The sequence below is a fragment of the Amblyraja radiata genome, chromosome 3 (assembly GCF_010909765.2).
Source record: "Amblyraja radiata isolate CabotCenter1 chromosome 3, sAmbRad1.1.pri, whole genome shotgun sequence".
Lineage (NCBI taxonomy): Eukaryota > Metazoa > Chordata > Chondrichthyes > Rajiformes > Rajidae > Amblyraja > Amblyraja radiata.
In genome coordinates this window covers 45,991,094-46,063,182 of record NC_045958.1, presented here as the reverse complement: position 1 = coordinate 46,063,182, position 72,089 = coordinate 45,991,094, and the positions used below count along the sequence as shown (strand labels likewise).

The following is a 72,089-nucleotide window of genomic DNA, read 5'->3' as shown; positions in this document are numbered from 1 at the left end:
ACAGTTACCTTATAATCCCCACAAAGTCTAACACTACCATCAGGTTTAAGTACAACTACAATGGGTGTTGCCCATTCACTACTTTCTACCTTACTGATAATGTTCTCAGCTTCAAGTCTTTTCAGTTCATTCTCAACCTTGTCCTTAAGTGCATATGGCACAGCCCGGGGATTGCAATGCACTGGTGTCGTATCCTGCTTCATGCGTACTTTCGCTTTGTACGCCTTGATAGGCTCTCCCTGGTCGCTGAACACCTTCGGATGTTGCTCGATTACATCCTCTGGACACCAACTTCTTCGCAAACGAGGAATATCTCGTTCCAGTTGAGCTTCAAGATTTGCAACCAATTCTTACCTAGCGAAGCATACTTATCTCCCTTTACAACTACGAGAGGCAACTCCGCCTGTTGCTCCTTATACCTAACTGGTATCTGTACGCATCCTAACACTGGAATCTTCTCTCCAGAGTAACCACGTAGCTCGATTTGTTTCGATTCCAAAGGAATTTGACTCAACTTCTCCCAATGCACAGATTCTGGAATCACACTCACAGATGCTCCTGTGTCGACTTCATGCGAACATGAGCTCCATTCAACTGGGCTTGCACGGATACACTCTTTGTCTTCCGGTTCACTAGCTCATTGCTGCAGATGGTGTATATGTCGAGAGGCTCTTCCTCTGCCTGCAGCTGATCCACAGAACGCAGCGACTGAAGATGCTTACTTGTTGTTGAACCTTTGCTCTGCTTAGCCTTGCGACAAGCCTTCGCTAGATGTCCCGTCTTGTGACACGAGTAACACTCCGCCTTGAAGAACGGACAAGACTGTGCTAGATGTGAACTGAAACAGCGATAGCATGACTTTGCAGTAGTCTTGCTACCCTTCCATGGATAATGATTCTCTGACGTCTTTGTCAACTTATGTGTCTGGTTTGCTGGACTGCAGCTTGTTCAACTCTTCCGCTGGTTGTCTAGAAGTTGTCCTGACTCCTCTAGAACCTCTCTCTGCCGTATCCATTGACAAAGTAGTTTTACAAGCTGTTTAAAATGTCAGGTCATACACCGTCATCAGCTTACTTCAGATCCGCTCACTTCTCAGTCCACACACGAAACGGTCTCTTAACGCCCGATCTTGGAAATTTCCAAAATTACAATGAATTGATAACCTCTTGAATGCCACAATAAAATGACTAATGGAATCTGGAATTTGGCATCTCATTCCAAATCGATAGCTTTCAGCTATTTCTAAGGTCTTAGGGTCATAATGTTCTGTTAACTTCTTAAGAATATCCTTCAACAGCATGTCCTTTGGTTTGGCTGGAGCTAACAACATTTTTTACCATATCATAAATATCGGGACCCATTTCAGTGAGGAAAATTACTCTTTTCCTAGCTTGAGTTGCTTCATTAAAACGTCTTGATTCCTCATCAGAAGCTTCTACTTCAGTAATGTTATTCACAGCAAAGAACATCCCTAAACGTTCGATTTACACATTGAACGTTTCCCGGCTTTGCTGGAACTCACCCGATATACCCGCTGGGCATCGCCATTTTGGATCTCTAACAGTCTCACAGAATTCAAACTTTTTGACCGGATTTTCAGCTTTCTGTGACCCTGAAAGTTATACAACCTTCTCCGTGCCTCTGTAGAATTCCTTATCTACACGAACAATTAAAGCTGGGGAATCCGCGAACCCATCCTCGTCACCATTTTGTGATATCTTATGCTCAGACACAGAATACGAGTTGACTCACTGGTGACCAGAAATCGACTGCACAGTGTACTGTGGTTTATTCAATCATTTACAATCCTCCGACCAAAGGTGGCGCTATTACAGTGGACACGAGAATACTTGCCTCTAATCCAAGAATGACAACGATGGTCAAGGGTTAGAAGAAATTTTATTCCAGGTGATATCGTTTTGGTGGTTGATTCAACTGCACCGCAAGGTTCTTAGTTGATGAGAAGAATACTGGAGATCATGCCGGACGTTAAAGGTTTGGTGCGTACAGTACGACTTCAGACTAAGAACAACATCTTGGTAAAACCGATTACCAAGGTTATCTGCTCTTCAAAGCCGAAGAACAAGATAGAAGAATCGCCGAAGAAGTCTGAATGCTAACATATAGTGCAGATTTATTTTGTTTTTGATATAGGTTATGCTTATAGCTCCTATTAATATCTATTGGTAATTGCTTCGTTATATACGTACAACAATTTGGGGCCGGTGTGTAGGAGCCATTTATGCTTAAGTTTGTTACTGCTAGTATTTCTGTACCTTTTTCCCAAGCTTATGGGCGAGATTATATACGTAGAAGGGGGTGTCTACATTTTAGGAGGCTAGCGCAGACTCAGGGATTGGGATTTTAGTTCAGCCTCGAGGGATGGTGAGAAAACAGTTTTTACCATGAGACGCCACACTCTTACAAGAAGACACTCACACGATTATATACAACACGGATGGAACAGCTAGTAAGAACGGAAAGTTATGAATTATGTCTTTGTTTTGTATTACTTCAATAAAAGACCAATTTTACTTCAGAGTCACGTGAGTGACTACGTGAAGAACCCCGCTAGGACGCATGCTTGTCATATCGCTACACGCATTGCAACGAGTCACAGCAGGGGGAACGACGTTCCCCTTAGCGGAAAAATTTAAAAGCCGGGAACAGCAGGTAAGAAGACTCTGCGTCTTTCCACTTACCTTACAGGTGGAGGCATGGACAGATCCACGAGGAACAAGAAGGCTGCGAAAAAGCTGGCGGGGGAGAACCGCGGAGTTGCGGGCAGCCAGCAGCAGCCAACGGCACACCAATCTCCCGTAATGGGAACAGCTGTGCCCGACTTCGCTCCCGCACCGGCCAAATCAACACCACGGCCGGGCGGCAAAGCGAAGCAAAAAACAGACAGAGTCGTTGACTCCGATGAGTCCGACTTTGAACAGCCGCGAGCGACCAGTGCCCGTGAGCATTGGGGCCGGTTGGAGCGGCTTCAGGAGCAGCCGCGAGCGGCCAGTGCCCGTGAGCATTGGAGCCGGTTGGAGCGGCTGGGGGAACAGGAGCAGTCGCGAGCAGCCAGTGCCCGAGAGCATTGGAGCCGGTTGGAGCGGGTGGAGGAACAGGAGCAGCCGCGAGTGGCCTGTGCCCGAGAGCATAAGAGCCAGTTGGAGCTGGCTGTTGGAGGAAATACTCCAAAGTGGCAGGCTCCGGGAGAGGGAGCCTAGTCACAGTGGGCAGTTAGTAAGTCCTACAGCAGTACCTCTTGTGGGGCTGCACAGTGTTTCTCCCTCATCAGAGGGGAGTACGGGGGGTCAATTCTGGGCTGACCCTGAAGAGGGGTGTGCAGAACATACCCCTAGTGTGCATGGGGTGCAAGAAAACCTATTGGATATGGTGTCCCAGTTTATTCAACCCGACCAAACTGGCCAAAATCTGGACCCCAAAATAGCTGCAAGTATTGACTACATGTCATTCAACCAGCTACAAGGACAGGCGTTATTGGACACCACAGCAAGACACTTACCACCAGGGAACTGCAAATCACTAAATGTTCCCAGTGTCAACCAGTGTATTTGGAAACATGTCGGGGCATCAATCAGAGCCAGGGACTTGAAAATACAAAAAGTTCTGAAAGTCCTAACAGCGGGAATTACGGCTTTCGCCCGCACATTGAACGAACAAGACATGACACAAGATCACCAAGATGCACTGGCTTTATTTTGCAACTCCCAATATGAGTTAAATGGTATTAGAAAGAGTGCTATCCAACCGGCTTTAGACCTCAAATTTGCAGGCCTCTGCAAACCTGGAACCTCCAAACCACCAATACTACTATTTGGAGGGGACTTATCCAAACAGGTAAAAGAACTTGACGAAGAGGCTAAAACCCTGGGGCTCATTAAAGCAGCGACCAAAAACTACTTCGGCCAGAAACAGCACCCCTACGCACCCACCAGTCGGCCAAGACAAACTGGTGAAAGCTCAAAGGCCAGGAACACTCAACATCGGTCTTTTTTAGGCCATGGCCCAGACCGGCCTTCCTGGAAAATGCGCAAACCCTCAACACCAACCCAACTACAGACCCAGACACCGGCGCCTCAACGTCCACGGAGGATGCCGAAAAAGTAACAAACCTACCACTGGTAACCATGGAGGTAGGTGGGTCTGGTTCCTTACGAATTGAAGGGAGCATGGAGGTTGGTGGGAGGTTACACTTCTATCTGGATGCATGGAATAAGTTAACTACCGACACTTATATTTTAAGCAGTATCCAGGGTTATACCATAGAATTCATACAAAAACATTACCCTCCAGTTCAGCATGTACCGAACCGAATGTTCGTGCTTACAGGCAAAGAAAAATCAAAAGCACATGCTGAACTACAGCGGCTTTATCAAAAAAGGAGTAATTGAGAAAACCCAACACGAATCACAGGAATTCGTGTCCAACATCTTTATCCAAAACAAGAAAGATGGTGGTTGCCGCATCATCGTACAATATATACATTTCAAGATGGAAACCTTTGTTACTGCTAAGTAATTGATTTCCAAAGGTTACTACATGGCAAGCATCGATTTAAAAGATGCTTACTATACAGTACCCATAAGAGGTGACCACAGATGTTATTTAAAATTCAACTGGATGGGTCAACTATGGCAGTACAGGGCACTACCTAATGATCTAACATCAGCCCCCAGGCTGTTCACTAAAATTTTGAAACCAGCCCTAGCGTTTCTGCGGAAACAAAAACACATGGCAATGGCATATCTAGATGACATACTTATTGTGGGCAAAACTTTGGAATTGGCTAAACAAGCGGTAACAGCCACAAAACAATTATTTGAAAAACTGGGGTTTATCATCCATCCAGTTAAATCTAAATTAACGCCTTCAACCACAATGGATTATCTGGGGTTCGCCATTAACTCAGTTCACATGTCAGTGACTTTGCCGAAAGAAAAGGTTACAGCCTTAATAGAGGCTTGCAGCAAAATCATTGACATCACTAAACCATCCATCAGACTGGTAGCAAGAATAATTGGCAAAATAGTGGCTGCGTTTCCAGCCACACAATTCGGACCTTTACATTATCGAAATTTACAGAGGGCGAAAATAAGAGCACTCAAAATTAATGGTGGTCATTTTGACAGACCAATGAAGCTACCAACAGAAGCCATAATGGAACTAAAATGGTGGGAAGATAACATTAGGCATTGTTCCAATCCAATCATTATCAGCAACCCGTCTATGCTACTACAAACTGATGCCAGTGCACTTGGTTGGGGTGCTACCAATTCCATCTCCAGCTGTGGAGGGAGATGAAATGCACAGGAGGCATCATTATTACAAACACTGGGCATAAACTACCTGGAGATGTTAAGTGCATTCCATGGCCTTAAGTCATATTGTTCTGGGTTATATCACCAGCATGTTAGACTACAAATTGACAACACCACCATGGTAGCATATATCAACCATATGGGTGGAAACAAATCGACATCATGTGACAATCTGGCCAACACAATTTGGCAATGGTGTATCCAGAAAGATATTTGGATATCAGCTACCTACTTACCAGGTAAACTAAATTTAGTGGCAGACACCAGGTCACGCAAATTCAATGAAAACACTGAATGGATGTTGGATAAAAATGTATTTGATGAAATTACAGCACGGTATGGAACACCAGATATCGATCTATTCGCATCCAGGCTCAATCACCAGTTATTGAATTATGTTTCATGGGAACCAGACCCTGGGGCAGTGGCAACAGATGCATTTTCGCTGCATTGGGGGAAATTGTTTATTTATGCATTCCCTCCTTTCTGCCTCATCGGTCGGGTATTAAGGAAAATACAGCAAGACACTGCATCTGGTATTTTGATAGTACCCGATTGGCCTACTCAAACATGGTTCCCGGTGATACTCGACATGGTATTAGAACCATGCATCACCATCCATCATAGACCTAATTTACTGGTTCATCCCGTAACAAGGGAAAGTCACCCATGTCATAATTATACAAACCTATTCATTTGTAGAGTTTGAAAGCACCTCTACTACACCTGGGACTGACGGACCGAACAGTGGATATTATTTCAGCGGCCCACAGACAGTCCACCAAAAAACAGTACTTGGTGTACATCAAGAAATGGGAAAAGTACTGTCACGACAATAACATCATCCTCAGATCTATGAACATCCCGTCTGTTCTGGAATTCCTGGCAAGCCTCCATTACGATAAGGGGCTCAGTTATAGTGCCATCAACTGCGCCAGAAGTGCTCTGTCAACATACCTGTGGCAAGGAACAGAGCGGCATTCTGTTGGGACACACCCCCTGGTAACCAAACTCATGAGGGGCATTTTTAATGTTAATCCTCCAAGAACCAGGTGCTTCCAAATATGGGATGTGAGCATTGTACTGACCATGTTAAGAAACTGGTCTCCACCTGCAGCTCTGTCCCTACAGAAACTGACTATGAAAACAGTCATGCTGATGGCCTTGGTCACGGCACAAAGGGTCCAGTCGCTACAGAAACTAAGGCTGGACAACATGACTATTTCATCTGGAAATTTAACTTTTCACATCAAGGAATTAGTCAAACAGAACAGACAGGGGTCAGCAGGCCTAAAAATAGAATTCAGGGCCTACCCGACAGATGATCGTCTCTGTATTGTAACACACTTACTATTATATATGGAGTATACTAAGATCATCAGAGGCAAAGAAATGACACTTTTAATCAGCTACAAACAGCCACACAAAAAAGTGACAGTCCAGACCATCTCGAGATAGCTAAAACAGGTCCTAATAAAGGCTGGAGTAGACACTAACATTTTTAAATCTCACTCCACCATGGCTGCAGCTACATCGGCAGCTATGAAGTTGGATGTTCCTATGGACCAAATCCTCAAGACAGCAGGATGGTTAACGGAGAAAACTTTCCAACGATTTTATAACAAACCAGTAATTGAACCTGGAACATTTGCAGAAACAATTTTAAGTTCTGTAATATGATTTTACCTCATAAATAGGGGCTATAATTTGGTGTTAATAAATTTATCATTGTTTTTCAATATCGTATTGATGTCTAATGATGTTAACACTATTCTCCCCATAATCAAGGCAGATGTGATGCATGGACTCGTTTCCACGGCATGAAATCACAGAGCTTTAAAATCTTCACGTAGTCACTCACGTGACTCCGAAGTAAAATAGTAAGATTAAACGAGAACTTACCAGTTTGAAGTTTGATCGTTATTTTATGAGGAGTAACGTTGAGGGAATACGTGCCCTCCGCTCCCACCCTTGATCATATACTCAACTGGTATCTCTTCTCTAATCTTACTATGTTTAGTCATTACAGTTATCTGTGATTTCACACCGCTGCTTTGAAGAATGACACGCATGCGTCCTAGCGGGGTTTTTCACGTATTCCCTCAACGTTACTTCTCATAAAATAACGATCAAACTTCAAACTGGTAAGTTCTCGTTTAATCTTACTATTAATCTAGAAACAATGACTGAAAAATTCATTTCTGCTATTGGTGAGTGCGGTGAGTGCGTAAACTATATCTTCACCGCATCCCCGAGTAGTAACAGTAATTAAAAGTTGGACATTGAAAAGTTTAGAAATTGGCGTTAAGTGAGAGGGAGGGATGTGGGTGGAATGGGACAGGATGGTGGGGAAAGAAGGGGAAAAAGGGCAAATGAGGGATTTTGGGATTGCAGGTGAGTGTACAAAGGAGGGGGAAGGAGTGGGATGACTGGGAAGGGGTGGGGGTGGGAAGATGCGACTGGTGGTGGGATCACATTTAAGGTGGCAGAAATGTTGGAGAGCAATGTGCTGGATGTGGAGACTGGTGGGGTGAAAGGTGAGGATCAGGGAAACTCTATCCTTGTTCCGCCTATGGGGACTGAAAGCAGAACCGCAGATCACAGGAGACATAGGTGAGAGCTCCATCCACAACTGCAGAAGTTAAAGTACATTTATCAAATTTTTTTTTTATATATGTATTTTATATCAATGAACGGCAACAAAATATCATTCATGTACCATCATGTTATCAAGCTTCTGAGTAACTGTTTGTTAAATTGCTATGTTTGGAACTATTGCTGACTGAGTTAATGCCAATAACCAAGAGATCAAAGCTCTGGCTTTTCATTGTTGGATTCATATGCAGTAGGATTCTTATGCCTGGTGGGGATAGAGTGGCGACTCACTCATTGCAATTGGCAGTTCTTTTGGTAGGAAGTTATGAGTCAGGCTGATGACTTAGCCACATGAAGAGGGACAGCTTGGCAAACATGCTAATGGATTATCCATACAAAGAGGGCTGCTTGATAAAACACTATCCAGAACATAATCTGTTGGACTAAAACCAGAGGAAGAAATGGGACATCTTCTGTTCAGGGGGCATTGGAGGAAAATAAGAAATAAGATGAAAATGTAACTGAGCCACTGAAAAACTGGTTAGGCTAAACGGGTCTCAAAACCACACTCAGCACATTCAGACAGCTGAAACTATTAAACCTTTAAAATGCTTATAATAGAGGTAACAGGAACAGAAATTCAACCGAGAGCCCAATTCGTGGCTGCACTAAGTGATCTGATTTCAATTCCTGAGCAGTAGTTGGCTTAAGCAGCAGCAATTTCCTAATGTTAGCAGACATTAATGGTAAATATGGCTGGAATCTGATCTGACTCTCTTGAGCCCAGACGAATGCAGAATACAAAGTCAGAGGACAGTTAATGAGTCAACACGTACACCATGTTCCTAACACTGTACAGTTGTAGACACTGAGTCAAAGAAAACATCATAACTATCTTTTAATGTTTTCATATTTCATCCTAACATTGAATAAATGAAATATTTGTTGTTTATTGATGTCCTCATTCAATATCATAACTTCCAGTGATATAATATATGACTATTCATGTTTATAACAAAATCTGTGCTTGTTTGTTTTATATAATAGCTACAGGCTTAAAACAGGATCACAGGAGCTGCAGCGGAGTGAAATTATGGCAATCTTGAAAAAGATAAAATCACACAAACTTTGATTTTAGATCTGGAGCAAAATTGGTATCAATTGTGTAAAGGTGATGGTATCCACAATTATAACAAAATATACATTTTAAACGTTCTTCCTCCTTTGATGTTTCTTTAATATACTTTCTACATTTATAACATTCTAGGCTTTGACAGTTGAGGAATTGATTTGCTAATCTAACCTTTCTTGTCTCTTTTCAGACCAGCTGGAATGTCATTCCTGAGAATGTCAATAAGGTGGGGAGGCACAAGGAAGATTAATAATCGGTGGTGGTGACAGGCCTGAAAGGGAATCAGTTTATAAAAGCAATATGTGTTAAGGTAAAGGCCTAGCACATGCTACCACATGCTAGCTTCAAGTATGAGTGGGTCGGAATGTACAATGCAGGTTTATGATCCAGCCCACCTGCCCGATTGTGAGTCTGACACGTATGGCACTCATTTCTATTTAATTATGGGTTCCTTTGTTGGGTTTTTATTTTGCAGACAGCCGTTCATAAATCTAAATATTAGAAGGTTTATGCTTATCAACACCAAATAAATTAAAGCTCCTACCACAGAATATTATAATATTAGGTTGTTTTCAAAGATACAGAATTAAATGCTGGCACTCCAGAATTCACCTTTCCCTTGAAACTAATTTTAAATTTAGTGTCTCTTGTTTAAATACTTATGGCCTTTGCCTAATTACATTTAAACACATTAACACCATTCTATTGTCTAGTGTCTATAAAATATGTTTTATTAAAAATTGTGCATGGATAGTAGTGTTTGTTAACTTCAAGTGCTTGATGCATTCTGTCAAAGGATTAAACTTTCACAGAGAAAAAAAAGCTTTCGAATTTGACATATCTAATTGAATTTGATTATGAATGAATAATTCAAGTTGCCATAAAAAATAAGGCTGAAGAATTTGATCCTTTTCAGAAAAATCTAATAGTGATTAAATGGAAGAAATATGATTGGAACTGTGTAAATAGATTTGTGTAGGTTTGGCATAGATCATGAAAACATTTCTGAATTAATGCCATCCAGTGAATTTTAACTGTTACCACACCTAAGGAAGTCAACACCCTAACTCAACAAATTGTGGCATTATAAATCAGATTATAAAACCATGTCCAATTTGTCATAATATCTGTTGTCAATAAAATGGAGCATATTTAATTTCAAAATCCAATATTAAAATGTAAACACATAAATATGTTGTAGCTCATGGAAACAAATCATAGAGCGTACAGCAGGGGTTTATGGAATTTGTTTCCCAGTTACAATCATATAATCAACTAATTTATAGAGATTTAGAAATTCCACTGAGTGAATAAAACACAAAAGTGCTGGAGTAACTCAATGGGTCAGGCAGCATCAGTGAAGGGAATGGATAAGCAACGTTTGGGGTTGGAACCCTTTTTAGACTATGAAGAAGGGTCCTGACCCGATTGTTGACTATCCATACCCTCCAAAAATGCTGCATGATCCACTGAGTTTCTCCAGCACTTTGTGTTCTGCTCAAGTTTCCAGCATCTAATTTCTTAGTTTGCAAAGAGGGTGTGACCTAAAATTAACTTGTTTTCTCACGTTTCTAATTTTGACAAAGGGTCTGCAACCTGAAATGTTAACTCTGGCCTTCTCCTTCCACTGATATGCCTGACCCGCTGAGTGCTTCCAGCATTTTGTCAGTTTATTTTAGATTTCCAGCATCTGTAATTCCCTTGATTTTCAGCATTGCGTAGAATTTCTCAACAAAAAGGTGGCACAGCGGTAGAATTGCTGCCTTGCAGCGCCGGAGACACGGGCTCGATCCTGACTATGGGTGCTGTCTGTAAGGTGTTTGTATGTTATCTCCGTGACCTGCGTGGGTTTTTTCTGAGATATTTGGTTTCCTTCCACACTCCAAAGACATACAGGTATGTAGGTTAATTGGCTTGGTGTAAAGTATAAATTGTCCCCAGTAGGGTAGTGTTAATGTGCGGGGATCGCTGGTCGGTGCGGACTCGGTGGGCTGAAGGGCCTGTTTCAGTGCTGTATCTCTAAACTAAACTAAACTTTCTCTGCTGAAGGAGACAGAGTAGGATCTTTGGCAGACTTTCAATGCATTGATGAGCCACATTGATTTGTTGAGCATTTGGTCACAATGGAACTGGCACAACAGCAACTTTGCTACTGTGAATACCTTCCAGTGAAAGAAAATAACATAACTATTTCCTTTCATTAGGATTCAGATGCCCATTGATGGTTTTACAATCGTATGTTAAGTGAATGTTTTAATATACTCAGAACTAAAGGGACGATATAGGTCTTCTAGAGCTGGAGCCCGCAGTTGGAAATACTTCCAACATAACAGTTGCCAGCTTTCGTTACTAACTTCCCTCTGGGACAGTTTAGGATGAAGCCTTTTCTGGTACTTTACTTGGGAAGATTAATTGGGAAAGGATGAGCAGGAGCAGGCAGTGGTGGGAACTTGTTCATTGCTTCCAGCTAATAAGGGAACTGCTGATGTACACACCATAATATAAATGCCCACATATGGTGTCTGCGTTCAGCAGAAAGGTTACAGTTTGGAGCACTTCAAGGCTTCACTACTTCAGAGTCAAGGGCCCATGGATGTTTGTGTCAATTCACCTACTATTATTTAAAAAAATACAATAAGTGCTGGAGTAACTCAATGGGTCTGGTTGCATCTTTGGAGACCATGGATATGTGGTTTTTCGCATCGGAACCCTTCTTCAGATTTATTCGTGTAAACCAGCATCCGTACTTCCTTGTATCGCCTTCTATTATTGTCTGATTACTTTGCACTCTGACTATAGACTACGATTTGAAAAACACACAAGGGAAAATTGGAGACTATTGATTTTTGGTTCCTTAATTTAAGGCGAACCTCCCTGTATTTAAAAAAAATCTTTTAATGTTCAGTATAAAGCAAATATATTATACAGCTCAGGTGGCTTTGCTTCTTAACTGTCCTATAAAATATGAATGGCACAGTTTTGTCCAATAAACAATTTAGTCATTCTCGAGAGTCACAGAAATAGTCTGCTATAAAAAATATTTTTTTTGCTGATCTCTAACAATTGATGAAGAAATCCAAGTTGATCGAACTGTATAACCTTATTTAATCAATTCCACAGCTGCTTTCATTAATTTAATTTCAGAAGCCCAACTGAATTAGAGGCATAGGCCATGAATTATAACTAATCCAGAACAAGTGCAATAAACCTGGGCTCTCATGTGCACTTGTGGGAGAGTGGGCCTCCCTCCAGAATCAGTGGACCTGCATGGATCAGGTGGTTCCTCTTGCTTATGTGGGTATCACAATAACACCTAGTTTGATCCACTCAATAATATAGAACCCACACATAGATGGAGTTTGTGCACAGTATTTAGCTTCAGACTTCCATTTTACAATCAAACAAAAGGTGATTAGCTCCTTTACTGGAGGTTTACAGCTGTCAAAAGGATTAAACTTGTCTCCTGCCAATTCTGCGGTGGCAAGCACTTCCTTTGGAGTTTATGATGGTAAATGGATGGTATAATCTAGTTTGACCTTGCTAGCCAGCTGGCACGGTGTGCCAGAACTTGGAGGAGTTGAGAGGGGTTGGAGACAAGGGTGACTAAATATTTGAATTATTCTTTCATTCTTAAAAGGAGCAATCTAATCTGGCATGAATTATAACAAAAACTAGATTTTGTGAACCAAACCTTACATTCGACCCGAAACACCACCTATTCCTTTTCTCCAGAGATGCTGTCTGACCCGCTGAGTTACTCCAGCTATCTTCGATTTAAACCTGCATCTGTAGTTCATTCCTACACATTCCAACAGATATTTTATACATTCTAGAATTCTGGAATACACTTCGGGAATTTCAAAGGCAACTGTAATTAGCATTACATGTCTCATCTCTTTAACCTTCAATTCTCTAGATACAAAGACACTCCTCCAGCTACTTTTGCAGGTGTTAGTCAAAATATCATTTATTACATTTGATGGTTGACTATTCAATGGATTTACGATTTCTTGATTGTTTTCATGCTCCAATCACATTGCCTCCCATTTAAGTGCCCTGCATAATGTTTGGGACAAAGACACATCATTTATTTATATAAAACTGTGAGAGACAGCAGCCAAACCTTAGGCTTACCAAAATCAACTGTTTGGAACATCATTAAGAAGAAAGAGAGCACTGGTGAGCTTACTAATCGAAAAGGGATGGCAAGCCAAGGAAGACCTCCACAGCTGATGACAGAAGAATTCTCTCTATAATGAAGAGAAATCCCCAAACACCTGTCCGACAGATCAGAAACACTCTTCACTCTGTCCACAGAAGACTTCATGAACAGAAATACAGAGGCTACACTGCAAGATACAAACCACTGGTTAGCCGCAAAAATAGGATGGCCTGGTTACAGTTTGACAAGCAGTACTTAAAAAAGCAACCACAGTTCTGGAAAAAAGGTCTTGTGAACAGATGAGATGAAGATTATCAAAAGCATACCACCTCATCTGTGAAACACGGTGGTGGGGGTGTTATGGCCTGGCCATGTATGGCTGCCAAAGGTACTGGCTCCCTTATCTTCATTAATGATACAACTGCTGATGGTAGTAGCATAATGAATCCTGAAGTGTATAGACACATCCTATCTGCTCAAGTTCAAACAAATGCCTCAAAACTCATTGGCCGGCGGATCATTCTACAGCAAGACAATGATTCCAAACATACTGCTAAAGCAAGGATTTTTCAAAGCTAAAAAATGGTCTTTTCATGAGTGGCCAAGTCAATCACCTGATCTGAACCCAATTGAGCATGCCTTTTATATGCGGACGAGAAAACTGAAGGGGACGCCCCCAAAACAAGCATAAGCTAAAGATGGCTGCAATACAAGCCTGGCAGAGCATCACCAGAGGAGACACTCAGCAACATGTGATGTCCATGAATCGCAGACTTCAAGCAGTCATTGCATGCAAAGGATATGCAACAAAATACTAAACATGACTACTTTAATTTACATGACATTGCTGTGTCTCAAACACTGTGCCCCGAAATGGGGGGATTATGTATAAACACTACTGTGATTTTTACATGGTGAAACCAAAATGTATAACAATGGCCTTTATTAAAATCTGACAATGTGCACTTTAACCACATGTGATTTTTTCTATTACAAATCTCAAATTGTGGAGTACAGAGGCAAATAAATAAATGATGGGTCTTTGTTCCAGACATTATGGAGGGCACTGTAGCTATCATGCCTTTCAGAAGGATAGACTAAATCCTTTTCTTCGTCTTTTGTATTCAAAGAAAAACAAGTTTGCTTCTTATCTCATCATTTCACGGTGTTTTTAGCCCTAGTATTATTCCTTGGCAACAGATGACAAGTAGGAAGGGCAACATTGAAGTGAATAATGGAAGTGAAAAATAGACAGGTAGTTTATGATAATTTATGGGCCGCAGCAGCCGGCAAAACCATCCCACCTCAGAATTAAAGGATGTTTCTTTTCGAAGGAGATGAGGATGAATTTATTTAGTCAGGATGGTGAATCTGTGGAATTCTTTGCCACTAAAGGCTGTGGAGGCCAAGTCAATGGATATTTTTAAAGCAGAGATAGATAGATTCTTGATTAGTACGGGTGTCATAGAAACATAGAAACATAGAAACATAGAAATTAGGTGCAGGAGTAGGCCATTCGGCCCTTCGAGCCTGCACCGCCATTCAATATGATCATGGCTGATCATCCAACTCAGTATCCCGTACCTGCCTTCTCTCCATACCCTCTGATCCCCTTAGCCACAAGGGCCACATCTAACTCCCTCTTAAATATAGCCAATGAACTGGCCTCGACTACCCTCTGTGGCAGGAAGTTCCAGAGATTCACCACTCTCTGTGTGAAAAAAGTTCTTCTCATCTCGGTTTTAAAGGATTTCCCCCTTATCCTTAAGCTGTGACCCCTTGTCCTGGACTTCCCCAACATCGGGAGCAATCTTCCTGCATCTAGCCTGTCCAACCCCTTAAGAATTTTGTAAGTTTCTATAAGATCCCCTCTCAATCTCCTAAATTCTAGAGAGTATAAACCAAGTCTATCCAGTCTTTCTTCATCAGGAGTTATGGGGAGAAGGCAGAAGAATGGGGTTAGGAGGTAGAGATAGATCAGCCATGATTGAATGGCAGAGCAGACGATGGGCCGAATGGTCTAATTCTGCTCCTATCACTTATGACCTTTTGATGGTCTTGATCATATATGTACAAAGTGCAAAGTCAGGAGTTTATAGCCTGGGATGGACTTGTAAATGGTGTAACACTTTAAAATCACTATAGAATTCTACTGATTCTTCATAAAACAAAGTGCCTCTATATACTGTAAGGAAGATGCCTTTTTGATCCATTGGTGACCCGGACTTGTTCCATTTTGCCCCTTCCTCTCGGTTCTATCTCTCGTGTCTGAACATCACCACTGTCACATCATGTGGTTGATTCATTATGCTTCCTGAGCACTGAAATGATTTAACTGGAGAGCTTTGACTGCTTAAATTTTTGCTAATTTTAAGCTGAACTTTAACAATTAGCTTAAATACCAGTTATGTATTTGCCAACAGTAAACAGGAGTACGTGCTGGAACCGTAAAGCCAGCTAACAATGGCTTGCACGAGAAAGGTATCTAAAATTCAATGTGTAATACTTCATCAGAACTGCTGTAATAATGTCCTGGATGAGATAGGAAGAGGAGCCAGACTGTGACCATTTGACTGAAATACTTTCAACACACAACAGTGCTATTGTCGTCGGCAGATTTGATGACATTATCAGCACTGGGAAGAAAGGGAATTTTTGACCTTTCAATGGAAATGTTAATGTGATTGCATCAATTTGTTGCCAGTATTATTTTTAGACAGACTCTAATTCATTTGTCAAGCTGTATACAAGCATTCAGGCTAACTGCTGCTTAAACATTTGAATCTTAAGGCACGATCTAGTGAAATGCTTATTTCATCATATTTATTGGCATCAAGCCAAAATATAATAACAAAGAGCCTACTGTTTAGTCCTCAGGCTCATTACCAATCTACATTAACATTTAATAATACAAATTTTCAAGTAAAATGTCATCAGTTTGTTGTCACCATTTCACATCAGGTCAAAGAATCATCTTCAAAGGCTGCAAAATCCCAAAGCATTGTACAATAGAAACATAGAAACACAGAAAATAGATGCAGGAGTAGGCCATTTGGCCCTTCAAGCCAGCACCACCATTCAATATGATCATGGCTAATCATCCAAAATCAGTACTCCGTTCCTGCTTTCTCCCCATATCCCGTGATTCCGTTAGCCCTAAGAGCTACACCTAACTCTCTCTTGAAAACATCCAGTGAATTGGCCTCCAATGCCTTCTGTGGCAGAGAATTCCACAGACACAAAATCCAATGATTTTATACGCTGCTCATAAGTTGATTGCATACTTTGTGCAATCGTAATGTACCTCTGAATGTTTGATGTGTTTCCCCTGAGTCCTTACTTCTGTTTACTGAGTGCAAAAGAAAATTCATTCTTTAAGCTGGTTGATAAAGTTTAACTTCGAATGAGCAAAAATTGAAACTGTCAGAATTGTCAAGTAAGATCAACTGAGTGCGCGTACATATCAACCTTCTGTGATATGGTCAAAAATCCTTGCCTTTGCTGTGTGCTCATGACCAGATTGCTGAACCTGCTGTAACACCACCAGGCAAAATGGTGGAGTAATGTCAATTATGTAATGTTAAGCTGCACGTGTAAGAATGGCAAGTGGCACAGGGGGCACCAAAAAACATGAAAGCAGGATTTAACTGGTTAGGTTAAAACCCGTTTCAGCATTCGATAAAGGGCCCAGTCCCAAAGCAGATTCTTTGAGACACATGAGACTGGAGATGCTGGAATTTTGAGCAAACACAAAATGGAAGACACAAAATGCTGGAATAACTCCAGACAGGTTTCTGTGAGATTCTCTCCCACTGAAAACAAACTCCAGTTACTCCAGTATTTTGTGTCTTGGCTAATCAGCATCTGCAGTTCCTTGTTTCTACAAAAAAAACAAAAGGAATTCAGCGGGTCAGGCAGCATCCGTGGAGGGAATGGACAGGCAAAGGTTTGAGTTGGGACCCTTACTCTAATGAGTATGTAAAAAGGTACCGATGCAAAACGTCACTTGTCCATTCCTTCCACAGATGCTGCCTCACCAGCTGATTCCCTGCAGCCTTTTGTGTTTTGTTCTTTAATTTTTCATGTTTTTTCTCATCGCTTCTGACACTACTCTCTTTTGCCAACATCGCAGTGACACCCACTCCCAGCACTGATCATTGTCATGGCCGGGCCCAATCACCAATCTATTGTACCCACTCAGAATCGCTGCACTCCTTGATGTTACTGAGCTTCACGCTTCACCATGGCATGAGTTTGGGAAGGAAAGGCTTCTGTGATGGCTTATATGTGTAAGGTCTGTTTGCTTTGTCTATGGTAGAACACTGCAACCTTGGAGCCCTGCTCAAGAACTACCCCTGCCTCACCCTCTGGTGCATCATCATTTCTAGCTCAAGATCTACAAATTGCCCTGGTCCCTTTACTCACCAAGTTCAGCTGCACAGTAGGTGGAGCTATAGAGCCACCATATTTTACAACTTCCCCATGACAAGTTTGTTTTCTAATATTTCTTCTAGTTTTCATCTTTAAATTCTGTCGCACTATTTGAAATCTTTGGCCTTTTCCCTGGCCTTATTATTTTGGAGTCATGAACTTTTTTGCCTCTCTCTTGTTCAGCCGTGCCCCTCTTCACCAGGTTGTGAGACTTACTTCCCACTGAAGTATCCCGACTCTCTATTACTCCTCAACGATCTGTGATTTTCACAGGCTTTGGCCTCACATATTACCTCTCTGCCTACCCCGCTGGCCACCAGCTGCTCATCTGTGGACGAGTCTGTGGTTCACGCACTAAACACCTCAGAACCCACAAAAAAAGGTTAACATATGCCATCTCCTGGGAATTGTCCTGAGGAGATGCTCAAATGAAAATGACAGCTGGGAAAGTAGGACCTGTTATAAAACTGGTGCGTCAGCAGTACAGTGGAAACAAATGAGGTGGGATGAAAGTGGACGAGATTGCCAGAAACATGTGATGCATAGGAAGTTAGGGTGGAATGAGTATTCGGAAAAAAGTGGATTGAGACCCGAGACTGCTGTGAAAGAGTAGATTGGTGCAAATGGAAAGCGAGGCAGCCAAAGAACAAGAAGACACAAAGCAGGGAATGGAATGTAGGAGAACGCCTCTCACGTTGGGACTATGAAGTTGAGAGCTGAACTTCTGAACTGAACTGAACTGAACAGTGAAACAACATGTGTAGGAAGGAACTGCGGATACTGGTTTACACTGAAAATAGACACAAAATGGAGGAGTTCCAGCCAGAGATCCCATTCCTTCTCTCCAGAGATGCTGCTTGTCCTGTTGAGTTACTCCAACATTTTGTATCTATCGTCAGTGAAACAACATCTTCAACTCAATGTCAACAGTTTGTCAGGAGATTAATTAGTCTCTTAGATGTCTGGGGGAAACATTGCAAGTGAGATATTTCCTCTACATCAGGTCTGTTTAGTCATTTAAGATGCATGCAGCAAAAATCTCCAAATCTCCACACTCTTTGAAACTATTTGATTAAATGCCAAAATTCAGCAAGTCCAGTAATTTAAACTATTTGATTAAATGGGAATGCATTCAGTTATTGGGTAAAGTTATCTTCTAGAGCTTTTCACTGAATAGTTCCTTCACAGAAATTAAATACACACCTCTAGTAACTTGAGCATCGGCGTGTTCTTAAAATAATTTCCTAGCTTTTTAGTTTCATAGTACCATTCTGTTCGGTACAGTCCTAATCACTTACTGTGACTTTGGAGAGTTGATAGGGATGCCATTTGTGTGACTGTATTGAATTTGCACCTAAATCGCCTGCTGCCAATCAAGAAAGCCTTAGAGGACATAGCAGCATGAAGGATTAATCTTAAGAAGAGTTTTGACAGTTCATTTTTCCTCAGTTGATAAACCATGCTTATTGTTGAGCAGATCCTGCCAAAATCGTAAGGGCCTGTGTTTGAGTTCTGTTAGAACTAGGCCAGTTGTAACACCCTTATCATCATCCTGGCTGAGATAAACTGTGTTCGTGAAAAAAAGATGCCAAATAAAGCTTCTGTTTTTGCTGTTATCTTGTGATCTCTGCTATTTATACATATGTTTGTGTAGAATTAAATAGATGTAGATAGGATTCAGTGGTTGTGACAATTGCAGTCAAGTAACCTGCAAACATTATAAATGAAATTCAGGTATTTGAAATCTGGGAATACTCAGCAAGTTCGGCTGTACCTGTGCGAAGGGGAAACACAGTCAATGATTCAGGTTGAAGACCCTTCACCAAAAGTTAATGTATTAACTCACGCACAAAGGGTTGTTAATAAGGACTGCACACGAAACAATGTCTGTGATATTGTTCCTGAACGAGGCAATAGTCTCTTGAAAATCAAGGGAAGCTGCCATGAATATGGTTTAATGTGTGCCAGAATAATGGAGGGGGTGGAAGTTAAGCCTATTCCATGCCTAGAGTATCATTAATAATGACCTAGTGACAATTCACTTAAGTTAAACCATGTGTTGGGGAACTGATGTGGTGAGAGTGGAGAAAGATAGGATGAAATATCACAGAGCATCTGTAAATGGAATGACTTTCTATTGTTCCAAAAATAAAATCAATATAATGCTAATTCCTGAAAAATCACAATGGTAAAAGGCAGAAATATTTCATGAAAAATATATAGGATTACGTAGAAGTTACTCCACAGATATGGGCATTTTCCTTAACCAGTCTGTTGCTGGGTTGATACTTCAATAAAACTTACACAATCTTATTCCATCACTACCAGGATACTTTTATTTTATTTTTGGTCCTCATCCCAATTATCATCATCATCCAGCATTTTGAGAGATAATGAGGATGTGATGAAAGGCAGTTAGGATTGCAGGGCTATTGTGTTAGAAAAGAGAAAATAATCTCCGAGTGGCACACTATCTCAAAGTGACCACATATTTTTTTTCCAGAAGTAATAAGGAGCAAACCTTCAAACCTAAGTTAAACTTCTGATTTTCTTAATAGTTATTGCACTGGTTCTCATTATAAATGAGTTGCTTTATGGGTAAGCTTATTCAAGCCATCAATGGGATATCAAGCATTAACAGCCATGCCTCTCTTTCTTGATGAAGCAAAGTTTTTGGTTGTCCTTACACAAAGGCTAATCCTTCAATGTCCATTGAGTGCACCTTTTTTTTAAAGGTTTTGAGACTTTCTCCATTGTGTCCCAATCAGCAAAACAAGAGGCATCAAAGATCCCTTACATGGACTGCAGCATAGAACTCTAAAAAATACAGCTGTTGGTGAAAGCCAGTGTCTATTGAAAACTGCACCTTGAGCTCTCTGTGTAGAAACAACTTCAACACTTCATTCACTCTGAATAAAGAAAGATTCCTCTCCATTCCTCATTAGATTTACCAGTGACTTACTTAGATTTAAGGCCCTTAGATTTGGATTCCCCTACAAGAAGACACGTCTTCACCCAAATACCTTACCCAATTATTTTTTTTAATTCTCTCAGGTCATTTCTCAGTAGTTATTTAAAGAAAAAAGAGGTTAGTTTCTTTTACAGTTACCTGTAGTTATATAGTAATTGATCGACAAAAAATCATTAATAGCAAATAACTGAAAATTGGCAGCAAAGTCTGTAGAGGTCACAATGGAACATATCTCTTTGCTTGGTCCGAATAGTAGCACAGTTGCACGCCACTTGTTTGCTTCCTGGCTCAATCAAAGGGCCATTTATTCCATTGTCACTGATGGACCTATAATAGTTTTGGACATAACCTTCATACCATCATACCAATGTCCCAATTCTTAATGTCAGGGTTTTCTGGGTGGTGTTAACACACAAACTCCATCATGTTGCTTCAAATGTTTCTCTTCCTTGGTTAAATCATAAATTTGTTTTTGTCTCAGCTGCCACTCTCTACTCTCCCCTCCATTTTGACTGAACTAACCGCAATCATAATCTACAAATCGGCGACTCAGGTGGACTAAAACCAGTTGTGAAATGTGATATTTACTGGAAGGATAAGCAGATCAAAATCAGTGTTCTCTTCCAGGCCAACATTCCCTGCATTAAGACCCTATTTATCTTCAGTCATAGACATAAATTTAACCAACACTGAAACATGCCCTTTGGCTCAACTTGCCCATGCTGACCAAAGTGCCCCCCATCTACACTAGCCCTCCTCACGTTTGCCTCATATCCCTCAAAACATTTCCTATCCATGTACCTATCCAAATGTCTTTTAAATATTGTGACCTGCTTTGTCGACTACCATGGGCAGATTACTCATATGTCCAGCACCAGATTCCCAAAACAGATGCTCTTCTCTGTCATGGGAAGAGATTACCAAGTGGACAGAAGAAATGATTCAAGCATGTTCTCAAAACCTCTTGAATAATTGCTCCTACATCCTGAGAATCCCTGGCCCATACCAGTCAAAAGGTGGGGATGTAGCTCATGGGAGGACACTGAGAACCTCAAGGCCATTCATCCGGAGTACATGGACACTCACCATAAACAGTGGAAAGAGTGCATAACCTCCATACTCTACACCAACTTGCCACATTGTTAATATTGACCAAATTAAAGACATCATAAAATGGAGGATTCCTGCATTTGTCAGAATTGCTTAACCTTTGTCAGTGGAAAATTACACGCTTTGGATGGCGCTGATTAGTCTGAACCTCAGAATGATATGCAGGATGGTGAAAGATCCAGGTGTTCTCCTCATTCCCCCTTAATTGATAAAACATATAGAAACTCTGCAAACAAACTTAAATATATTGATATGATTGGATTACTGCAAAAGCCTTGTATATATTGTAAATAATGTTGCTAGACAGTTACCCTGCTGTTTCTTGATTGGCCAAAATGTTAAGCTCTGGCAGGGTTGGTTTGAATTCCAGGGTAAATGTTGCATTATTCAAGTTAAGTTAGCTTCCTCTAGAAGCCTCACCTGCAATAATGTAAGGGAGATTCTGTTATTGGTTTGGGTAACTGTCAATAATGTATTGTTGTAATTAATATGTTTGATTGGATTGTAAAGAGACCACCCCTCTGTAGTTTGGCCCCTCAAGGTTCGGGGACCTATAAAAGGCAGCCCCCACAAGGTTCTTTGTCGATCTTCTGGAAGAGCGCTTGGAACTGCGTGACCTTTTCGAATGTCTCTGCTTGCACGAGGCAGAAGGGCTTGGCCAGGCAGATAGAAGGATCAAACCCACGGTAGTTAGGTATCGTATACAGGAATTTGGTGTTCAATCCAAAAATAAAGTTTAGATGTTCCAGTACTTGACTCAGTGCTTTATTAACTGATCTAGACTGGGGGGAAGCTTAGAAGAGCATATTTACATTGGGGACTCGTCTGGAACTTATCGAACACCCACACACAAGCTTGCGATTAAGGGTGTTGAGCTGTCCCGATCGCGAGTGCAGAAATCAGCGCCACGGTGCGGTTTTCGCACGGTTTTCGTCACTTCGCTAGTCGGAGCAGATCGATCATTCGCGGGCTTGGGAAAGGGTCCCAACGAGATCGTAGAACAGAGTCTAGCAAGCACTGGGGTCAAATGTGCCTTTGAGGTTAGAGGCCCTACTAGGGTTGGGTTAAAGGCCCTCTCCTTTGGGTTAAAAGCCCGTAAAACTATTGGTCGAGGTTAGTAGCTGTAGCTGCTGCTGAACACTACCCCCAGAATTGGATATCAGATTGACGGGATATTTAAACCTGGGTTTAAGCAGTGCGAAGCGGCAAAGTACTGCGTTGTTGCTGGGGGTGCGGATTGGATTTGCGCTTTAAAAATTGGCATCGACTGCCAGCGTGGAGAGGTTACGCGCTGATACCCGATATTTAGCAGGTAGGAATGTTAGCCCCTTGCAAAGGTGAACATAGGTGGGTTCAAGTACCCACCTGTGTGAGATATCTGGATCCCTGTAAAACGGAGGACGGAGTCTCGAAAGGTATCGGGCATTCAGTGATTAGAGTATAAATTGGTTGAAAATACTTTAATCAATCTGAAGATTTCCTAAAGACGTTCCGTACAAATTTTCAATTGATAAAGAATAACAAACTGAAAATTCAAATTTAATAATATTCAGAATCTCATATTGAGGTGCTGGTTAATTCCGAGTGTATATATCTTTCTTTCCAAGTTAACTTGTGTATAAATACTTTGTAAAAACTTGTTAATAGTTAAGATTTGTAAAACTACCTTTCAAATGTATATTTAAAATTGTGAATCGATTTCGATTTAAAGTGTATATATTTCCTTCCAGATTAATCTGGGTATAATAAGGTTTTGAAGTAGTAGTTTAAAGTGTATTAAAATTGCCAGCATTGCATTGTATTTACTGTGTATTGTGTATTGTGTATTGTCTTTGATTTAAATTTTGGAAGTTCGATATACTTATGATATCAGTTTGAATCGTCTGTAGAGATAAATAATTGATTAAGACTGCTATTGTGATTGGAGTCCGAATCACGGCTGACAAACCAGGAGTTCGTACCCCCGCTGATTGACTGTTGATTTGTACCTGATAGCTAAGAGTAACTGAGAGAGGGAAAGTAATTTTTTAGTAAAGAGTAACCTGACGGGAAAAGTTACCCCTAAGTCTAAGCATTTAGTGTGTGGAAAACCTACCTGAAGGTAAAGAGTAGCTAAAAAAGAACTAGTACCCCTCAGCAAAGAGTACCCTAGGAAGGAGAAAAGCTTCTCTGTCGGAGGGAGATGTTCACTGGTTGATAGCAGCGCGACGCGGGATTCAAATATTATAGAAACATATAAAATAGGTGCAGGAGTAGGCCATTCGGCCCTTCGAGCCTGCATCGCCATTCAATATGATCATGGCTGATCATCCAACTCAGTATCCCGTACCTGCGTTCTCTCCATACCCCCTGATCCCTTTAGCCACAAGGGCCACATCTAACTCCCTCTTAAATATAGCCAATGAACTGGCCTCAACTACCTTCTGTGGCAGAGAGTTCCAGAGTTTCACCACTCTCTGTGTGAAAAATGTTTTTCTCATCTCGGTCCTAAAGGATTTCCCCTCTATCCTTAAGCTGTGACCCCTTGTCCTGGTGATTTACTTTTGGGACTGTACAATTAACGAATGCGATATTGGACGAATGCTTGCGGTTTATAAAGGAATGTGGTTGTGCATGATAATAATAGATGTTGTAGTTTCTTGCCTGTGTACGACTTTGCTTGAGTGTTTGGAGCTCATGTACGTGTTTAGATTGCAGTCGATCTGGGTATAGGAAACAGGCTGCGGGAACGTGTTTGGTTGCGATTGACTGTGTTTGATTGTTCCCTGGAGCACAATCTTTGGATGACTGAGGATTGTGGAAATAGTAGTTGGAATGGTGTGAATTTGTGGGAGAACTTGAATAATAGTTTGAAAGAATTGATTGGGCAATTGTGTGAAGGAGGTGTGAGAATGCTATCTCTTCTGAGCTGTTAGGAGCAAATTTGATAACCTTGGAGGTTGAAAGGGAGGAGTGGATTATTGAGGAGGTGTGAAGGGTTTAGGAATTCCCCTATTTCCAGTATTGAAAGACATGGGAAATAGTTTAGACTGAGATATGATAGAAGATGCTAGGAGACCATTGCAAATAATCTGCTATGAGTTCCCACATAAATCAGAAAGATTAAGAAACTTTTCGGGAGCACTGAATAAGAAATTAGAAGACAAACGATGACCGTTGGGGGGCATCAGAACAGTGAGAGGAATAGAGTACATAGAAATAATTATTTGGCAGTTTTGTAATAGTGAGAGTGCAAAGGAGTTAATAGGATTATGGAAGAAATATTATGAGGAACGAAAGGCAAGTAAAGAAGTTAGGAGAATGACGAGTTGGGAAAAAACAATTTCAAAACTGGGAATAGAACTGAAAGAAGGTAAAGTAGATCGACCTCCAGGCAATAGGAGGGAAAGGGGTAGAGACAAAGGAAGAGGTAGATCTCCTGAAAGGAAACTAGTTCCTGTAAATTCTAGGTTTAGAGATCCGATGGTTAGTGTTGACTTTGAGGGGGAAGAAGACGAATATTTGGAGGATTGAACAAATGTTGAAACTAATAGGATTTGCAGCTCCCACCATATTCCTCTTGTGTTCCCCAGGCTTCGCTTACCCCTTGTATGACTTGTGTCCATAATAAATATCCAGAGCCTGCAGAACCTATAACATCCCCTGCAGACTCAATGTTAGAGCATGCTCTACAAACAGCAGCCACTAGGGCACCAGATTCTACGACTCCATCCATTCCACCAGCAATAGATCTTCCAGTAGCTCACGGTACCAGGAGTAGAACAAAGAGGTTAACTCCGGTGTTTAAATAAAAAGAGGGTACGATAGAAATAGTGCAACCACCGGAATATTTTTGTGAGCCTCAACCTAGTCAGATTAAACGAGTAGCGAGAAAAAGGACCGACTCATTTAGAAGGTACCGTGAACCCTCTAGGGAGGAGGAAGGTTCGTCTGAGGGTGAGACAGTAATTGAAGATACCGAGATAGATTTTGATGTGACAGAGAGTTTACAAACTGAACAGATATCCCAAAGACAGTTCCCAGTCAGGGAAGTGCTGAATCCTGCCTTTGATTCGACCAGCGCAGTAGGTGTAAATAATCCCTACACCATAGATGTCCATACTCCATGGAAGCCACATGAAATAATAGCAGTGTTAAATAAAATCCCTGATAGAAAGTGGTCACCTGCTGCCTTTGTGGATTATTTAAGAACTACAATGCATGTATATCATGCAGACTCCCAAAACCTATGGGCGACGATACAACAAATAATTACTCCAGCAGAACACACCAACTTTTTGGCGGTCCTGGGACACCTGACACATGAAGCATTGGCAAATATAATGGTGGATGAGAGTGCAAAAATAGAGGCTGTTTTAACGGCCCTTGCAAACATCCTTCAGAAGCCAATAGATTTAACGAGAATCCTGGAGATAAAACCAACAAAGGGAGAGGGAGCAGATGAATTTTTAGAACGATTCTTAAGATTGCCCAGGGACCAAGCAGGTGACTTAAATTATCAAGATGGAGTAAGTGCCCCACAATATTGTGCCTATTGAATTGTCTCCCCACTATGATAGCTGACTCAATTAAGACTAATAACAGGGACGGGTCAGAGAACCGCGCCAGTCAAATGGCTATAGCTGTGAGGCACCATTGGAAGGATGGTAGCGAATAGGAAGATGATCCTGTAATTGGAAGAAGAGCTGAATACATGGTTAAGAGGGAGGGACCCAGCTCTGGCTCAGGACCATGGAGCCCTCACATGTTAGCCAAGAATGGAATGGGAGAAATCAGAGTCCAGATCATTATTACAATTATACTCCCATTTTAGAACCAATTCTACTGGGACCAAGTGGTAAAAGAAATCCAACAACATTACCCAATCAATGTTATACTTGTGGGGGAATGGGACATTGGAGCCGAGTCTGCCTAACAAGAGAGTGAGTAGGAAGAAGGGTTCAAGGAAAGAACTTCCAGGGTCATGGAGATATTTGGGATCCTAGAGGATATAGAAACATCCAAGATCCCAGGAATTATAAGAGGTCGTTAAATTCAGGAGACTTCTTGGGACCTAGAGAACACTGAGAGAGCTGGCTAGAATGTCAGGATCCAATAAGACAAACACCTTTTTTGCAAACAAACCCATTCTCACAATCCTTACACACCCACCAGTCCAGAAGTTATGGACAAAGTAACATGACCCCTACCCTTGGACCCACTCAAGTAATTTACCAAAATGAAAGAATTGGATGTACCATTATAATTAAGACTGAGGATTAGAAAAGAGGGAACTGTAAGCAATTCTATAACTGCCCAGAGAAGCACCGGATAGCAAAGAACACTGTAAATTTGGGAGCGTGTTATATCTGTACACAATTAAGTCATTGGAGTAAAGAGTGCCCTTCCAGAAGACAGAATGTAGCAGAGTGGAGGAGAAATCAAGGGGCAATAAAGAAACTAAGGAAAAAGGCAAAGTAGCTGGTATCAAAAGAAGAAGATATCGGGGGAACTCAGATTGGCACTAGGGAAGGGAAGAAAGGATTGCGCAGGAGGTGTGGGAGTGAGGAATAGGAGCTAGTGTAAACTCGTCTAATAACTTTGTGTTAAGTTGTTGTGCCTTCAGGACAGCACTGCTTATGACATGCCACTATCTGGGGAGTGAGGTAAAAGAGTATGTGGACCCTCAAGAACGGGTAGAAGACACAGCTCAGGTAGGATGTGTAACCATCATTTCCATCCAGAGACAAAGACAGAGACCAACAGAGAGAAGGAAGTGATACTGTCCTGTCTCTTCAACGTTCACAATTCAGGAGAGTCCAACAGAAAAGAAGACTGCTCCTCATAGTGAGATTCCTGCTCCTGCAAATTAAAGAAGATATACTTACCCTAGTGTCCAATCTTACCAACATGATACGATAATTGACACCAGTGAACACCTACTTTGCGCCCAAACTTTGATTAATTTTGAGATGATTAAGGACTTTAAAAATTTAGTACAGGTATTTGGAAATGACTTCTGGGAAATAGTTTTTAAAAAATTGGAGAATTGATTATTGACTTGGCATCTTTTCTTGTCTCACCCATAGGAGAACAATCGGAGATGGAACGGGACTGTTTAGTGACTATCAAGAAAAAGGGCAGACACTAGTAGATATCAGAAATTACGGTGTGGATTTAACAGTGACGGAAATGCCCTGGGAACGTAAGGTGATGGTGTAGAATGATGAGGTGGACTGAAATTTCAAATGACGAGTTCCCCTCGGAGAGGTCGATACTAACCATCCAGAAAGTTACTCAGTGGTAGGAGGAGGCTAGTTATAAGGAAGAACCCCTATTGTCTGTGAGTCTGTTCAACATACTAGAAAAAGAGTTGATTAGGTTGGAAGAAGTACCAGGGGAGTGGGTACTTGTTGTCAGAGTTGATGTATTTGACTGGTGGATCAAAATGTATCTAACTCTTGATAATAAAGTGGCTACTATTATTAAGGTGCAAACATTGTCCCTAGATTTGGCATTCTTAATTGGCTTGATTTAAAATGATGATCCACAACATATGAAACTAAATTGATGAAATTAAATAGCTGGGAATTCCACAGCAATTGCATTGAATTGTGTTTATCGGCCACAGGCTGTGGATTGGAAAGGGATAGGACAGCCCCTAAAACTCAAAATAGTAAATTAAAAGCTGAGACTGAATTTGGCTGAATTGAAGCATTTCCCATGGTTGTTTTTGAATAAGAGTCGCGCCTGTAGGGAAATTTGGACTGAACCCAGCTGAAATTCATATGAGGAACCTTTATTAAGAATACATTGGAAACCACCATATGACTGCAGAGATAACTGATTACAGGTTAGCGTTGTGGCGGAAGTGGCGGCGCTGTGATACGGCTGCGGCTCGCCTGCAGTCTGTCTGTTTTTACTTTTTTGTGTTGTTTTTTTTGTCTAGTTTAGTAATTTTTTTGGTTATTAGGTGGTGTTATGTGTGTGGGGGGGGGGGTGAAACAGGGCTTTCTGTCTCTCCCTTCGGGGGAATGCGACTTTTTTGTCGTTTCCCCCTTCTCTTCCCCCGTCTGCGCTGCGCTGAGGGAGCTGGCGGCCTCCAACCTGCGACCGACCTCGAGGGTCCGGAGGTAGAGCCAGCCAGTACTCACCAACGCGAGGCTGGCCGTCTTCGAGCTGTGGCGACGTCCGGGTAGCGGCACGACTCGGCGTTCCGGTGAGGGCGGACGGCGCGGGGCTGAGACACTCCCGTGCGGGCGGCACGGCTGCCGGCTGGAAGGCGCTCCCATGTGAGCAGCCCGGTGCGGGGCTGAGACGCTGCCATGTGGGTGGCCTGGCTACCGGCTGGAAGGCGCTCCGGTGAGGGCGGACCGGCTCCCGGCTGGAAGGCGCTCCCGTGGGGGCAGCCCGATGCGGGGCTGAGACGCTGCCGTGTGGGCGGCCCGGTGCGGGGCGGAGACGGTGCTCCGGCGGCTGAGGCGGCGTTCTGGCGACAGCGACCTGGATCCGGGGCTCGGCCGCGGGCCAGTGGAGGACAATGTCGGGAGCTCGCAGGTCACAGGCTGGTGCCTGTTTTCCGGAGCACCCGTTGCAACAGCTGCGTCCGCTGGACTGGAGGGCGGCAGCTTCGACCACCCCCGGGCCGCGGAGCTTGAACCGCGGGACTGACTTACAATCGCCCGGTGGGGTATCGCCTCGGCGCAGAGGGAGAAGAGGAGGGAAGAGACAGTAACTCTAAGACTTTTGCCTCCATCACAGTGAGGAGGTGTTTGGTGAACTCACTGTGGTGGATGTTAATTTGTGTTTATTGTGTTTTGTTATTATTACATGTATGGCTGCAGGCAACAGCATTTCGTTCAGACCGAAAGGTCTGAATGACAAATAAAGGATTCAATTCAAATTCAATTATAGTATGGAAAGATTGTATCACAGGATGGGAATAGTACACAGAGAAAGGCCTGTTGTTGACTGTGGATGACAGGAATGCATGGGAAAGCATCAGTGAATGTATGGATTGCTAACTGATTTCATCCCAAGTTATCTTAGGAACTATAGGCTATATTATGAACCAAGCACAGCTGAACTAGCAAAATTGATGATGGGATTCGCGCTCACGAAAACTCGGGAGGTGAAGACTCATCAGGCAGAAATCATGAAGCTATGCCTACGAAAACTCGGGAAGCTTGATGAAGTTCTGGGAAGATACGTCAACACCTTTTTGTTAGAACATTTGTTAAAGTAAAGCAGTCATTATTGTATTCTGAGATTATTAATGATGAGGGTTATCATAAATGATAAAACGGGAAAATGTTAATATTGACCAAATTAAAGACACCATCAAATGGAGGATCCTTGCATTTGTCAGCATTGCTTAACCTTTGTCAGTGGAAAATTACACGCTTTGGATGGTGCCAATTAGTCTGAACCTCAGAATGATATGCAGGATGGTGAAGGATCAAGGTGTTCTCCTCATTTCCCCTTAATTCATAAAATGTATAGAAAGTCTGCAAACAAACTTAAATGCATTGATATGGTTGGATTACTGCAAAAGCCTTGTATATATTGTAAATAATGTTGCTAGACAGTTAACCGGCTGTTTGTTGATTGGCCAAAGTGTTAAGGCCTGGCAGGGTTGCTTTGAATTCCAGGGTAAATGTTGCATTATTCAAGTTAAGTTAGCTTCCTCAAGAAGCTTGTCCTGCAACAATGTAAGGGAGATTCTGCTATTGGTTTTGGTAACTGTCAATAATGTATTGTTGTAATTAATATGTTTGATTGGATTGTAAAGAGGCCACTCCTCTGTAGTTCAGCCCCTCATGGTTCGGGGACGTATAAAAGGCAGCCCCCACGAGGTCCTCTGTCAATCTTCTGGAAGAGCGCTTGGAACTGTGTGACCTTTTGTAATGTCTCTGCTTGCACGAGGCTGAAGGGCTTGGCCAGGCAGTTACAAGGATCGAACCCGCGGTGGTTAGGTATCGTATAGGGGAAGTTCTTGTTCTATCCAAAAATAAAGTTTAGTTGTTCCAGTGCTTGATTCAGTGCTTTAATAACTGAACTAGACTGGGGGGAAGCTTAGAGGAGCATATTTACACCAACAGTCACTTAATAATAATAATAATAATAATAATAATAATAATTATAATAATAATAATAATAATAATAATAATAATAATAATAATAATAATAATAATAATAATAATAATAATAATAATAATAATAATAATAATACTTTATTGTCATTGTGCTTAGAAATACAACAAAATTAGGAGAGCTACTCCTGATCAGTGCAACCAAAACAAGCCCAAACAAGACAAAAACACATCCAATATATTCAATACGTTATTTAACTGCTTAAAATAGTAGATACATTATAATTATCGCACCTAGGTAGAACATTGCACTGGGAGAATATTACACTTTAAAATTCAATAAATATTTTAAAAGAATTAAAAAAAAAGAAATATTAGCTGAGTGGCCTGTTTTATAGTGGAATGGATGACAGCATTCTCATGTCGTGTGGATATATGAGGAATTTCGAGTTCCAATGGCCCAGGGAAAGAAACTGTTCTTGAGACTGTTTGTCTGGCTTTTGACACACCTGTACCACCTATCAGAGGGCAGGAGGTTGAACAGGAACTGTCCAGGATTTTGAGGGGTCTTTGATTATATACCTGGCTCTTCAGAGGCACAATATGTTCAGCCATGATCATATTGAATGGCGGTGCAGGCTCGAAGGGCCGAATGGCCTACTCCTGCACCTATTTTCTATGTTTCTATGTTTCTATGAGAGCTGGAGATGTCTTCCAGGGAAGCCAGAGGGCAACCGATGATTTTCTGGGCAGTTTTGATCACTCTCTGCAGTGTTCTCCTGTCTGCTACTGAGCAGCCGGCATACCACACTGTGACACACTCTCATTGGTGGAGCAGTAGAAGGTCATTAGCAGCTTCTCCTCTAAACTGTTCTTCCTTAGCACTCTCAGGAAGTGTAATCACTGCTGAGTTTTTTATACCACCGCTGAAGTGTTGGAATACCAGGAGAGGTCCTCCACGATGTGTGTTCCCAGGAATTTGAAGGCGGAAACTCCCTTCGATACAGTCCCCATTGATGTAGAGCGGGGCGGGGAAATTGGAAAATCATCATATACTGCTTCAAGATGAAGATCTTGCTTTCACACAAGCCCTTTGGATCACCACCAACATGAAGCACATTGAATACCTGTTCATAATAGTTCTATATTATCTCATCTCATTTTCTCAAGGGCCTGTTCCACGAGCATGCAACTCCATGTGGCAAGCACAACCTAAAGGGCCGGTCCCACCAGCATGCGCCTGCATGCGGCAAGCGCGACCTAACGTGGTCGCTTGAGCCGTACAGCCTCGCGGGGCCGGTCCCACTTCGATCGCCGGAGCCATATGGAGTTGTGCGGAGCTGGTCCCGACATCGCACGGGGCTCTGAAAAACTGACTGTTCAAAAATTCTGCGCAGCAACGGCCTGCCGCCCGCAGCCGCCTCGACGTCGTACGTCACGTGCGAACTTCCCGCGGACTTCGCTCGAACTTCATGTCACTCACCCGACCTCCGCGCGGCCCCCGCTTCTGGTTTGGTCGCGCTCAACGCATGCAGGCGCATGCTGGTACCGGGACCGGCTTGCCGCATGGAGCCGCATACTCGTGGGACAGGCCCTTAACTTGTGATCAATTACCATTTCTATTCTAAACAAAAATCACTTTGTAATATTTTTGTGTCAAGGCTTTTATATTAAACCGAATGGTTTGCTATACTATAATGTGCCCACCGCCCTCTACTTCAGAAGAAGGGTCCTGTCCCTTTTAATGGTGTCTGTGGAATTCTCTGCCTCAGGGAGCGGTGGAGGCAGGTTCTCTGGATGCTTTCAAGAGAGAGCTAGATAGGGCTCTTAAAAATAGAGGAGTCGGGGATATGGGGAGAAGGCAGGAACGGGGTACTGATTGGGGATGATCAGCCATGATCACATTGAATGGTGGTGCTGGCTCGAAGGGCCAAATGGCCTACTCCTGCACCTATTGTCTATTGTCTATTGTCTAGTCCCAAAACATCGTCAAGTCAAGTCACTTTTACTTCTATAGCACATTTAAAAAACAACTCTCGTTGACCAAAGTACTTCACATTGGTGGAGGTAGTCACGTTATACAACAGTGGTTCATAGATTAAGTACATACATAAATACATACATATAGCCCTCCCTCAGAGGACGTCAAGAAAGGATTGTGAGTAAAGATGAGTTTTAAGTCTCGACTTAAATGGAGGGGGAGGGGGCAGTTCTGATGGGAAGAGGCATTCCAGTCTGGGAGCTGCAACCACAAAGGCGCGGTCACCCCTGAGCTTATGCCTAGTCCGCGGGATGGTCAATAACCCCAAGTCGGCCGATCTGAGGGACCTGGAGGTAGTGTGGTGGGTAAGCAGACTTTTGATGTAGGTGGGGGCAAGCCCATTAAGGGCTTTGTAAACATAAAGAAGGATCTTGAAATTTATTCGGAACCGCACAGGGAGCCAGTGGAGAGAGGTCAGAATCGGGGTGATGTGGTCTCTTTTTCGGGTGCCCGTCAGGAGTCTCGCAGCGGCAAAACATCACCTATACGAGTTATTCCAGCATTTTGTGTCTATCTATAGTTTGTTATGCTGCTACATTGAAACTAGAGCTATTGCTGGAAAATATCTTCAAACAAATATTTTGGATGTGTCTCGAAAGAATCTCACTGAACTCCAAGTATGTTGAGTGTTATATTCTTGCAACTTCAACATTTCTGTGGGCAACTGGCTCCATAGAATTACAAGTTTGTAATGGGAGCATATCACAGCTGACAAGAACACCTTCGAATATTAAACATCTGTGCCTGGCTTGAAGGTTTCTGTGCACAGTCGTCAGGATCAAACTCAGATCTCTGGTGCTGTAAGGCTACAACTCTGTGTCACTCATGGCTACTAAAGGGCCTGTCTCACTTTCACGATTTAATTCAAAACCTCTGCCGAGTTTAAAGGACCTAAAAAAAAAAATCAAGGTCGTGGTAATCTACGAACTCCTACGACCTTCCACGATTATGTTCACAAACTCCTACGAACTCCTACGATTATGTCTACGAATTCCCACGACTATTTCGATGCCCTCCTTACGAGTAAAAAGTTGCAATTTCTTTCATCCCAACAATTTTTTTACTCGTGGACATTTTTTATCAGGCTGGAAAAAACGTCCCGACTTATCTGATGCCACGAGTACCTACAGCTAGCATGACGAGCCGCTACGATATATCTATAATAAATTTTATATTTAATGGGCGCCTTTCATACAAAATCTCAAGGACACCTTACATAGTAAACATATAATCGGAATATAACAATAAGGACATCACAGAGACACAAATTAAAAACAGGATTCAATCCAAAAACAGAAAATCAAAAACACAGTGTGAAGAGGGAGCAGCGGCAACCAATTCGTGCCAGCGTCCACTCTCTCTTCACGGCAGCCATCTTGGACACAGACCTACAAGACTACAAATAGACAAAAAAAATCTATGAACTCCTACGACCTCCTAAGGACTCGTTACGAACATTCTGCGAGTTTGAATCAAGGGGAAAACTCGGGAGAATTCATGAATTACCTCGTGAAAGTGGGACAGGCCGTTTAATCCCCTCCCTGATCTCATCCTGGGAGTGTTGTCTTGTGTTATCTACAAGAATGTAACAGCAGAATGCCCCATGCTCAATGGCTGGTTTCAGTCCTTGAAGTATAGATAGATGTTACTTTGTTTCACACTATGTCTACCTTGTAAGTTTCCAAAATATATCTTTTAAGTGATCTCCTGCTATGAACAACATTATTTAAACTAGTGCATGTTAGTATGGACTGTTATCAAACTGATATTCAATCCCTAAAAGTTATATTACCAAGACTAGATGATTACCAATATAGTCGATAAAAACAACAAAATGCTTTAACACATCATGACAGGGCATTGCTGTATCCCCAATGAACCTAGTGTCCAAAAAGGTTAATGCTGAACAGTTACAGGCATGAACCACACAGGAAGAGGAACCAAAACCTCTCGCCTTTGTTTCTTCTGTTTGTGATCAGACAGCTTGCTAAGCCACAAACTGAACATTTTATTAAGAAAACACCCAGAATAAATAGACTGAACGAACCATAAATTCAAATAACCACACAGTGACCACAGTGAGGACCTAAACGCACTGGTAACTTGCTTCTTGAAATCAAACTTTCCAATTGTCTCTCTGGGAAGGATTAGATATGCACTGGTCGTGCTGTAAAAATTCTAGGCACCTCTACCCTGAAACTAACAGTGTTAAAGTAAGATCCCGACTCAAAATGTCACTTATCTATGTCCTCCAGAGCTGTTGCCTGACCCACTGTTACTACAGCACTTTGTGTTTTTTGCTTGCATTTAAATAAAATGTTTGGAAATTAAAATCAAAGGGGGCAACTGTAACCTCTGAAATCACATATTCTTGTCTGGGGAAGAGCAGAGATTTCTCCCAATGTTCTAGGCCAGGGGTGTTAAACTCATTTTAGGTCACGGGCCTGATTGGACAAAATGCGACTTCATGTTTGCCGGATCAGTTGTGCACGAGCAAACACACGCGCATGTGCTCCCACAGCTTTCATTGTCTTCGTTTTTTCAACCTGCTCTCATGTGTCTCAGTCTCTGCCATAACTACAAAGTGTTTTACTTTACGAATTTTGTTTCTTATGAAGAAGATTGCCTAGCAAGCATTACTTTTATGATTGGTATTAACTTACAGTCGAATTAACTTACAAGGTTCATTCCCGGGATGGCGGGACTGTCATTTGCTGAGAGAATGGAGCGGCTGGGCTTGTACCCTCTTGAGTTTAGAAGGATGAGAGAGGATCTTATTGAAACATATAAGATTGTTAAGGGTTTGGACACGCTTGAGGCAAGAAACATGTTCCCGATGTTGGGGGAGTCCAGAACCAGGGGCCACAGTTTAAGACTAAGGGGTAAGCCATTTAGAACGGAGACGAGGAAACACTTTTTCTCACAGAGAGTTGTGAGTCTATGGAATTATCTGCCTCAGAGGGCGGTGGAGGCAGGTTCTCTGGATGCTTTCAAGAGAGAGCTAGATAGGGCTCTTAAAAATAGCGGAGTCAGGGGATATGGGGAGAAGGCAGGAACGGGGTACTGATTGGGGATGATCAGCCATGATCACATTGAATGGCGGTGCTGACTCGAAGGGCCGAGTGGTCTACTCCTGCACCTATTGTCTATTGTCTATTGTCTATTGTAGCTGAAAGAAAGTTGTGATGAGAGAGAGAAAAAAATGATGCTATTTTGTCTAAGATTGTTTTGGGAGCAACACCCTTTCCATTAGTAAACCATTTGAAATCGAGCATTAGCAGACACAAATGTAGACCTAACAAAACAAATTGCAAATGTAGGTTACACAACTGCACCTAATTTTTATTAGCCTCCTTTCAGCAATCAAACTCAGACAATAAACACAGTTAGCCTCTAATTTCTATTGAAGTGATCACATGTACAATAATAGAATAGTCAGAAAATGAATGAATCACAATATTATGACCTTCAATATTTCATAATGCATTTTGCTTTCATGTAGCAGTGCTTCAAACAGTGTCACTCATTTTTCATTTGCTGCTTCCAGACACCTGACATCTCTTGGCTTTAACCGGCCTGCCAACATCAGGGACCAGTTTCTGAGTAATTGTGATTTTCATAATGTCATTTAGATGTCTGTGTGTCAATAGACAATAGACAATAGGTGCAGGAGTAGGCCATTCGGTCTCTTGAGCCAGCACCGCCATTCAACGTGATCATGGCTGATCATCCCCAATCAGTACCCCGTTCCTGCCTTCTCCCCATATCCCTTGACTCCGCTATCTTTAAGCGTGCAGTTTGGATTTGTTAATGTTCATTTTGGAGAACACCTGTTCACAGAGATATGTCATCCCGAACATGCAAAAGATCTTTGAAGCAAAGTCTGTCATCTTGGGGTACATTGGTTCCAGGTGTTGATGGAATGAGTCTAGATCCACAGTCTCAAATTTATATTTCAAAGCCGAGTTACACTGAACTTCAATTAGTTCCATATTGCGTTTCTCTGGCACATCTGATGCTGCGATGACGGAAAATGGCGAGTAAAATAGTGAGGATTCCTTCTCCAGCTGAGTGAAGACTTGGAAACGATTCTGAAACTCACTTTTCAGCCGTGATATTTTGTCCTTGTACCTATTCATGTTGTCATTATACCCATGAGTGACACTCACAGACTGCAAAGAGGGGAAATGAACTGGGTTGTTCCGGGTAGTTGCATCTCCCACAGACCTAATTTTTTATTTGAAAGGAAAGAATACTGTCGTAGTATTCCGCAACAAGTTTGTTGCGGCCTTGCATGTTAACATTAAGCACATTTAAGTGCTCTGTTATATCCACCAAAAATGCATGATCATGAAGCCAGTCTGGGTCATCCAACTCTGCCACTGGCTTCCCTTTCTTGTTCATCAATAGTCCAATTTCCGCATGCAATTGAAAAAAAAAGTTTGAGCATAACCCCTCTGCTCAACCAGCGGACTTCAGTGTGGTAGGGTAGCTAAGTCGAATATTACGTTCGGACAAAAGAGTGTCAAATTGCCGATGGTTGAGTCCAAAATTAACCGTTTTGATTTCTACATCCATAACATTGTCCATTTTCAGGCTCCTGCTACATAACGCCCCTTGATGTATAATGCAATGAAAATTCCAGAATTCCTGCTCTGGATTCTCTCTGAACTTTCTCTCTAAGTTCTCCACTCTCGACGAGGCTGGAGAAAGTGTCATTCGCCGTTGTCGTGTTTGTCATGGGCACCATCTCCACAAACTCATCGGTGACAGTCAAAGATGCATCAACATCACGAATAAATATTCCCAATTGAGCTACATCAGTCACGTCGGTGCTCTCATCAATTGCAATAGAGAAGGCAATAAATAACTTGGTCTTTTAGTTGACTTTTCAAATCTCCTGCAAGGTCTCCGATTCTCTCTGCCTCAGTATTTCTTGACACGCTGATATTACCAAAAGCCTGTCTCTTCTCAGAGCACACCAGCTGAGCCACCGTCAGCATGCATACTTTGATGAACTCCCCCTCTGAGTATGGCTCCGATGCAGCAGCTATTTTCTTGGCAATAATATAGCTGGCCTTGACAGCTCCATCATGAGTCTCTCGACTTTTGGTGAACACTGATCGCTGTTTTTGCAGAGCTGCTTTAAGCTCGTTTACCTTTTGCTGGGTACTTGTCATATTTTTCTCGGTGGTCCTGCGTACTTGTCATATTTTTCTCTGTGTGACGTCTCATAGTGTTGTTTGATATCGTACTCTTTTGCCACAGCCATTTGTTGCGAGCATATCGGACACACAGGTTTGCCGTTGACCTCACAGAAGAAAAAAACGATCTACCAATTATCGTTGAATATCCGACCTTCGAGGTCAACTTTTCTTTTCTTGGAAAGCATTTTGAACCACAGCAGCAAACAGTCTCAGCCTTGCTACAGGTGTTACTTATCTGAGCACTCCATGTGTTTATACTGTGTCCTGACGGCATAGGTGGGTCCTAGTGGTCTTCAGTGCAGGGTGGTAGGTGCTTATGCACAGCGGGTGGTTAACTTCCGTCTATTATTTTCTAAGTACACAACGCAGCAGGCGGCACAGACAGTGGTGGGCGAGAAAGCGGCGAGGGAGAGAGAGAGCGGCGAGAGAGAATGGTCGTGAATATACTTTTTTCCCCCCAAATCATCCCGCGGACCAGTATTTTGACATCCCTGTTCTAGGAAATCATTCTTCCGTTTCTAATATGAAAAAAAATGGAGATTTGAAAGGAAAAGCCAGGGGGTAAGTAAAATGAGTTACTAATCCATCACTTATTTTACACGTGCACAAAATCAAATTCTAGCCCTAAGATACATATTTCTGTTCCTCACAGATTTTGCATTTCCGCAGATTAATATGCTAAAGCTTTGAAGTTGGAATTTAACACAACTCCATCAACCTAACAAGACATCCACTCAATAATTACATCACTTATATGTCAAGTGGAATTAAGCAAGGATTATACAAACGAGTTGTAGTGACATAAAAAAATAATACTCAAAATCAAGTTATGTATAAATATATATCAAATTCCTAGAATAACTAACTGCCCAACTTCTTGCAAGAAAACTTACACAACTCTTTAGGGGAACAAAAATTGCTTTATTCCGTGACACATTGTAAGAAAACATTAAATGCAAAAATAGCAGCCAAAACAATTACAGGTGATCAAATACAATGTACATATTTCTTAAACAATCATTCCCCAGTTGTCATTCTGGCTGAAATAATTTGTGAGATTTATTTGTGAGGTGATCAAATACAATGTGCATATTTCTTAAACAATCATTCCCCAGTTGTCATTCTGGCTGAAATAATTTGTGAGATTTTAAAATAAAATCTGAAATTATTCCACTTATTCACTCTTATTGAATGAATGTGGGTGAATGTGACTGAGTGAATGTGGGTGCTATTTTCTCATTTTAAAGAAAATCACGGTGTAAATGTCAATGCAAATATTTACCCTCAAAATGGGTTAACTTATACTGAGTATAACAAAACTATCAGTACAGGTATTAATAAAATAGTATGAGGTATTGGTAAGTGCCTAGCAGATATTAGTGTAATATATAAAGCCCCACAGCTAAATGGTCTTCATTTTCTAATAAGCACAAAATGATACAAAAAGATGCTCGGGTAATAATACAGGATGCAGCAAATTCCATGGGGTCAGATTGAATCATAGCTATAGTATTGGAAGCTTCTGTTGCTCCAGAACTAGTTTTTCTTTGAATCAACATTAACATATACTGTACTAATGAAATGTCAAACCAAATTCAGCCAGATATTGGACTGTTAATTTATTCTCAATTATCAGAAAAATCAGGGTCTCAGGGGTTATGGGAAGAAGGCAGGAGAATGGGGTTAGGAGGGAGAGTTCGATCAGCCATGATTGAATAGCGGAGTAGACATGATGGGCCGAATGGCCTAATTCTGCTCCTATTACATATGACCTTAAAAAATAGAAGGTCTTGTCAAAGGTATGATCAAGGTTCATTACATCATCAATAATCTGAATCACTGCCTCAAAAAGGCAGCCAAGAGACCCACACCACCCTGGCCCACACATTCATTTCACACCTGCCGTCAGTAAGAAGGTGTAGGAGCCTGAAAGCTGTACCGTCCAGGTTCAGGAACAGCTTCTTCCCTAAAGTCATCAGACTTTTAAACACTACAACCTACATATAAGCTCTGAACTATGTAGACTTGGGTGCATTGGTTTTGTCTTTTTGCAGTATTATTGGTTGTTTGTTTACAGAGTACTATATTTACATTTTCTGTTTTGCAACTGCAAGTAAGAATTTCATTGTTCCTTTTGGGACATCTATATCATATTATATATTACTAAAACTCTCATATTGTTTGTTTCTAAGTGTGTGTGTGTGTGTGTGTGGCTGCGTGTGTGGATGTGTGTGTATATGATATTGGAAATACGCCAAAACGGTACACGATATTGCTACAATTTTTGGACCACCTTACTCACAATTTTCTTGTGGTTCAATGTTCACACTTATTTGTCACATGCATCAATTAAGGTACAGTGAAATGAGTTACCGTGCAGCCATACAATTAAATGTCTTTTCATCGTTTCGTTCGCATTGATGTTATATTTTACAAGTTATTCACATTTTTAACTTTACAAAATCCACTTTGAGAAAGAATCACTTGAACACTGCAGTTGCATTTACAGCTATGACGTCACAATGGGATCTCAGTTACATAAACTGCCCATGTGCAGTGTTCCAGCCCACAACGACATCATAATAGGATCAGCAGCCTCCACGTCAAGGGGGTTGGGATGGGGAGATGTGTTATGTAGGGAGGGAGGGAGGGAGGTAGTGGAATTTAAAAATAAAGTCAATTTCAATCAAATTCTTGGGGGGAGGTTTCATTTAGAAAAAAAAAGTGGATTTCATTGTGGGGGGGGGGGGGGGGGGGGGGGGGGGGGGGAATAGGGGAGGTTTCATTTACAAAAAAAATCCAGAATTTTCCTTGTGGGGGTTGGGGGAAGGTAAGCACTGATGCCACCCCCCCGCCCCCTCCCCCAACATGGGGGTTTTCACTGTGGGGGGGGGGGGGGTGGAATAGGGGAGAGATTTCATTTGCAAACATAAATCCAGAATTTTCCTTGTGGGGGTGGGTGGGTGCGGGATGGGGGGAGGTGAGCGCTGACGCCGACCCCCCCCCCCACAATGGTGGGAGGGAGGGAGTGACTGAGGGTAGGGGAAAGGAGAGGTGAGGGAGGGATTGGTGAGGGTAAGAGGAGAGGGGAAAGAAGAGGGAGGGTGAAGAGGACGGGGAAGGAGTGCTGGGTGATGAAGGGAAATGAGCCACACCTGCACAGTTGGGGGCTTTTGGTGACTGGTAGAATATTGCGTTGGGGGAACGGGTTGGGTAGGGGGAACAGGTGAGTGGTTGAATATTGCATTGGGGAACAGGGCCCAATGGGTCCCACTTGGTCTAGTATATTACTAAAACTCTCATCTTGTTTGATTGTGTGCGTGCGTGTGCGTGATATTCCAAAACCCAGCCAATACGGTATACGATAGCGCTACAATTTTTGGCCCACCTTACTCACCATAGTCCTGGGATGTAAAAGAAACAAGTTTCGTTCGGATTGATGTTATATTTTAAAAGTTATTGACATTTTAAACTTTACAAAAAACACTTTTCAAACCACTTTTCCACTTGCCCTGCCTGTCAGCCATGTTCTACGTCACAATGACATCACAATGGGATCCCGAATCTCCAGAATTTTTATTTACATAGAAAAAATCTGTTTGAATCAAATTCTTCTGTTTTCATTTGCAATGACGTCACAATCGGATCCTGAATCTCATTTATATAAAAAAATCATGATTTTCAAAAATCTCAGTTTTAATCAAATTCTTCCATTTTCATTAACAGCTAACATTGTGTTTAGGCTATTTTAAAGAAAAATTGCGATTTTAATTTGGGGGGTGGGTGGGTTAGGGGGAAGGTTTCATTTAAAGGAATCATCGCGATTTTCATTATGGGGGGTGGGATAGGGGGGAGATTAGGATTGGGGGAGCAGGGGATAGAGAGAGAGGAGGGGTGTAGGGGGGGAGGGGGGTTATGGAGGGAGGGAGTGACTGAGGTTTCAGGAAAGGAGATAGAGGGAGAGGTGAGAGAGGGAGTGGGGAAGGGAGGAGGAGAGGGGAAAGAAGAGGGAGGGTGAAGAGGAGGGGTAGGGAGTTCTGGAGGATGAGGAGGAATGAAGGAGGATAGGGGTAGGAAGAGGGATGGCGAGGCGCAGTTGGAGAGGGTTGCCATGACTCGCGTATACAATGGGGATCTCTGGCATCACAAAGGGATCTGTCAGCCGTGCCTGCGTAGTTGGGGGTTATGGGTCAGTGGTGGAATATTACCTTGGGGGACGGGCCCAACGGATCCGCCCCTGGTCTAATATATAACAAAAGCTCTCATCTTGTCTGTATGTGTATATTGGATGTTCCCGAAATACAGCTAAAACGGTTAATGATAGCGAAACAATTTTAGGCCCACATTACTTACCATTCACCTGTGGTGTGCAGGATCCAGATTTGACAAAGGATTTCCCTTAATAAACTTAAAAAATTTAACTAAAAAGTGTCATAATTTATGTATGCCTGTATCTGCCCGAAATACAGCCAAAACGGTACACAATAGCGCTACAATTTTAGGGGTGCCTTACTCACCATTCGCCTGCGGTATGGAATAGCAAGTTTCATTCCATTTGACAAATAATTCACAGCTTATTCGCTTAATAAACTTTTATTTACTTTTTACCGTTAACTGCGCTCCCACTCAGCCGTGTTTGCGCAGTTAGGGGAGGGTTGCCGGGCCCGCTATCCGCGCAGGCGTAGTTCGGTGTTGCCGGGCCTGCCGCCATTTTAAGATTGTCAGCCACGCCTGCGCAGTTGGGGGAGAGATGCCGGGCCGGTATAGCCATTTTGACTGAACATCGCCTCGTGTATTGGTGAGTGATAGAATATTGTGTTGGCGAGGGAGACCCAACGGGTCCAGTCATGTATATAACTAAAACTCTCATCTTCTATGTATGTTTGCATGTATATTTGCTTGTATATATACATGTTCCCGAAGTACAGCTAAAACAATACATGATAGTGCAACAAAACAAGTTTTATTCCATTTGACAAAGTAATTCCCAAGTAATACCCACTTTTATTTACTGTATACCGTGAACTGCGCTCCCACTTGCCGGCCCCGTCAGCCGAACCTGCGCAGTTGGGGGAGGGTTGCCGGGCCTGCTATGCGCAGTTGGGGGAGGGTTGCTGGGCCCACCGCCATTTTAAGATTGCCATTTTGACCCGCGCCTGTGCCGTTGGGGGAGATGACCCGCCCCATGTGACAGGGACCCACTTACTGTAGTCTCGTTTGACAATAAAACCCTCCTGACTCTTGAACCTGATGGGTTTCATCAGGATCTGCCATTGACATCAAGGTTTGGCCATGTGGGCATCAAGGAACCTCGCCAATGAGAATCCATTGGAAAAATCCATGGTTGGTGAGAAAACAGAGGAAAACTGTACAATACTTGGAGTCGTATATAAAATAAAGGAAGATGGTAATGTTTATTGGAGGGAGTCCTTTCATCCCAAGAACACTGCTGTAAAAGTACCACAGCGTAGTCCCCTAGGTCCTGCCTCCTTCAGCTGTGTTAGCAATGGCCTTTACTCCATCTTAAAGTAAGACAATGACCAGCTCCATCAGACCAGCTCTTATCAGGCAGGTCTAATCACTTCCTCATGACAATGCATGGATTTAGTCGAATTCTCCCACAACTATTATCTGAGTGTTTAGCATTTGCAAGATACAATGAAACTACTTCTGGAGGTTTCTTCAGCAGCTCCCAACTTGAAACTTCTCTCATGTCGAATGGTGGGCAATATGCATGTGTCAGTGTGACTATCAACACGTTTCCCTCCTCCTCACTCCCACAGCTTGAAATATATCCTTGCTCCTTCATCATCACTGGATTAATAATGCTGAATCCCTGCCCATCAGCAATGTTTGGTGTTTCACCACAAGGAATAGCTTATCATCATACTGTCAAAGGATCAGGGAGTAAGCCTTTAATATTAATTTTATGAGTAATGGCCTAGATTCCAAGAGTAAAAATATTTCGGTGACTGTTATTCTAGGTTTAATCAAGGAGATAATTCAAGTGCAGAAGGAAATAATATAAATTGTGTCAAATATTTACTGGAAAATGCAGGCAGTTGTCATACAGTCATAGAGTGATACAGCATGGAAACAGGCCCTTTAGCCCAACTTGCCCACACCGACCAACGTGTCCTATCTACACTAGTTCCACCTTCTAACACTTGGCCCAGGTCCATGTTATTCAGAATTTTAGAATGTCATTATAACGCCAAATTATTGCCAGATTTCTCTCTCTCTGCTGCCATCCATTTGTAGAGTCCTGCTGAAGTGGAAGATGAAGAGTTCATCTGACATGGGCAACACACACTGCCGCACTGGTGAGTAAGGCAAGGCAGCGCCTTTACCACCTCAGGCAGCTGAGGAAATTCAGAGTCTCTCTGAGGATCCTTCAATCCTTCCACTCTGGTGCTGAAGAAAGTATCCTGACCGGAATCATCTCATTTTGGTTTGGCAACAGCTCTGCCCAGGACAGGAAGGCTCTGCAGAGAGTAGTGAGTTGGGCCGAACGCACTATTGGAACTACACTCCCCCCTGCAGGACCTATACACCAGGAGGTGCAGATCCAGAACCAGCAAGATCATGAAGGATTCCTACCACCTCTGCATCCGGAAGTGGCGGCGCTGTGAAACGGCTGCGGCTTGCCTGCAGTCTGTCTGTTTTTACTTTTTTGTGTTCTTTTTTTTGTCTTGTTCAGTTAAACTTTTGGTTATTAGGTTGTGTTATGTGTGGGGGGGGGGGGGGGGGGGGGGGAGAAACAGGGCTTTCTGTCTCTCCCTTCGGGGGAATGCGACTTTCTTGTCGTATCCCCCTTCTCTTCTCCCGTCTGAGCTGAGGCCTAATGGCGGAGCTGGCGGCCTCCAACCTGCGACCGACCTCGAGGATCCGGAGGTAGAGCCAGCCAGTACTCACCAACGCGAGGCTGGCCGTCTTCGAGCTGCGGCGGCGTTTGGGCAGCGGCACGACTCGGCGCTCCGGTGAGGGTGGACGGCACGGGGCTGAGACACTCCTGTGAGGGCAGCCCGGCTCCCGGCTGGAAGGCGTTCCCGTGGGGGCGGCCCGGTGCGGGACTGGAAGGCGCTCCCAGTGGGCGGCCCGGTGCGGGGCTGGAAGGCGCTCCCAGTGGGCGGCCCGGCTCCCGGCTGGAAGGCGCTCCCGTGTGGGCGGCCCGGCTCCCGGCTGGAAGGCTCTCCCGTGTGGGCGGACCGGTGCGGGGCTGGAAGGCGCTCCCGTGTGGGCGGCCCGGCTCCCGGCTGGAAGGCGCTCCCGTGTGGGCGGCCCGGCTCCCGGCTGGAAGGTGCTCCCGTGAGGACGGCCCGGCTCCCGGCTGGAAGGCGCTCCCGTGTGGGCGGCCCGGTGCGGGGCGGAGACGGTGCTTCGGTGGCTGAGGCGGCGTTCTGGCGGCGGCCGGGGCTCGGCCGCTGGCCAGTGGATGACATCGTCGGGAGCTCGCGGTTCACAGGTTGATGCCTGTTTTCCGGAGCTCCCGTGGCAACAACTGCGTCCGCTGGACTGGAGGGCGGCAGCTTCGACCACCCCCGGGCCGCGGAGCTTGAACCGCGGGACTGACTTACCATCACCCGGTGGGGTATCGCCTCAGTGCAGAGGGAGAAGAGGAGGGAAGAGACAGTAACTCTAAGACTTTTGCCTCCATCACAGTGAGGAGGTGCTTGGTGAACTCACTGTGGTGGATATTAATTTGTGTTTATTGTGTGTTGTGAGGTTATCCAATAAATGTGAGGTTATCCATTTTGGTGGCAAAAACAGGAAAGCAGACTATTATCTAAATGGTGGCCGACTAGGAAAAGGGGAGATGCAGCGAGACCTGGGTGTCATGGTACACCAGTCATTGAAAGTGGGCATGCAGGTGCAGCAGGCAGTGAAGAAAGCGAATGGTATGTTAGCTTTCATAGCAAAAGGATTTGAGTATAGGAGCAGGGAGGTTCTACTGCAGTTGTACAGGGTCTTGGTGAGACCACACCTGGAGTATTGCGTATAGTTTTGGTCTCCAAATCTGAGGAAGGACATTATTGCCATAGAGGGAGTGCAGAGAAGGTTCACCAGACTGATTCCTGGGATGTCAGGACTGTCTTATGAAGAAAGACTGGATAGACTTGGTTTATACTCTCTAGAATTTAGGAGATTGAGAGGGGATCTTATAGAAACTTACAAAATTCTTAAGGGGTTGGACAGGCTAGATGCAGGAAGATTGCTCCCGATGTTGGGGAAGTCCAGGACAAGGGGTCACAGCTTAAGGATAAGGGGGAAATCCTTTAAAACCGAGATGAGAAGAACTTTTTTCACACAGAGAGTGGTGAATCTCTGGAACTCCCTGCCACAGAGGGTAGTTGAGGCCAGTTCATTGGCTATATTTAAGAGGGAGTTAGATGTGGCCCTTGTGGCTAAGGGGATCAGAGGGTATGGAGAGAAGGCAGGTACGGGATACTGAGTTGGATGATCAGCCATGATCATATTGAATGGCGGTGCAGGCTCGAAGGGCCGAATGGCCTACTCCTGCACCTAATTTCTATGTTTCTATGTTTCTATGTTGTTTATTATTACATGTATGGCTGCAGGCAACGACATTTCGTTCAGACCGAAAGGTCTGAATGACAAATAAAGGATTCAATTCAGCTGCTACGGTCAGGCAGTGCCTCCGCTGTCACGCTGCGAAAACAGAGAGGATGAGATGGAGTTTCTTCCCACAGGCAATCAGGACTGTAAACTCTGATCTCACTGGGGCGTAATTGCTGTATTGAAATAAAAATGTAAATAATGGTTCTGTTCTGTTGTTCTGTTGTTTTGCACAATCCCGCAGCATTGCCACTTCCATTTCACTGTACATCTTGTATGTGTACGTGACAAATAAACTTGACTTGTCTTGACTTGACTTGACTTGACTTGACTTGACTTGAAGTGCCATTCTGTTAAAACAATTGGCAAACTTACAGCATAAGCGGCTTGGTAAAGAGAAATAACATCTTCTGGAGAGGAGGAAATTTAGAAAGGGAGAAATAAACCAAAGAAAGAAAATGAATTTAAATATCATATATAAGTTTTAGTCAATGAAAAAAAGAATGATGAAAATTCGTCACTGAAATGTTAACTCTATTTCACTCTACACGGATGCTGCTTGACCTAATGAACATTATCAGTTTGTCACTCTGTGTTTCAGATTTGAACTGAGTAGGTTTATTTTCTTTTAAGTAACAGTTAAAAGGTAAGTATTGTCCAAGACGTTTGACTGCACTCTTCTGTATTATTATACCACAGGATCACCCACCAAAGGGCAAGGGAAGTTACAATTTCATATGCAAAACACAAAGTGCTGAAGGAACACAACAGGCCAGGCAGCATTTGTGGAGGGAATGGACAGACTTTGCTTCAAGTCTGGACCCTGCTTGAGACTGATGGAGTAGGGAGGTATAAGCTGGAAAAGAAAGAGGGGAGTGGGGTGAATACAAAGTCTGCCAAGTGATAGGTGATACAGGTAGATGGGTGGAGTAAGTGACAAGATGGGTGGAGTAAATGGCAAAGGCTACAGTTGAAAAGGAGACAAAAATCTGTCACAGAAAGAATGAAGAGAAATAGGAACGTGAAATGTATAGTTGGAGGGAGGAGCATGGGTGGAATGACACAGTGGGGCGGGCAAGAGGGAAAAGAGGGCAGATAAAACTTTGCGTCCCACCCAAGGTTTCCGTGCGGTTCCCGGAGGTTGCAGGTGGTTGCAGGTAGTGGAAGCAGGTAGGGAGACTGACAAAAACCTCTGGGAACCGCACGGAAACCTTGGGTGGGGCGCAAAGTCTCCAGAGGTTTCCGTTCAGGTTTCCTTAGTGGGACAGGGGCATTATGAATTACAAAGTTCCTGTATAACTGATGCAAGTGGACTTTTCCAATGAGACACAAGGGACTGCAGTTGCCAGAACTGCTGTGTGCCTCCAACAGTTTGTTTTTTGCTCAACTTTTCCGAGGAAGTCTTCTGCTCAAGTAATGGTTGGAGATTTAGAGATCCTTAAATGATTGACTGAATTGATTGAAAGATAGAGGATGGAAACAGGCCCTTTGGCCCACCGAGTCCATGCTGACCATCGATCACCTGTTCACATTAGTTCTACGTTTTCCCACTTTCACATCCACTCCCTACACAACAGGAGCAATTTCCAGAGGGCAATTAACTGACAAACCCCATGTCTTTGGCATGTGGGAGGAAACTGATGCACCAGAGGAAACACGTACGGTCACAGGGAGAATGTGCAAATTCCACACAGACTGGTCAGGGTTGAACCTGGATCTCTAGTACTGTGAGGCAGCAGCTCTACCAGACGTGCCACCGTGCCAACAATATTGTTGATTTCAATCTGATCAATTTCTTACACAAGAACTCCAATTTCAGTTGCACTGCGACTCAAGAACTAGGACTAACAAAATATACTCTTCACTCTGTTATTGCCAAGACATATCAAACAGGCACCAGTGTACAGCATGTCTCACAAACTCTGTGCGGAACGTAAAGTTATCTGATTCTCATTTTTATATAAATTAGAATGTCAAGTTCCGTGGGATCTTGGCACAAATACATCCTATTTTTTCGTTTGGCCATTCACATTTGCAGGTGTAGACGCTTGTGGCTCAGTGGAGAATTTTCTCATCTCTGAGTCATAGGATTGTGGGTTAGACATTCAAGGACTTGGCTGATACCCCAGTGTGGTAGTGAAGGGATTTTGTACTGCCACAGGTCTTTTAGGGATGGACAATGAATGGCAACAAAGCCCATTTCCCAAATAAAATGAATAAAAAGATCATCCAACCTTTTATAACAATAGATTTCATTTTACAAGTTTTGAAAGCACTGCCACCAAGTGGTTCAATCAGCCAACTGCCTACTGTGGTCAGGTTGTTTTTTTTGTATACTTGTCTATGTGCCTGACTGCCATCCAGTCTATACCACTGTGTAGGTGTCTGTAAAGATAGATGGAATCTGAGAGGATGTATTAACTTTCATGATGTGTCATCTGCTTCACTTTATTTTCATAATTCACGATTAATTCAGTTACACTTAATAATAGAAGCCTCAACTACAAAGCTGATTAGAAAACGAAGCGACAGACATTCCAAGATTCAGAAAACCCATTATGTGTGAAGCAACATGTTTGAATGTGTTTAGTCCATGTGCCAATATATCCACATGAAACCCTTCTCACTCGTTATCTCTGCTGATCATTACGTTCATGCCTTGGCTTAGTTTTATAATTTTGTTACAGAGTAATATCTAGAGAGATTTGGCTACTAATTCCTTAAATATCTTGCATATGCTTCCGTTTAATGTCTGGATTAGTCTCATTTGCAATGTTTTGTCTGCCTTTGCTATTTCTGGAACATAATTTATGTTGTGTAACATTGTGATCACTTTGATTTAGAATGATTTGTGGGAATATTTCCATGAAGTGGGTTGGAGTTTACCAGCTACAGTATATGATAAACTACTTTTTTGAGTGGATCTGTGAAACTCTGCAATAAGCGAGTTCGGTATTCCGACTGCGCATGCCCAGATCATAGGTTGCTCGCTATAAACATTCTCGCAGCTGTGATGCTGCGTTATGTGCAGGCCTGTGTTTCGTCCATGGTCGGGGTCGGGCCCGGGTCTCCGGTGCTGCGGGCACTGTTGAGTTGCTGCTAGGCCGTCCCTGTCCCCTCCTGGGTGTCTCATCCCTGTCCGGGGGTGTGGAGGGGGAGGCGCTGGCTCCAGCTCGGTTCTGCCTGTCCAGCCGGGTTGGTCGGCAGCTGGGGTGCAGGCCTGGAGCAGTGGTGGCCCCGGACTGGCAGCCAGCGCCGGGGGGCGTTGGCTGGTGGCCACTGGGTGGGGCGGGGGTGCAGTTGGCGCTTCTTCTCCCCGCTGGGTGTGGGTCTGTGGGCCGCTGATCCGTGCCGCTGTCCCGTTGGTCTGGGGCTGTCAGTTGGCCCGGCGGGGCAGGCGGAGTTGGGCTGGGGATGGTGCTTCTCCGTGCTGGCTGTGGGCCTGGGGGCCGCTGCTCCGGGCAGGTGTCCCGTCGGTCCGGACGTCTCCACCCCCCCCCCCCCCCGGGCGGGGATGGGACACCCGGGGGGGACAGGGACAGTTGAGTGGCAGTTCGGCAGCGCTTGTGGCACCGGGAACCCGGGTTCGATCCTGGCTGCGGATGAGGCGTGGTTCTGTGTGCGTACATCTGCTGAGTATATCTCTCCACTGGTTCAGTCTCCCCCCACCCCTGTCTCCCACTCGCATCTGCCCCCTCTATCTCGCTGTTACACCCCGCTCTCCCGCGACCTGGCACCCCCGTTCCTCAGATTAAATATATTTTTACACATAAATCATGAAAAAAGATACAAATGTATACACAGTTTATACAGTCAGCGCTTCGTTCCCTTTTTCATTATAGCGAGTGAACTTTGACAAATCCCAAGATTCCTTGCGTTTTTCGGAATACCGAACTCGCTTATAGTTTGCTGGTTTGGGAAGAATTGCATAAGGAAAAATCCACTCCTATGTGTGTTGCTTTCTTCAGTGTACAGGAAATGCCCTCCAATGGTAGCACAAGGACACTGAAAATACACATGCAAAACTTTTCCAGGGGCTGAATTCACAATGACTTGGAGCAAGCTTGATCATTTAGATTTTAATGTGCATGGTGACAACATTTTGCAGAGTAATGGTTATTGTTTTGACACCATGGGTGATCACTTGTAAACACACACATAATTTTAGCAGGAGTCATGCTGTGCACAATTTGGACTGGGTCCTTGCACAGGCAACGCTCTTGAAAGTTGCAAAAGATTACTGAGTAAGTAGGCAGATCTTGACCTCAGTCAATGATCTGACACCATCTCTGACAAACTGGATTTAAACAACTTGGCAAATACCACATGCTCATTCTGCACTTGAAATAATATAGTACTAGTACAGGAATGTACATTACAGTCAATGAAATGCTTTTGAAGTAAACTGTAATCACCATTGTAATAGAGGAAACACAGCAGCTAAATGATACACAGCAAGCTCCCAACAAACTCCACAAGAATAAGACCAAATAAATTGCGTTTAGTGATGTTGACTGAAGAATAAACTTTGATAAGGACACAAGGGACCCTTTACACTAGAGGAAGTTTTGATTTCAACAATCTATGAACACTGCCTGAAAATCCATCAAATAGCAACAGCACAAACCCTGCATACATTACTTTGTAAAGGAATCATCAGTTTGATGGGGCAACAAAACATACTCAAGATACGTAGCTGGTCAGATAGCATCTGTGCTGGAAGGGGGAAGGTTGAGGTTTTGGATAGAAACCTTGCATTAGGTCATCCTGATGCAGGGTTGTGATCTGAAACACTGATCATTCTCTATTTCCACAAATGTTGCCTGATCCCCGGAGATCCTGGTGCAGATTGTTTTTTGCTTCAGATTACAGCATCTGTAGTCTCTTGTGATATCATCAGTTTATTAGATGTTTGTTGTAGACTTATTTTTATTGAAACATTCATTGAAATAAGTCAGTGATTGGTGTTTCCAGCCGTCGATATGCATTGTGAGGTCAACAGGATGCAATGTCGCAAGAGCAATTGCTTCTTGGCCAGGAATGTTTAGAGATACAGCATGTAAATAGGACCTTTGGCCCAGTGACTCCATGCCGACCATCCTTCGTGCTAGTTCCATGTTATCCCACTTTTCATGCACGCCCTACACACTAGGGGTAAATTTACAGAGGCCATTTAACTTGAAACTCCGCATATATTTGAGATAAGGGAGGAAACCATACTATTCTAAGGAAATCCATGCAGTCACAGGGAGAATGTGCAAACTCCACATGGACAGCACTCGCGCACAGGATCTGGCACTGTGAGGCATGATTTGCTGAACATTTTTTGCTATTTGCCATTTGTAGCTCACTGCTGCCTTTGCAGGTGCCACAGACGAGTTGTATTACTGAGAGCGGAACTTCCCCTTGTCAGAGAACAGTGGACACAGTGAAGACTCCGTTGTCATCATTGAGGGTCCTCTACAATATTACCCATGTACATCCTTGCATTACACAGAGCAGGCCAGAGCTGCCATTTGAAGGTGGATGAGTTAACACTATATGACCTTTCAGTAGTACCTCCTCAGAATTACCTTCCCATTGCTTTTAGAACACATATCTGACCCCAGGCAAATAGAGGACAGATCTCTGATGGAATGAACAATGTTGTGTAAGAAACTTGCACAATGTTGTCTTGTGATGTGGCATCTCCTGCAATAGCCTCCTGGGGTGACTTTCTTCATCTGATTCAGGCATTGCGTACTTCCTCTTTAAGAGACACATTGTAGTGTCAAGCAATCAAAGTGCTGAACTTGTGATGAGATTACATGAAATCGGCACAGGGTTATGTCATGTGGCTCCTTGAATAAGATTACAGCAGATCCAATCCTGCCCTCAGCTCCACTTTCCTTTCTGTTTCCCTTAACCCTTAACCTCCAGACAGACAAAGAAAAGCTATCCTTATCACTCATGGAGATATTCAAAGATTCAGCCTCCATGAGTCTTTGGCATAGATGACTCCCTCTTTGGGTTAGACTCTTTGGGTTAGGCAACTCTAGAAATGACATTTCTGCTCACCTTAATCATAAATGAGCATTACCTTAAGGGCCTGTCCCACTACGGCGACCTAATTCGTGAGTTTAGAAGAGTTTGCCCTCGACTCATACTTGCAGCATGGTCGACACGAGGTCCTCGGAGGTCTTTGTAACTCTCCTTCGTGCTCGAGAGTAGTCCCTGTGTACTCGAGGCCTCAGCTAGGTCGTGGCATTTTTTTCAACATGCTGAAAAATGCCCGTGAGTAAAAAAAGGTCGCCATGGAAAAAATCGATATTTTTTACTCGTAGGTTTAGTCGAGGTAGGTCGTAGTAGGTCGTAATGCTATTGTAGGTAATCAAAGGCAATCAAAGCTAATCAAAGGTAGTCGAAGCTAAACTTTCTTAAAAGTTGTCTGGCTTATTAAAAGTGTCTCCACTCCTTCTCCCCCCCTTCTCCCCCCTTCTCCCCCCTTCTCTCCCCTTCTCCCCCCTTCTCTCCCCTTCTCTACCCCCCCCCCCTCTACGCGCTCTTGAAAGGACTTACCGTTACTGTGAGAGCCGCCTTTTACCTTCCTGTTCATCGCGGGTGTGAATTTAAGACAGTGCTCTCCCGCTTTTCCTGGCCTCCGCATTTGCGATGTGTTTGTGTGTGTGTTTGTGTGTGTGTGTGTGTGTGTGTGCTGACGGTCGATCCAGCTCGAGGTTTTCCAGGCGAGTGCCCTCGAGCTTGAAGGTTGAAGACAGTCGCTGAAAAGTTGCGTTAGTGGGACAGGCCCTTTAGAATGAAACTATGTCGTCTTGTCCTTGTATCTTGACAAGGGGGGAAAGCATCTACCTTAACAATTTTCATTAAAATCGTATTTGTTTCAATAAAATCCCCTCTCAATCTTCCAAACTTCGATATGTGGCCCCCACCAAACTGCACAACCTTTCCTCTTCGGAAATTCCATTCATCATAGGATCAGTCAAGTGCAACATCTCTGAACTGTGCAAGTACATCAGTTTTAAATGAGGAAAGAAGTACACTATACTGCACGTGTGGCCTCACCAATGCCTTGAAGAGTTGTAGCAATACTTCCCAGCTTTCATACTCAATCACAATAGAGACCAACATTTTCTTTGGCTTCCTAATTATTGGCTGTGTCCATGTGTAAACTTTCTGTGTTTCATGCGTGAGGCTCCCCAGGTTCCTTTATACTGCAGGATTTTGTAGTTTCCCTCTCCCTGCCCCAATGTGAAGAAAGACTGGATAGACTCGGCTTGTACACGCTAGAATTTAGAAGATTGAGGGGGGATCTTATAGAAACTTACAAAATTCTTAAGGGGTTGGACAGGCTAGATGCAGGAAGATTGTTCCCGATGTTGGGGAAGTCCAGAACTATGGGTCACAGTTTAAGGATAAGAGGGAAGTCTTTTAGGACCAAGATGAGAAAATCATTTTTTACACAGAGTGGTGAATCTCTGGAATTCTCTGCCACAGAAGGTAGTTGAGGCCAGCTCATTGGCTATATTTAAGAGGGAGTTAGATGTGGCCCTTGTGGCTAAAGGGATCAGGGGGTATGGAGAGAAGGCAGGGATGGGATACTGAGTTGGATGATCAGCCATGATCATATTGATTGGCGGTGCAGGCTCGAAGGGCTGAATGGCCTACTCCTGCACCTATTTTCTATGTTTCTATGTTTCTATGTCACTGAAATGCTTTACCACTCGTTGTACCAAAGTGGATAGCCTCACATTATTCTTCACATGCCAAATTTCTTCCACTTGCTCAGCCTATCCATGACACTTGCAACTTGCTTGCCAGCCTATCAGTGTGTTGTGATCAGATTTGGTTGCAGTATAACTCTTCATCCAAGTCATTACTGTAAATTGTAAATCATTGAGCTGCAAACATCAATCCCCCTGGATCGCACTAATTACAATTCGCTAACCCGAAAATGATTGATTTATCCCAGATCTGTGTTCCGCTTCTCGGGCAATCTGCTCTCTATGTTACTATTTACTATGCTATATGATATTCTATCACTATCTAGTAATTTATTATCTGGTACCTTATTGAATCCCTTCCAGAAATGTAAATATGCTCCATTTTTTGTTTCCCCTTAATCCTCGTTACATCCTCAAAGAATTCATGCATAATTTTGTTTTCATAAATCGTGTTGACTCTTTTAATTGTGCTTTGATTATCTAAATAGCACACCACTACTCTAGAAGTGCAACCCACTCATACATTTCACCCAGTGTTAAAGCTGTAAGCAAGTAACAATGTGATTGGCATTGGCTGGGTTTCATCAATAAATAGCAGGCCTCCTGTCTGTTCATAAGTTCATAGGTGATAGGAGCAGAATTAGGGCATTCGGCCCATTAAAGCTACTCTGTCATTCAGTCATGGCTGATCTATCTTCTCCTCTTAACTCTGTTCCTCTGCCTTCTCCCCATAACTCCTGACACCTTTAATGATCAATGAGATGTATGAATCATCGTTAGACATGGATGAGATGCTTAAAGACTGGAGGTTGGCTAATGTTATGTTAGTAGAGCTGCTGTCTCACAGCACCAGAGACCCAGGTCTAATCCTAACCCCGGGTGCTGTTTGTGTGGAGCTTGTACGTTCTCCTTGTGACTCCATTCGTTTCCTCCAGATGCTGTGGTTTCCTCCCATGTCCCAAAGATATAAGGGTTTGTAGGTTAATTGGCCTCTGTAAATTGCCCCTGGTGTGTAGGGAGATGCGAAGGTAAGATAGTATAGACATATTGTGAATGGATGATCTGTGGTTAGAATGGACAGTGGGCCCAAGGGCCTGTTTCCATGCTGTGTCCTTCAATCTATCAACCAAATGGGAGTAGTTTGGATGTGGAAGCTTAGTCAGCAAGGAAGAGTTGGGCTGAAGGCTTGTTTCTATGCTGTATGACTCGATGGCTAAAGTAAACCGGCTGCAGGACAGTACACTGTTGATTTTGCAGGTTCCACACAATCCCACCACTTGTTTTCAAGGATTGTTTAAATAAAACCATCATAGGTTTGAGCAAGGTCATCACTGCAATACAAACTATTGCTCATAAATAAATTCTGGTTGGTAAATATGTTGTGACTTGTGTTCTGCACTCAATCTGAAGTGTAACATACTCACCGCGCATTGTTGATGCTGGAATAAGTACAAACCAGAAACACATTCCATCTTTTGCCCTCATCCCAGGATTCTAATTAAGTACATGGAATGGACAGGAAAGTGCCAAACCATCATTATTCAGGGAAGAAAGTGCATTTTTTATAAATGACTGATTCCCTCCAATTTATTTTCCACATCCTTCTCATCACATTGACATTACCGTGCATGGCTGAATGTTTTTAATTTAACATTGTTTGAAGGAATCACACATGAATAAAGTAGATCGAGCGTTTGATAAATGTGCTTTTTGTCGAATGACTAACAATGTGGGACTCTGAGATTGCAATACACTAATTACATGGGTTGCTTGCTGTGAGTCACAAGGTCTGTAGCTGGTGAAGTGGTGTTTTATTTATCTCATTCAATTTATGGCTCATCTAATCTTCTAAAATACACTAACCCATTGTTAAAATGCTGCTGTCGAGTTACAAAGTGACCATTATGATGTGCCAACTAAATCTATACAATTTATAAAGAGGGGATTTTTTTTTAGAGTAAAAGTCTAAATTGTTGAAAAAAAAACATCTTTGCGCACAAATCAAACCAGATGTTAGCACACAATACTTGGAGCATTCAGGTTAACAGGATATCCTGGCCACTTTTTGTCTGTGTTACTGTATGTTTGTACGGGTAGAGTGCCAGATTACTTTCCAATTAATCCATGCTAATCATGTGCTTATTGCTCAAATTGTTAGCAAAGACCAAACAGTTCATCATGTACATAGAAAACTGTTCCAGATCGGAAGCATGTGTGGCGAGAGAGGGTTAGCAAATTGGCAGCCCCCAAAAATGAGGATAACGGCTGTGCCTGTTTGCTCTGCAACACCCTAGATTTATGCTCTTTGCTGATCTTAATTTCAGCTCAGCCCCTTGCTGTGAACTTTGTACCTCAGCGGTGCCTCAGGCCAGCAACAGTTGAAACAAGATGATGGTATCTCCACGTAATCTTTTCCTCACATAATTCCCTGCCTGCATTTTACTATCTCTTCCGGGCGACAGTAAATAGACAAAGATCATAAGACATAGTTGCTGAATTAGATCATTCGGCCCATCGAGTCTGTTCTACCATTCTGCTGATCTATCTTTCCCTCGCAACCGCATTCTCCTGCCTTCTCCCTGTAACATTTGACACCCTTACTAATCACAAGAATCTATCAATCTATGCTTTTAAAATATCCAATGACGGCCTCCTCAGCCATCTGTGGCAATGAATTTTACAGATTCACCACCCTCTGGCTAAAGAAATTCCTCCTCATCTCAATTCTAAAGATACGTCCTTTTCATAGCCTCTGGTCCTAGACTCTCTAACTGCTGGAAACATCCTCTCCACATCCACTCTATCTAAGTCTTTCATTATTCAGTAGATTTCAACAAGATACCCCCTCATCCTTCTAAATACTAGTGATTACAGGCCTAGAGCCATCAAACCTCATTCATTAACCCAATCATAAGCATCTCTTATTTTCGTAAATGCGTTACTATGCTTCTCTTATTTTCATTTCCCCATCATGCCAAGCTTGCTACTGTACCTTCCCGCTTGACTCTAGCCACAAAATGTAAGTGGTAGCAGAATGCAAACATCACGAAAAAGACAATTTAATTTGATTTGACTCATAGCCACTGGCTCAGATACTGGCACCATGCCATTTGGAGCTTGGTTCAAAATTGGGATCTACTGTGGCAAGACACTAGGTGTGACCACCATGTAGCCAGGGCAAGACGTACAGGCAACCGAATCCCAAGGGGCAAGGTCATATAAAATTTACTGAGAAAGGGTGTCCAGCTTGCCTCTACGCTCGCTCCTTCCTTTTCCACTCAACCTCCTCGTTTTCCTGTTCCCCCACTTCCACTCCGAAACTACCCAACACACCACTAGTAAAAAGATCCAAGCCCCAATGCACCATGTATGGGGGAGGCAGCAGGTAACCACAAATCTTGGCTTCTGCGCTCCTGAGGATCAGGAGATTCATCTAAAATGCTCCAAGTAGTGGCTGGTTTGTCACATATTAAGTAGCACCATGGCAATAATGTTATGACATTTCCTAAGTGCTCATGCCTATGCACTATTGTTAAGATAGTGCATTCGAAGAAGAATTTTAGATTGTCCAGCAGCCTGCACTTTGGTTCAATGGACTGTACAAATGTACTGACACACCGCTCTGCTGTGGAATGGGGCATTGATCTGTTTCATTTAGTCACGGCTGGACATTGGGAGAGAGGAACTCCATCCGATCATGGCACAATGCCAAGGTGAAATGTGGCGTCCAAAAGGCAACACAACTGCAAGCTTTCTAGGTAGAACTACATTCCTTCCCAGCTTTGTGCTTGCTCACTTCAAACACAGAAAGTCACTGACCTTTATACTGACCTGGATAGTAAACTGCAAGATTTAGTTTTAGCTTAGAGATACGGCGTGGTAACATGCGCTTTAGCCCACCGAGTCCAAACTGCTGACCAACGATCACCCATGCACTAGTTCTATCCGACACATTAGGAACAATTTACAGAAGCCAATTAACCAATAATTCTGCACTTTAGTCTTTAGAATATGAGAGGAGCCTGGGGCACCCGGAGAAAACCCACGAGGTCACAGGGAGAATGTACAAACACCGCACAGTGATTTTTAATGGGTGTCACAGATACCTCCAAATGGAGCCTGGAAAGTATCTTTCAGGAATTTATGATTGCTGTGATCTTAAGAGCTACTAACAAATGGTCTCCTCCTTGCTCTGAGGCTTGAGCTTTGGTGGTTCACATGGCACAAATTTATTACATTTTTATTCCTTATTGAAGTTCAGCAAAGAGTAGGAGTAAACGGGTCCTTTTCACAATGGCAGGCAGTGACTAGTGGGGTACCACAAGGCTCAGTGCTGGGACCCCAGCTATTTACGATATATATTAATGATTTGGACGAGGGAATTGAATGCAACATCTCCAAATTTGCGGAGGACACGAAGCTGGGGGGCAGTGTTAGCTGTGTGGAGAATGCTAGGAGGCTGCAAGGTGACTTGGATAGGCTGGGTGAGTGGGCAAATGCATGGCAGATGCAGTATAATGTGGATAAATGTGAGGTTATCCACTTTGGTGGCAAAAATAGGAAAGTAGACTATTATCTGAATGGTGGCCGATTAGGGAAGGGGGAGATGCAACGAGACCTGGGTGTCATGGTACACCAGTCATTAAAAGTAGGCATGCAGTTGCAGCAGCCAGTGAAGAAGGCGAATGGTATGTTAGCATTCATAGCAAAAGGATTTGAGTATAGGAGCAGGGAGGTTCTACTGCAGTTGTACTGGGTCTTGGTGAGACCACACCTGGAGTATTGCGTACAGTTTTGGTCTCCTAATCTGCGGAAGGACATTCTTGCCATAGAGGGAGTACAGAAAAGGTTCACCAGACTGATTCCTGGGATGTCAGGACTTTCATATGAAGAAAGACTGGATAGACTCGGTTTGTACTCGCTAGAATTTAGAAGATTGAGGGGGGATCATAGAAACTTACAAAATTCTTAAGCGGTTGGACAGGTTAGATGCAGGAAGATTGTTCCCGATGTTGGGGAGTCCAGAACAAGGGGTCACAGTTTAAGGATAAGGGGGAAATCTTTTAAGACCGAGATGAGGAAAACATTTTTCACACAGAGAGTGGTGAATCTCTGGAATTCCCTGCCACAGAAGGTAGTTGAGGCCAGTTCATTGGCTATATTTAAGAGGGAGTTAGATGTGGCCCTTGTGGCTAAAGGGATCAGGGGGTATGGAGAGAAGGCAGGTACAGGATACTGAGTTGGATGATCAGCCATGATCATATTGAATGGCGGTGCAGGCTCAAAGGGCCGAATGGCCTACTCCTGCACCTATTTTCTATGTTTCTATGTTCAAATAGCAAACTGTTCTTGAAAACAAAAGAACCATTCTCTATCCTCCTAATCTTTCCCTCTTCTTATACTTCTCTGTATGGCCTTCGCTCACTCTTTCAATTTGACAGCTTTCTGAGGGATATATCTTAAGTACACCACACACAAACTCCGTTGATTTGAACAGAAATAAGAAACCGAGACCACATGAAACCGAGTGCGTATCTTTCTAACACGTGGCCCATTATTCACAGTAGACTCCAGTAACTAAAGAGGAATTCAAAGAAATGTAAAAACTTTGATAATTGGGTAGTATTGGATATCCTACTTCACAATAGGACAGTAGAAATCAGTAAATAATCAAATAATGGATGATCAATGATTCCTGTAAATAGCACCACTCTATACTCATGACTGCGTAGCTGGTCATAGTGTGAACTCCATCATTAAGTTTGCTGATGACACCACTGTTGTGGGACGTATCACTGACGAGTCAGAGTATAGAAGAGAGATCGAGCAACTGTCCATATGGTGCCAGCACAATAACCTGGCCCTCAACACCCGCAAAACCAAGGAACTGATTGTAGACTTTGGAAGGAGTAGGATGGGCACCCACAGTCCCGTTTTATGGTTGAAAGGGTCAAGAGCTTCAAATTCCTGGGCGTGCACATCTCTGAAGATCTTTCCTGGTCCGAGAACACTGATGCAATTATTAAGAAAGCACATCAGCGCCTCTACTTCCTGAGAAGATTACGGAGAGTCGGTTTGTCAAGGAGGACTCTCTCTAACTTCTACAGGTGCACAGTAGAGAGCATGCTGACTGGTTGCATCGTGGCTTGGTTTGGCAACTAGAGCACCCTGGAGAGGAAAAGATTACAAAAAGTAGTAAACACTCCCCAGTCCATCATCGGCTCTGACCTCCCTTCCATCGAGGGGATCTATTGCAGTCGCTGCCTCAAAACGTCTGGCAGTATAATCAAGGCCCCACACCATCCTGGCCACACACTCATCTCCCTGCTACCTTCAGGTAGAAGGTACAGGATCCTGAAGACTGCAACGGCCAGGTTCAGGAATAGCTACTTCCCCACAGCCATCAGGCTATTAAGCTTGGCTCGGACAAAACTCTGAACACTAATAGCCCATTATCTGTTATTTGCACTTTATCAGTTTATTTATTCATGTGTGTATATATTTATATAATGGTATATGGACACACTGATCTGTTGTGTAGTCAATGCCTACTATGTTCTGTTGTTCTGAAGCAAAGCAAGAATGTCATTGTCCTATCAGGGACACATGACAATAAACTCTCTTGAATCTTGAATAAGGTAGTTCTTCTTGTTGTTTAATGTGTGTTCATCTGTGCAAGATCAATGAATGATAGCTGAAGATTTGAGTTACAATGTGATGTAAAATCAGTAATGAAGGACTACTGACATAAAAATCTAACTACTTTTCTTATTTCTAGTAAACTGTGAGGTGCTTGCACTAATGATCTTCCACATATGGCAGTCAATACCCCTTGTGTTACAAACATATGTATGTGTCCTGGTCTGCACACAAGATTGAGGTAAAGGCTGGCTTACAAAATAAATAACTTTTATAATGTTAAACAGACATGACATTTAAAAATAATGACCTGAGAGAAATTACATATTAGTTTCCTTTAGGACAATGGAATATTTTAATCAATTAAAATGCCTTAATAGCCTGTCACAAAGTCAGTTACACCTCAGTGTGTAACATCTTCAAAAGTTTTTTACCAATGAGATTAATTTTTAAATACAGCAATCTTCTTGTGAGTCACTGGTTTCTGAAGAATACACTGGGAAATATTGCAGAGCAAGGCACGCTTGATGAGATGCAAGGAATCACTACAGTAGTGTGGGTAACTGCACTTGACAGCACTTCAGACATTCCTGCCAGCTATTCTCCATTATAATTCTAAACATTGATTACTTCTCCATTCTTTCTCAGTTCAAGCCCATTATAATCGATTTTACCCTCAAGACACAAGCATCAATCTGCAGTGCCATTAGTAGCATCAGATTCAGATTCAGATTCAACTTTAATTGTAATTGTCAGTGTACAGTAATAATAATAATAATAAATTTTATATTTAATGGGCGCCTTTCATACAAAATCTCAAGGACACCTTACATAGTAATCGGAATAAAAACATATAATCGGAGTAAAACAAGTAATTAAAGACATCACAATGACACAAATTAAAAACAGAATTCAATCCAAAAACAGAAAATCAAAAACACAGTGTGAAGAGGGAGCAGCGGCAACCAAATCGTGCCAGCGTCCACTCTCTCTTCACGGCAGCCATCTTGGACACAGACCTACAGGACTACAGTTAGACAAAAAAAAAATCATCCCCCCACAGTGGATAGCACTGTGGAGGAAGGCACAATGTCCAGTCCCCACCCCATGTTCACCCCAAAGTCAGGCCTATTGGGGCCACCGCAATTGCCTCTACGGAGGCCCGATGTCCCTGGCCGTTCTCACCGGGTGGTCTTGCCCCGGCGTCGGGAGAGTCCTTTCGGCGGCTGGGCCACTTGGAACGGCCGCTTCTTGGTTGGAGCCCGCGGCTGCCGAAGCCGACAAGGCCGCGCCGGTTTGGAGCTCCTAGGCTCCAGATGAAAAAGTCGGCGCCCGCTCTCCTCACTGCCGCCTTGCAGCCTCTACGCACGCCGTCTCTCCACACGCCGCCTCTCCGCTCCGCAAACCCGCAGCCCGGAGATGTTGCTTACGGCGGTCCAGCTCGCCAGAGCTCCAGCGCGGCGACGCAGGCAAGGCATCGCCCACTCCGCTCCGCTCCAGCGCTCCAACGCTGTGCCGCCACGCAGGCCGAGGTGCTGGGTGGTTCCCGCCAAGAAACGGCGCTCCAAGCCCGTTGGTAGGCCACGACGACGGGTCGACGGGCAGCCCGAAAAAAAGGCTGCCACACCGACCAGGTAGGGACCTATAAATAAAGTAACACCTACCCCCCCACATTAAAAGACCATATCCCCTACAAACAAAAAAACAGGACTCACTAAAAACTAAAAAAAAAACGAATTTAAGACGGACGGCTGCTGCTAGCAGCCGTTCACCAAGATGGCTCCTCCAAGATTATGATTACAGTACAGAGACAACGAAATGCAGTTAGCATCTCCCTGGAAGAGCGACATAGAATATGACTTCAATAAATAAATCTATTTACATGTATACAGACATAGTGTTTTTCCTGTGGGAGGAGTGTCCGGGGGGTGATTGGCAGTCACCGAGGTACATTGTTGAGTAGTGTAACTAATATAACTAATGCAACTAATATAAATAACATCCAAATATAGCTGAAATACTTGTCCGCACCAAAATTCATTCTGAAGAAGGGTTTTGGCCCGAAACGTCGCCTATTTCCTTCGCTCCATAGATGCTGCTGCACCCGCTGAGTTTCCCCAGCAATTTTGTGTACCAATGAATGATTAACAACTGTTTTGATGACTATAATTACCTACCGAGATTTAACATTTTGGGTGCGGACAAGTAGCTTTGCGGAAGTACAATGTGAACATATTGTCGCTGCCAAGACATTGTGAATATTCAACACCTTTGCTGGGACACAGTGATTCGTGTGAATGGTTTAAAAGCTTCTGAGGACGGAAGATAGACACTGAAAACTACTGTTGTGTGGTCAGACTCTCTTGAGTAGACAAATACCCCATTTATAGATAGTGGGACAAATATGTCAATGACCATGCGTGATGTGCCAAGTGTTAAAATAAGTCTGGTCTGAAAGTCCCTTCATCTCTATCACAATGATGTGAAATAATTTAAACTGAAGATATCTGGTTTGGTGGTGGCCAATTACATAACCCATCGGCGTACATTTGGCTGATGCACACAAGAATGAGTCATGGTCATATGAGAAGGCAGCCTGTGTGTCCGCAAAACTGCTCTTTTAATTTCAAATTAATTACTTCTTCCAATGTACATTGGAACAGATATTCTGAAGATTAGAATTTTTGTTTTGAATTAATGGCTGCTACTTCCACCTAATTTTGTAACACATGAATAATCCCTAACAGATATGAGGTAACTTCAGACTATGTGTCATTGGCATTGAACTACATTGGAATTTGGACACCCACTGCCTACGTCTTTCATTTTATAACAAAGATCATGGGATTGTATGCTGCTTGCATTTGTAAAATACAGTGGGGTGAGACTTGGTAGAGATCCTCTTCAAAAGAAGCTCAACAAAGGAAAATGATCTATTGCACTGTGAAAGCATTGTTCACAAAACAAAATTTCCAGTTTAAATTCCACTGCCTCTGTGAAAAAAAATTGGACAAAACTTTTCACTGACTTTTACCTGAAGAATTCTAGTATGCTATAAAATAACAAAGTCTTATCAGAAATTCACAGAAATATTTCAAGTTCTGAGAGGAGGTTTTAAGATCAAAGCCCCCAGTATTCATCCCAAAGCTTCCAGTATACTGGTCAAATAAGAAAGAAATATAGGGAAATATTGGCTTCAATATGGACAGTTTTATCTTTCTTCCATCACTTGTGAAAATACTTATATCAAACTTTAATCAAAGAACGATGTATGCTGGAATCAAACAAGACTCTGCATTCAAACATTCTTCGAGAAGAATCCAGCCAATCATCATTACAACCCGGTACGGCGGGAGTAACTGTATAAATTCGCCATCGTTTTCAAGTTTGAAGGCAGTGACTTTTCAGCAATAAAATGGACCAGCTGCCATAATTTAAACAAAAGATTATAATACGTAATTTATGTCCTGGTACAGAGGGATTGACATTTATGTACTGGCACAGAAGATGGATTGACGAGTAAGTGTCTACTTCAACCAACCGTTACTTTAATGGGCCTGTCCCACTTAGGCGATTTTTCAGCGGACTGCTGGTGACAGTTAAGTTGCCGGCAGTCGCCTGAAAAACCAGGAACTGGAACGGCAACTGTCAGAGTGGAACACACACACAAACACATCTCAAAGGCGGGGGTTCCCCCGCTTGTCGCCGCCATAATGGGCCTGTCCCACTTAGGCGACTTTTTAGGCGACTGCAGGAGACTAAGCAATTGCCTCATGGTCACCACATTTTCGCGGGTGGTTGCCAGGGAATCGCCTTCATGGTCGTGAGGAGTTACCACATTTTGGGAACTAGTCGCGGCCTCATTATGGTCACCGCGAATTTTTCAACATGCTGAAAAATTGGCGGCGACTAGAATGAAGTCGCCATGGAGATTAGCGAGAATTCTCGAGCCGTAGGTGGGTCGCAAGGCGGTCCTATTGGGTTGCCAGGAGATCGAAGGTTCTCGGAGGTTCTCGTAGGTTGGAGCCGGTGCTGACCGGTGCATTTGATTGGCTCATTGGGGGAAAAAAGGTAAGTAGTAGTTTTCACAACCAAGGAACCGACCGGTAATGTTAAATGTCTGCCGAACTTCACAGCCGTGTATCTCTGGCTTCTTAAACGTTGTCTCTACTCCTTCTCCCTCCTTCTCCCTCCTTCTCCCTCCTTCTCCCTCCTTCTCCCTCCTTTTCCTCCCTTCTCCCCCCTCTCCCCCCTCTCCCCCACTCTTTTAAAGGACTTACCGTACACTGTGCTTTAGCTGTCTTAATTCCAGCGCCACCCTTCCTGTTCATCGCGGGTGTGTGTCTGTATCACATTGGGTTTGCACCGTGGGAATTTTTTAGACAGCGCTCACACGCTTGCCCTGGCCCCCGCCTTTGCGATGTGTTTGTGTGTGTTCCGCTCTGACATTCGCCGTTCCAAATCCCGGTTTTTCAGGCGTCTGCCAGCAACTTGACAGTCACCGCACTGAAAAATCGCCTAAGTGGTACAGGCCCATAAGATGAGCATTGACAATGTCTGTAGAGAAAAGGTGGTGTTCCTCAATTTTTCTCCCAACACTAATTGCCAAAGAGTATATTACAATGGAAGTAGAAGGACAAAATGCATACGAAAGAGAGTGTGATTACATATGCATTTCAACACTGCAGGATGTTCCAAAGTGCTTTATAATTGATGAGAGAGGGTAGACAAAAATGCTGGAGAAACTCAGCGGGCGAGGCAGCATCTATGAAGCGAAGGAAATAGGTAACGTTTCGGGTCGAGACCCTTCGTCAGATTTCTTTATAGTTGATGATGTTCTTTTGAATTTCATTCATTATAGTAATATAGGAATTCACTTTACAGTTTAATAGATTAGATTAAACTTTATTAATCCCCTTATTCAGGGGAAATTCTGATGTCCTTGCAGCACACTAATAAAAATACAACATAGTATTCAAAAAGAAGTTCAACACAAAACATCCCCCCACAGTGGTTCCCACTGTGGGGGAAGGCACAAAGTCCAGTCCCCATCCTCTTGTCCACCCAAAGTCGGGCCTATTGAGGCCTCCACAGTCGCCGCCACGGCGCCCGATGTTCTCGCCGGGTGATGGTACTCCGGCGTCGGGAGAACCCCAGCGGCTTGGGGTGCCAGGAACGGCCACCTTCCCACCGGAGACCGCGGCTTCCAAGTCAACAGACCGCGCTGGATGGAGCTCCACACACTGGCGATCTCAGCAAGAGATCCCAGGCTCCGGGATGTAACGTTCAGCGTCGCAGCTGGCCGCTCCACAGAACCACGGCTCCACAATGTTCTTATCAGCGGTCCCAGCATACTGGAGTTCCAGCGCGGCGACCCAGGAAAGGCATCGCCCGCTCCGCAATAGCGCTCCAGCGCTGCGCCGCCGCCAAAGCCGATGTTCTGCGCCGCCGCCAAAGCCGATGTTCTGGCCAGGTCCCCTCAGGGAAACGTCGCTCCAGGACCTGCTGGTAGGCCGCAAGGACAGGTCGAAGTCGCTGCTCGGAGGAAAGCAACCCCTCCGACCAGGTAGGGACTCAAAAAGCAGCTGCAGGACAGGCAGCCGTTCAGGACAGCGCCTCCTCCGGACAAGTTGGAATTTTTTAGTTATACTCCATCTATCAAGAGATAAAATATTTTCATATTTTTTCTAATCCAGTCATAATACGCTTCAATAAAATAAGCAGACTAGGTTCAAACGAGTTTCATTCTTTGTCATCTGTTTAAATACTATAACATGAACCACTTCAAAGAAAAATAGCTTATTTTGAAGTCACTTATTTTTTTCCCATTCATTTATAATTAACAACGCCTTTTTATTTCTTATGAATGTTGACATGCCGAGTTTCTTTCTCATTCGTGACAATTAATAGTGGAGAAAGGAAATATTGTCGATTATTAGCAGGAGGTTGCACATGGAACATATTCTGTCATTTTAAAGTAAGGATTGAGCCATTTAAAAAATAGGACAAAATGTTGCTGCCAAGGAATGATGATGTGCATTAAGTGTTCATTCATTTCCATCAGTTGTACTTTCTAATCTATTAAGGATGCACTCAAATGTTTCCATTTATGTAACAACCTCGTGCTATGAGATGGTCCACAATGTGGTTGAATGCTCTGCTGCCGCCACCAAGTGGTCAGTCTTCACAGCCGGGTCGTCTAAACGTAGCTTGTTCACCAAAACTAGAATCCCTCTTCACTTACTTAAAGTCAAACTATATGTGCCTTAGTGACATAAAACTATGATCTGTAGTTTTGGAAAGATCTCAGACATCACCTGATTGGCACGTCTTTTTGAAGAAATTTTAGAACTATGCACTCCCAATCAACAATAGGAACTTTAGGAAAAGGCAAGCTATAAGTGGTTAATAGTAAGATTAAACGAGAACTTACCAGTTTGAAGTTTGATCGTTATTTTATGAGGAGTAATGTTGAGGGATTACGTGAAGAACCCCGCCAGGACGCATGCGTGTCATTCTTCAAAGCAGCGGTGTGAAATCACAGATAACTGTAATGACTAAACATAGTAAGATTAGAGAAGAGATACCAGTTGAGTATATGATCAAGGGTGGGAGCGGAGGGCACGTAATCCCTCAACGTTACTCCTCATAAAATAACGATCAAACTTCAAACTGGTAAGTTCTCGTTTAATCTTACTATTTTACTTCGGAGTCACGTGAGTGACTACGTGAAGATTTTAAAGGTCTGTGATTTCATGCCGTGGAAACGAGTCCATGCATCACATCTGCCTTGATTATGGGGAGAATAGTGTTAACATCATTAGACATCAATACGATATTGAAAACCCAACGATAAATATATTAACACCAAATTATAGCCCCTATTTATGGGGTAAATTATATTACAGAACTTAAAATTGTTTCTGCAAATGTTCCAGGTTCAATGACTGGCTTGTTATAAAATCGTTCGAAAGTTTTCTCCGTTGACCATCCTGCTGTCTTGAGGATTTGGTCCATAGGAACACCCAACTTCATAGCTGCCGATGTAGCTGCAGCCCTGGTGGAGTGAGATTTAAAATGCTAGTGTCTACTCCATCCTTATTAGGACCTGTTTTAGCCATCTAGAGATGGTCTGGACTGTCACTGCTTTGAGTGGCTGTTTGTAGCTGATTAAAAGTGACATTTCTTTGCCTCTGATGATCTTAGTATACTCCATATATAATAGTAAGTGTGTTACAATACAGAGACGATCATCTGTCAGGTAGGCCCTGAATTCTGTTTTTAGGCCTGCTGACCCCTGTCTGTTCTGTTTGACTAATTCCTTGATGTGAAAAGTTAAATTTCCAGATGAAATAGTCATGTTGTCCAGCCTTAGTTTCTGTAGTGACTGGACCCTTTGTGCCGTGACCAAGGCCATCAGCATGACTGTTTTCATAGTCAGTTTCTGTAGGGACAGAGCTGTAGCTGGAGATCAGTTTCTTAACATAGTCAGTACAATGCTCACATCCCATATTTGGGAGTACCTGGTTCTTGGGGGATTAACATTAAAATGCCCCTCATGAGTTTGGTTACCAGGGTGTGTCCCAACAGAATGCCGCTCTGTTCCTTGCCACAGGTATGTTGACAGAGCACTTCTGGCGCAGTTGATGGCACTATGACTGAGCCTCTCATCGTAATGGAGGCTTGCCAGGAATTCCATAACAGACGGGATGTTCATAGATCTGTGGGTGATGTTTATTGTTGTGACAGTACTTCCCATTTCTTGATGACACCAAGTACTGTTTTTTGGTGGACTGTCTGTGGGCCGATGTAATCATATCCAATGTTCGGTCCATCAGTCCCAGGTGTTGTAGAGGTGCTTTCAAACTCTACAAATTAATAGGTTTATATAATTATGACATGGGTGACTTTCCTTTGTTACTGGATGGACCAGTACATTAGGTCTATGATGGATGGTGATGCATGGTTCTAATACCATGTCGAGTATCACCGGGAACCATGGTTGAGTAGGCCAATCGGGTACTATCAAAATACCAGACGCAGAGTCTTGCTGTATTTTCCTTAATACCCGACTGATGAGGCAGAAAGGAGGGAATGCATAAATAAACAATTTCCCCAATGCAGCGAAAATGCATCTGTTGCCGCTGCCCCAGGGTCTGGTTCCCATGAAACATAATTTGATAACTGGTGATTGAGCCTGGATGCGAAAAGATCGATATCTGGTGTTCCATACCGTGCTGTAATTTCAGCAAATACATTTTTATCCAACATCCATTCAGTGTTTTCATTGAATTTGCGTGACCTGGTGTCTGCCACTAAATTTGGTTTACCTGGTAAGTAGGTAGCTGATATCCAAATATCTCTCTGGATACACCATTGCCAAATTGTGTTGGCCAGATTGTCACATGATGTCGATTTGTTTCCACCCATATGGTTGATATATGCTACCACAGTGGTGTTGTTAATTTGTAGTCTAACATGCTGGTGATTTAACCCAGAACAATATGACTTAAGACCATGGAATGCACTTAACATTTCCAGGTAGTTTATGCCCTGTGTTTGTAATAATGATGCCTCCTGTGCATTCCATCTCCCTCCACAGCTGGAGATGGAATTGGTAGCACCCCAACCAAGTGCACTGGCATCAGTTTGTAGTACCATAGACGGGTTGCTGATAATTATTGGATTGGAACAATACCTGATGTTATGTTCCCACCATTTTAGTTCCATTATGGCCTCTGTTGGTAGCTTCATTGGTCTGTCAAAATGGCCACCATTAATTTTGAGTGCTCTTATTTTTGCTCTCTGTAAATTTCGATAGTGTAAAGGTCCGAATTGTGTGGCTGGAAATGCAGCCACTATCTTCCCAATTATTCTAGCTACCAGTCTAATGGATGGTTTGGTGATGTCAATGATTTCGCTACAAGCCTCTATTAAGGCTGTAACCTTTTCTTTCGGCAAAGTCACTGACATGAGAACTGAGTTTTCAGCATTTTTGTTGAAGGCGTTAATTTAGACTTAACTGGATGGATGATAAACCCCAGTTTTTCAAACAATTGTTTTGTGGCTGTTACCACTTGTTTAGCCAATTCCAAAGTTTTGCCAACAATAAGTATGTCATCTAGATATGCCATTACCATGTGTTTTTGTTTCCGCAGTAACGCTAGGGCTGGTTTCAAAAATTTTGTGAACAGCCTGGGGGCTGATGTTAGAGCATTAGGTAGTGCCCTATATTGCCATCGCTGACCCATCCAGTTGAATTTTAAATAACATCTGTGATCACCTCTTATGGGTACTGTATAGTAAGCATCTTTTAAATCGATGCTTGCCATGTAGTAGCCTTCGGAAATCAATTGCTTAGCAGTAACAAAGGTTTCCATCTTGAAATGAATATATTGTACAAAGGTATTCAAAGTAGTCAAATCGATGATGATGCGGCAACCACCATCTTTCTTGTTTTTTATAAAGATGTTGGACACGAATTCCTGTGATTCGTGTTGGGTTTTCTCAATTACTCCTTTTTTATATAGCCGCTGTAATTCAGCATGTGCTTTAGATTTTTCTATGCCTGTGAGCACGAACATTCTGTTCGGTACATGCTGAACTGGAGGTTATGTTTTGTATAAATTCTATGGTATAACCCTGGATACTGCTTAGAATATAAGTGTCGGTAGTTAACTTATTCCATGCATCCAAATAATATCGTAATCTCCCACCAACTTCCATGCTCCCTTTAATTCTTAAGGAACCAGACCCACCTACCTCCATGGTTACCAGTGGTAGGTGTGTTACTTCTTCGGCATCCTCCGTGGACGTTGAGGCGCCGTTGTCTGGGTCTGTAGTTGGGTTGGTGTTGAGGGCTTGCGCATTTTCCAGGAAGGTCGGTCTGGGCCATGGCCTAAAAAGGACCGATGTTGGGTGTTCCTGGTTTTTGCGCTTTCTCCAGTTTGTCTTGGCCGACTGGTGGGTGCGTAGGGGTGATGTTTTTGGCCGTAGTAGCTTTTGGATGCTGCTTTTATGAGCCCCAGGGTTTTCGCCTCTTCGTCAAGTTCTTTGACTTGTTTTGATAAATCCCCTCCAAATAGTAGTATTGATGGTTAGGAGGTTCCAGGTTTGCAGAGGCCTGCAAATTTGGGGTCTAAAGCTGGTTGGATAGCACTTTTCCTAATATTGTTTAACTCGTATTGTGAGTTGCAGAGTAAAGCCAGTGCATCTTGGTGGTCTTGGGTCATGTTTTGCTCATTCAATGTGCGGGCAAAAGTCGTAATTCCTGCTGTTAGGACTTTTAGGACTTTCTGTATTTTTAAGTCCCTGGTTCTAATTGATGCCCCGACATGTTTCCAGATGCACTGGTTGACACTGGGAACATTTAGCGACTTGCAGTTCCCTGGTGGTAAGTGTCGTGCTGTGGTGTCCGATAATGCCTGTCCCTGTAGTTGGTTAAAAGACATGTAGTCAATGCTTGCCGCTATTTTCGGCTCCAGGTTTTGGCCAGTTTGGTCGGGTTGGATAAACTGGGACACCATATCCAACATGTTTTCTTTCACCCCAGGCATACTAGGGGTATGTTGATCACTCCCCTCTTCAGGGTCAGCCCAGAATTGACCCTCCGTGCTCCCCTCTGATGAGGGAGAAACACTGTGCAGCCCCACAAGAGGTACTGCTGTGGGGCTTACTAACTGCCCACTGTGGCTAGCCTCCATCTCCCGGAGCCTGCCACTTTGGAGTATTTCCTCCAGCAGCCGCTCCAACCGGCTCCAATGCTCACGGGCACTGGCCGTCGCGGCTGCTCATGTTCCCCGCTCCCAGCCGCTCCAACCGGCTCCAATGCGCACGGGCACTGGCCGCTCGTGGCTGCTCCTGAAGCAGCTCCAACCGGCCCCAATGCTCACGGGTACTGGCCGCTCGTGGCTATTCAGAGTCGGACTCATCGGAGTCAACGACTCTGTTAGTTTTTTGCTTCGCTCTACCGCCCAGCCGTGGCCGGTGCGGGAGCGAAGTCGGGCACAGCTGTTCCCATTACGGGAGATTGGCGTGCCATTGGCTGCTGCTGCCGGCTGCCTGCAACTCCACGGTTCTCCCCCGCCAGCTCTTTC

At 43.3% G+C, this 72,089-nt stretch overlaps 1 pseudogene; it reads right to left on the bottom strand.

Moving 5' to 3' along the window:
* Nucleotides 1-37,076: 37,076 nt before the first annotated feature.
* Nucleotides 37,077-53,228, bottom strand: LOC116971547 (annotated as a pseudogene).
* Between the last annotated feature and the right edge of the window lie 18,861 nt (nt 53,229-72,089).